This window comes from Cupressus sempervirens, chromosome 3 (genome assembly GCF_028749045.1).
Source record: "Cupressus sempervirens isolate cs-2001-9-10 chromosome 3, ASM2874904v1, whole genome shotgun sequence".
Taxonomy (NCBI): Eukaryota; Viridiplantae; Streptophyta; class Pinopsida; order Cupressales; family Cupressaceae; genus Cupressus; species Cupressus sempervirens.
The window spans coordinates 1,093,238,193-1,093,310,281 of record NC_143120.1 but is presented as its reverse complement, the minus strand read 5'-3'; the positions used below and the strand labels follow the sequence as shown (position 1 = coordinate 1,093,310,281).

The 72,089-nt window shown below is 34.6% G+C and overlaps 1 protein-coding gene across 4 annotated transcripts; it reads right to left on the bottom strand.

Annotated features, from left to right (window-relative positions):
* Nucleotides 1-44,460: 44,460 nt before the first annotated feature.
* LOC149570587 (uncharacterized) lies at nucleotides 44,461-47,295 on the bottom strand. 4 transcript variants are annotated; one of them, XM_089823169.1, is made up of 5 exons: nucleotides 46,905-47,295; nucleotides 46,400-46,727; nucleotides 45,597-46,309; nucleotides 45,377-45,520; nucleotides 44,461-45,287 (listed from the first exon to the last, which is right to left on the bottom strand). In XM_089823169.1, exons 3-5 carry the CDS (start codon nucleotides 46,274-46,276, stop codon nucleotides 44,846-44,848), a joined length of 1,266 nt encoding a protein of 421 aa, XP_089679295.1. In that variant the 5' UTR covers nucleotides 46,277-46,309; nucleotides 46,400-46,727; nucleotides 46,905-47,295; the 3' UTR covers nucleotides 44,461-44,845. The 4 variants fall into 4 exon arrangements, with proteins under 4 accessions (XP_089679295.1, XP_089679296.1, XP_089679298.1 ...); XM_089823170.1 differs by having other exon boundaries at nucleotides 46,391-46,727; nucleotides 46,905-47,147; XM_089823172.1 differs by having other exon boundaries at nucleotides 45,597-46,230; nucleotides 46,391-46,727; nucleotides 46,905-47,042.
* Nucleotides 47,296-72,089: the final 24,794 nt, after the last annotated feature.

The following is a 72,089-nucleotide window of genomic DNA, read 5'->3' as shown; positions in this document are numbered from 1 at the left end:
TCATCAAGTTCATCATCAAAAGTATCACTATCACTTTTTTCTTATTTTCCTTTTCCTTTCTTTCCAAGAATCAGTTGTGATTAAAAGAAGATTCAATAGTAGTAGGACTATAATTATCAAAATTAGACATCTCAAAATTAGTAAGCCTACCAATCACACCTTCTAGAGTTAGGTCATTACCTAGTGTACATCTCAGATCTTGTATTGCAGAAACCCTAATTGCATAAATAGGAAGTAGAGTTCTCAATACCTTGCTTATTATTGTTTAATCTTCAATGTTTCCATTTGATCCTCTAATAGTAGTGACAAACTCTTTGATTCTTATATAGCACTGAACTATGTTCTCACATTCTAACATTCTCATTTCATCAAACTTTCCTCTCAAACTTTCTGATTTGGCTCTCAATTTATTATCATCTCCTCCATATTGTAATACCCCAAAATTGGCTCATTTCCATGATACCAATTCTGGTCTATTTTGATCATTGCTAAAGTCCTATTTCATTAGACACATTCTTGATCTAACTCGCTACTTGACTACATCGTCAAATGCAGAAGACCCTAATCTACATTCATCACATTTCTTATCTAATTCCTATAGTACATACTCATATTAGTCGCATTAAACCTACTTGATTTAATTTTTAATTTAATTTAAAAGTATTTATACTTTATTAAATTAAATTATCTCCTAAGGCTAATGTACTATGGGATTAAATTTATTTAATTTAATAAATATGTCTATCTTGATTAATTAAATGTAAGTATTTAATTAAATGGGAAAGGTATTTCTAATTAATTAAAGAATATTATTTAATTAAATGGAAGGCTATTCTTTAATTAATTAAACAAAGTTATTTAATTAAATAGGAGTAATTCTTAATTAATTAAATATAGTTATTTAATTAAATAAGAAAGTGTCTCTAATTAATTAAATGAAATTATTTAATTAAATAGGAAATATATTTGTGAGAGCATATCTCATTTTATTAAATTAAATATCTCTCCAAAATCCTTCTTCAGTTCAAAAAGGGAAATTCCCAGTTCACTGTTGATCAAAAAGGAATTAAATCAGTTAACTCCTTATTCTACTCAAATTGAATTAGTTAACTACTTATTCTACTCAAATTAAATCAGTTAACTCCTTTAATTTGGGAATCTTCCTTTATGACTGAACTTCACCTTTAATCTTGACCGTTGATTGAAATCGATCTCAATTGTTGATGGATTCCAGGAAAGTCTATTTAAGAGACCCTCATCTCTTCATTTTGAGGGAGGTTGAATGAGAATTTGCATCGAATTGCTGTTGGATTGTGCATTTATTTGAGCTCCTTACTTTCATAAGATATTCATTTTCTAGCTTAATCTCATTTAGCATAATATGCATACATTTTAGCATAGCTTTCTTTTACATGTTTTTAGATTAAACGTGCATACTCCATTCTAGATTAATCTGCATTCTCATATAGATTAGTCACATTTTCTTTCAAATCCTTCGTTCATAGAGGGTCTGGTTGCTTAAACACCTCAAATCTGAGGATATCTAATAAGCAATTCTCTTTAGATAGAAGGCAACAACTCGTCTTGCCGACTGATTTTTGGATGAACAATCCAATGTTCATTCCGGGATGAATCCGTATACAATGACTGTATTGAAGTGTGTGTGTTAGCAGAGGCCGCATATTCGTGCATACATTTCTGGTGCCCACCATGGGGCTGAAAAATCAATTTTTTGGCCTTGTTCTTCTTATTTTGCATTTTTTAATTTTTTGTTTATATCTTGTTTTGCAAGTTTGAATTGTTACAGGTTGGGAGACACTTTGAGAAGACATCCAAAAATCATGAGCAAATGAGCATTTGAGAAACCTCTTCCTCTTCTCTATCTTAATCTTCTTCTTCTTCCTTCTCATGTTTTAAAATTTAAAAATAAAAAATTGATCAAAATTCTTTTTTAAATTATTTTTATGATTTTTCATAAAAATCATAAAAAGTAGACCAAATTGATGAATTTTGGTCTGAAATTTTTATTAAAGGTTCTAGACAATAGGTAAAAATCACATGCAAAATTTTAGATTTTTCTGATTAAAGCTTTATTTTATATATATTTTTAATTATTTTTTCATATGCGAATTATTTGAGCTAGTAACATAACATGTTTTGATCTAATTTTTTTTTTTTAGATTTGTGACAATGTCTAGAATGTACATTAAAAATTACAAGATTTTTGAATCAAAATTGGATTTTTAGTAACTCATTAATGGTTTTTTCATTGAAAAATTAATTTACATAGCAAATCATCGAATTAAAATCTAAATTTTTACTAAAAGTTTAGGATGATGTCCAAATATTGTAGTAAAAAATTAAGATTTTTCAAATTTAAAATATATTTTTATTAATTCTTTTGTGGTTTTTCATAAAAAAATTAATTTATTAGATAAATCTCAACATTTTGATCTAAAATTTTCATTGCCAATTTAGGACACTTTCTGTAGACTACAGTAAAAATTTCAGATTTTTTGGATCATAGTTCTATTTTTAATAATTTTTAATGTGTTTTCATAAAAAAAAAATTAACTCATGATGCAAATCTTAGATTTTTAATCAATAACTTTTATTGCAGGTTTTTTTTTTTGGAAAATAGAAAGGAAGAAAGAAAGGAAATCCAAATATGACAAAAGAAAGCAAAAAAAATAAAAAAATGCATCTCGCTTTTGCTAGCTTCAAAAATAGCACAAGAATTGTTAAAAATCAAGTAAAATCTACTGAGCGCGTTATGAGGATCACCAGTTAACCTTCCTCAGCTAATAACAATTTATTTGGATCTAAAACAAACACCTCCCATGTCAAGCTTGTGTGTGTTTCCTTCCATGTTTTCATTTTACAACACATGCATAATTTGATACTAGGGTGTGATCTCTGTTAGTATTCATTTAGCAGGCTTAGGTACTAGTGATAGATTTAGATAGCTATTTTGGGTTATTGGACTCGCTAAATCCGCTGGCCCCTCATTTCATCCTGTGGTTGCAAGATCAGCACCACGTTAAAGGGGAGGGATCTACAGGAAAGAAGCGTTAAATGCTTCACTAGGCAACCCTTTTGTGTTTTCTAGAACTCACTAGTTTCTCAGTTATGGACTCGTTTTGGCTTGTGTGAGGGGTTAAATGTTCCATATCTTTGGACTCACCTCGCATTAGTTAAAGCGTTAAGTGTACCACCTTGTGCTCTTTGATTACGTTTGGATAGATTTGCCTTCGAGAATTAACATCTGTACACACATAGTAATTAGGCCCCATGAACACTATTCGTGGATCTTGAGGGAGTGGGTTCCTAGTGAAACTCCTCTCTAAGATGGATTCCTTGTAGGTGGGGAGGATACTTTGAGCATCTCGTAGATAGATGAATCTTCAACTTGTTGATTGAGGCATCCTTTCTCTGGAGAGGTTGATAGATCACTGGGAGTTGATATCATAGATCTTTAAGAGATACTCTTAGTTTAGCGTGTAGGATTAATCTATTTACTTTGATTGGGCTAAAAGTGAAAATGTGTCAAGACCTTGAATCTGGAAGCTAAGTCCCCTTGTGGTACACTATTGTGAGTCGATCACCTTTAGAGAGGGTTAACCGTAGCAGACAATCCCTCTACAGGGAAAATTGCATTGACAGAACCTCGAGCGGTAATAGCCATTTTTGATGTGGTAGTGACAACCGCTATATAAATGTCCTTGTGGAAGAAATCTTCATGGGTGTGGTTCATTGTGGGTTGTTAGATCTCCCCAGCAGCTCTTGAAGATTAAGTTCTCAGACTGTGTTAAAACCTCGGTGCACTAGGATTGGAGGTCACCCTTGTGAGTCATAAAAGTTACAAAGTCAAAACATTACTAAAAACCTTAGAGAGGCCAACTTTTATTTTCTAGGGATGTATGCGTGATTGCAAAACTTTTCAAAAACATACACAATTAGCTCTCTTAGGAATCAACGCGTACTAAGTTACTTGATTGTTCATGCGCAAGGTTGTTTTTTCCCTTGCTCATTATTTTCAAACATGCTTGAAATCACCTACTTGCTATTCTATGTGCCTGTTTATCTGCCTGGTTACTGAAACGATCAAAATTTGTCATAATTAGTTGTTGTTGTAAAATTGGTTTGCCTTCTCATGTGAAATCATTTTGGTCTCGTGCAAAATCATTTGGTCCTCGTGCAAAATCATTTTGTTCTTGTGTGAAATTAAATTGCTGTTATGAGTCTTTGCGCGGCTCTGTGAGCTTTCTTGAAAGAAATTAAAAACTGTCAATGAACTTTGCACGAGCCGTAAAACTTCTTCGCGCGGCCTGTAAAACTTCTTCGTGCGGCCTGTAAAGGTTTTTTGCGCGAGACTTTGTGTCAGCATTTCCACTTTTGGTCTGATTTATCTATCTGCGATCTGTACGTTTCCCTTTTCTATGTTTGTTTGTCACTTTATGTCTACAAACATTCCTCAAACAGTGGCATCTTGCTTAGCTAATGACTTGTGATCCATACTTTAACTAGTCTTGTCTCTCAGTTATCTTGCTCTTGTCCTTTAGCGCTTGTTGTACTCTGTGTCATGATAGTCATAATCTTTGGCTATTCTAGCCTTCAAATCAGACTATTCGTACCTTAGTATACTGCACTCTTATCTTGCTTTACTGATACTACGTTCTAGTGTGGTCCTTGTCTAAGCTTTGTTTTTTGTCATTGTCTATGACTGTGGCAACTTGACTTATGTTCTAAAACTTGGCTGTCACTACTTGAAACATAGTACATCAAAATGGCTAACAACAAATGTGCTAAATCCAATATTCCTAGTGAGGAAGAAGAGCTACTTATTGCAAACTTAAAGCAACAAATCTAATCAATGAGCACTCAACTTCAAAGATTGAAGGAGGAAGATGAAACATCATTGAACAAATTCTCCTTGAGAGACAATTTTCCTTCCTCTTATGACAACCAAAAATCACATTCTTGTGATCTTGAATCCAAGACATCTGAGAACACATCACATACACCCAAGAAATCTAGGAATATCTTTGAAAACAAACCTTGGGAACCTAAACCAAAGTGTGATTTCACCCCTTTGGGAAGATCTTATGAATCAACTTTGGAAGAACTTCTTGAAGAAAAACTCATTACTTTACCTAAGCTCACTTTGGCGGGAGTTTCCTTTATGAGTAACTATTGTGTCTATCATAGACATAATTTACATAAAACTTCCCATTGTAAGGAGCTGAAAAACAAGATCCAATATCTCTTTGACAATGGTATAATTCAAAAATCTAAGCTCTCAACTACTAAAGATTCTACTCTCAAGAAGGATCAACCTCATGTCTAGTAACGGTTCAAACACAACTTCTACTTCCTCCAACATACACCTTCTAAATTGTCCAATCCTTCCAACACATATTCACCAAAAGAACTCACTACTCCCCTAGTTGACTATGTGTACCCTCAAGGACTACCTTTAAAGGAAACTCAAGCTAATCTTGACTTAGCTGCAAACCTCTCCTATACTACACAAAGCAAAGATCCAAAACCTCCATGTATTGCTCCTCCTATTATCCCCAATCCAACTATTCCTCCATTGTCCCTTCAAGAGCCTGTTATGGAAACTCTAGAAATATATTCGAATATAGATTCAGATACTCCCTCATCCTTGGATTTGGTTTCATGTCAAGAGGACCACTTAAATGATGAAGGAACAAGTGTTGATCAAGACCAAGATTCCTTCATCCCCTTTCAAGTCTTCCAAGATCTCGTGCCTCCATCTCAAGAGCCACATAGTCCTCCATCTCCCATGTCATGCACCTCTACTAAGCAAGATCATGATATTCCTTCCACCATCCTTAAGGAGATTACAAAAGACCAAGAGAAGGATACTTTTCCTATGTTACCCAAAATTCCTTTTGAATAGAAAAGTGTTCCCTCGCTCTCTTATTCTACCTCGCTACATTCACTTCCAAACTATGCTCAAGCTTTAAATACTCCTATCAAAGGTATTGCTCCTATAAAAATTACTCATAAATCTATTGATTACTTTGGTCATATTGCTTACTCTAAAGATGTTGATATCCATACTCATGGTTCATTCACATCTTCTAAATCTGTCCTTGGTCCCTACCCATCTAAGCTAAAACCTTCAAGTTTTCCATCCATATTGGGACCTTATGTTCCTCTATCTCCTATTGCCACTACTAGCTCATTACACATTCCTCCTACCTTACCCCAAGATCAAAAAATATACACATACTTGAATTTCACATCCACATTTCCATCTAAACCAGTCATATTGGCCTCATTCATCCATAAATCCCAAGTTCTTTGGAAGCAATTTGGATGATCAACTCAAACATAAGTGCATGAATCCACTATTCAAAGAAGGATGTCAAGAAGGAAAATATGCAAAAGAGACCGCAAAGGTCCACTATTCAAAGAGCTCAACCAAAGAAACTATGGGTTCTTAAATTTGTTATTGAAGAAATGTGTTCCAAAGCATCTAATGAAAAATCAAAAGCTATATGGATTCCCAAGTCTCTTTTGAAAGACTTGAATATTGAAAACAAATCAAAGTTGACATTCAAGCTTCCAAAGGCTTTCACTCCACCTTCTTCCCAACATCTTCCTAAAAAGGTTTCAAAGCCTTCTACTCCACCTTCCTCTAAAATTATTCCACCACCTCATACATCTAAACCTCATACTATTTCATCCATATTTCCTCCATTATTCCATCACCCTTCAACGTGTGTATCAATGTTGATCTTGCCCACTTTTTCTTCTCCCCTTGCACATCCCTTTCAATATCCTATCCACTCCACCTTCTGTCCTCCACCTTTTATCTTTCCATCCCATTTATCTTATCCATAGCCTAAACCTTGTCCTCCATATATCTTTTCTACTATCTCCCTATATTGCCTTATCAACATCTTTGAGTGTACCTTGCTATGGCCTTGGCTTATCATAACTTACATTATAGGAGTGCTATCTCACTTAAGAAAGGCTTGAACTCTTTCTAAAAACTCTAAAAATCCAAAAAAAAGAAAAAATGTGCCTTGGTGAAAACCTAGAAATAGGCACCTTGGTAGCAAAAGTAAAGAAAAATAAATCTGTCATATGGTGAAAACCAATTCTTGTGGCACCTTGGACAATTACCATGATGAAAACTTGGTAAACAAGCGTCATGTGTAATTCTTCTATCCATGACATCCTATCATGATCTTGCTTATCCTTTAGATATTCTCATTCCCAAAGTCCTCATCACTCATAACCTCTATAACAAACTTTTCTATCCTATTCAGTTAACCCTTTGGTCTTGATCAATGAAAGAAAGAAGAAAACTCAGTTCTTAGCAATCTCTTGACATGGTCATTTTCTTGGATTACTTATGTGACATATTTCATTACATCATGAGCTTATATCCTTTTCCCTAGCTTGGGTAATCTGGTGAAGGCTTTCCTTGAGGGTAACATTCACCACTTCATACTCCTTTCCTATCCATCTTTGCTTATCCACTCGCTTACTACTACATCTTGTCCTACACCTTGCTAAACATTGAAACAAAATCAAGGTGATCCTTCTTGAGAGCTAGTAATCTCTGAAAAAAATCTAAAAATTTGAAAAACTCTTGAAAAAAATTGTTACCCTCATGAAAACCTAGCAATAGGCACCTTCGTAACACCAAAAAAATCAAAAAAATAAAAAAAAGAGAAAAACAGAAAAAAAAAATTGAAAAACAAAAAAAAGTGGCATTGGTGAAAACCTAGAAATAGGCATCATGTTAGCAAAAAAAGAGAATCTTGCTGAGAAGGTGAAAACCTAGTAAACAGGCGCCTCTTGTTCCCAATGCCCCATCTTGCAACACATCTTTTGGCTCTCTATACAGTTGCTTTCCTGCTTTCTTGCTTTCTGCTCATGTATCCATGGATTGAGTCTTCTCACAACTTAGGGGCATTCCCCCTTAGTGTCACTCTTTTTGAGATTCTCCTCATAGAATCTCCTTCGTGACAGTCACCATTGGTCCTCACTGCGTCTGCCTACTATCACCAGTGTCACTCTCTTTTTGAAATTACCCTCATAGAATCTCCTTCGCGACAGTCACTAGTGGTCCTCACTATGTCTGCCTACTATCACCAGTGTCACTCTCTTTTTGAGATTCTCCCCATAGAATCTCCTTCACGAAAGTCACCAGTGGCCCTCATTGCGTCTACCTACTGTTGCTAGTGGGACTCTCTTTTCAAGATTCTCCTCATAGAATCTCCTTTGCGACAGTCACCAGTGGTCCTCACTGCGTCTGCCTACTATCGCCAGTGTCACTCTCTTTTCGAGATTCTCCTCATAGAATCTCCTTCGCGAGAATCACTAGTGGTCCTCATTGTGTCTACCTACTGTCGCAAGTGTCACTCTCTTTTCTAAGATTCTCCTCATAGAATCTCTTTCGCAACTATCACCAATTGTTTCACCTGTGTCTGCCTACCATTGCTCAGGTTATGTCTCTAGATTCCTTTATGGAAGATCTCTCTTGCGTCAGTCACCAGTCATCCTAGCTGTGTTTGCCTATTGTCGCTCAGTACTTCTGAGGTCCTTCATCGTGAAGATTCCTCTTTGACCTCAGTCACTAGTCGTTCTGACTGCGTCTGCCTACTATTGTCACCCTACTGAAGAGATTTCTTTCAAATATGTTCTGGACATTGACACTTGACATCAATCCCAAAAAATTGAACTCAAAAATACTATAATTGTTTGGATATGCTGAGCATTTTCTTTGTTTACTTTGTTTTTCTTTATCATATCTCCTCGAACAACTCGATGATGTCATTTTTGACTAGAGAAGTGATGACTGGGGGCATGATCTTTTCTTTGCTTTCTGTCTATGGTTTAGTTCCAACAAGTTGATACATTCCTATAAAAGGGGTGTCCACTATAAGAGCCTCCATCTCATATTGGATGGCTGTGTGTACCTCGACTCTATTTATATAGATACATCAATGACATTGGTTCTTCTCCTTGTTTGTTGGAGTGAACTCTTCATGCTATAGTACATACTGATACTCGTCCTATTAAGTGAACTTACGGGTCACTGCGAGTATATCTAGCACACTTCTATCTTAGGTTACAAATGCAAGGGTCATTGTGGACAGTATAAATACTAAGTACTTAGCATAAGATGGATCTCCCGTCTATTTGGTGTGTCTATTATGCAAGAAACATTCAGGTCATCCTAGTGTCTATGCTTTGATGCTTATGTTAACTTGCTACATTAAAACGGACAAATGTTCTGGTCATTCTAGCTTCTTGTGCCTTGAATGCTTACATTTAATCCCAAAAGACCAATAACGTATGTTATATTCATGTTTCCATGATTGCAATGTCAGTGAGAATTGTATAACATACGATCTTTATTTTATATCAGGTGATGATTAAATATTGAGGCTTGGTAACCAGACCTAGGGTTGCATTTAACATAGTCTTGCATTACATACTTCACTTGCATAAGCATGAGATTCAATTGCAAATCTACTTTCACCTTCTCTGATGAGGGATTGATGATCTCTTCAAAGTATCATGTTCTTTCACGAACTGCACAAATGATTGATTAATCACCCTCTTGGCTACTTTGGTTGCTCTGAACCCATTTTTCGAGATCGAATTCAAAATTTGACACACTTAAGTGGCTCAAAATGCATTTTAAAATTTTTTGTGCAATCCAAATCTTTCTAATACTTTGAAATTCTTGGAATCTTTTCAACTCAACCTTGGTCTTTTGGATCTCGAAATCACTTCGAATCAACCTCCAAATTTCTTTTGATCATTCTGATCTCTTCATATTTCTTCAGATCGTTCTGATCTCTTTATATTTCTTCTGATCATTCTAATCTCTTCTATATTCTACTAAACCTTGGATTTCTTTTGTATCTTTCATCACTCTCCTTATATCATACTTATGGTGTGTCATCTTTCAATTTTGCTCCCAAGGGGGCAGGATGATTACATCATTGAACTAAATTTCAACTCATTTTGAGTCTCATTGCTTGGGGCATCTGGTTCCCATTTTATGTCCTTCTCACTTGGGGCATCTCATTACTCAGGGCATTTTGTCCTCCTCTTTTTGGCATCCTTGTCATCTACTTCATCTTTTCATCATTTGATCACATCTCATAACATTTCTGATCTGAGTCTGATGGACAAGTATCGAGATAGTCTAAACCCCAACTCCTTAGGATCAAGCCTCATTATGGGGATGATTCTATGACTCATGATTGGACCTTGTTATCTTTTATTACTCTCAAGTATCTAGGTTTTCTATTTGGATCCTTGAAGGTTAAGCTCCGTTCTGAAGATAATCTTCTAAATACTTTCAATCTCAGGTATCTAGGTGTTCTATCTGGATCCTTGAAGATTATGCTCTGTTCTTGAGATAGTCTTCTAAATGCTATTACTCTTGGGTATCTAGGTGTTCTATCTAGATCCTTAAAGGTTAAACTTCATTCTAAAAAAACCTTTTAAATGCTTATCAATTTCAGGTATCTAAATGTTCTGTTTGGATCCTTAAAGATTACGCTCTATTTTGGAGATAGTCTTTTAAATGCTACCAATCTTAGGTATATAGGTGCTCTACTTGGATTCCTTGGGATTAAGCTCTGTTCTAGAGATAGTCCTTAAAAGCTTATCAATTGGTCTTCATATCATCAATTTCGGAACCAATCTCATTTCTTGATCCTCACATCATACTTTTTGATTTTCTTTGAATTGAACATGATGCTTGCACATTCATTCAAAAAGGGGCAAAATGTAATACCCCAAAATTGGCTCATTGCCATGATACCAATTCTGGTCTATTTTGATCATTGCTAAAGTCCTATTTCATTAGACACATTCTTGATCTAACTCGCTACTTGACTAAATCGTCAAATGCAGAAGACCCTAATCTACATTCATCACATTTCTTATTCAATTCCTATAGTACATACTCATATTAGTCGCATTAAACCTACTTGATTTAATTTTTAATCTTTATTAAATTAAATTATCTCCTAAGGCTAATGTACTATGGGATTAAATTTATTTAATTTAATAAATATGCCTATCTTGATTAATTAAATGTAATTATTTAATTAAATGGGAAAGGTATTTCTAATTAATTAAATAAAATTATTTAATTAAATGGAAGGCTATTCTTTAATTAATTAAACAAAGTTATTTAATTAAATAGGAGTAATTCCTAATTAATTAAATATAGTTATTTAATTAAATAAGAAAGTATCTCTAATTAATTAAATGAAATTATTTAATTAAATAGGAAATATATTTGTGAGAGCATATCTCATTTTATTAAATTAAATATCTCTCCAAAATCCTTCTTCAGTTCAAAAAGGGAAATTCCCAGTTCACTGTTGATCAAAAAGGAATTAAATCAGTTAACTCCTTATTCTACTCAAATTGAATCAGTTAACTGCTTATTCTACTCAAATTAAATCAGTTAACTCTTTTTTCTAATCAAATTAAATCAGTTAACTCCTTTAATTTGGGAATCTTCCTTTATGACTGAACTTCACCTTTAATCCTGACCGTTGATTGAAATCGATCTCAACCGTTGATGGATTCTAGGAAAGTCTATTTAAGAGACCCTCATCTCTTCATTTTGAGGGAGGTTGAATGAGAATTTGCATCGAATTGCTATTGGATTGTGCATTCATTTGAGCTCCTTACTTTCATAAGATATTCATTTTCTAGCTTAATCTCATTTAGCATAATATGCATACATTTTAGCATATCTTTCTTTTACATGTTTTTAGATTAAACGTGCATACTCCATTCTAGATTAATCTGCATTCTCATATAGATTAGTCGCATTTTCTTTCAAATCCTTCATTCGTAGAGGGTCTGGTTGCTTAAACACCTCAAATCTAAGGATATCTAACAAGCAATTCCCTTTAGATAGAAGGCAACAGGTTGTCTTGTTGGCTGATTTTCGGATGAACAATCCAATGTTAATTTCGGGATGAATCTGCATATAATGACTGTGTTGAAGTGTGTGTGTTAGCAGAGGCCATATATTCACGCATACACATATATGGTCTTTAGTTTATCCCATATTTCCTCTACATTCTTTCATTCTATTATTTGATTAAACTCAGCATACCTTAGGGTTAAAGAAATCTCATGATTGTGTTCTTTCTTTACTTTCAGTTGTTGAACAATCAGAGGGACTATTGTAATATTCACATATGCATTGTCTAGAAACTCCAATACATGATCACCAATATTAGCTATATGTAATCTTATCAACATTTTCCATGCAAGGAAGTTCTATTTTTTAAACTTTTGTACCTCCCTTTTGTACACCATGATCTTTAGCTTTGACTACCTTCAAAATTCTCTTTGTAAGCACCAATGCTCTAATACCAATTGTTAGAGTGTTTATAATAATTGAGAGGGGGATGAATCAGTTATCCAAGTTGAAGATGTACCAATTGAACAAAAAAATACTTAATCAACTTTAGATCTTATCATTCTATTAAATGACCTCTATTATAATTTTTTAGTAACATTAGCTAGCAGTTCATTGTCCTAAAATAATAGAGTTATAGAATATAAACATTAATTAGTATAATATCATAATAACACCCACACAAGTTTAACACTAGGATTTAACATGGAAATTCAATTTAGGAAAAACCACCAACAACATGTCATTGATTTTCACTCTTGTGAAGTGAGCTCTATTAGGAGCCAACCCTATTAAAGGTTACAAAACACACTGTTAAATGTGATCTTGTTAAAGGATTTAATCACCATATTAGGAGTGGCCTTGTTAGAGGACTTTAGAACATTCTATTAGAATGTCACCCTATTAAAGAATTTACATATGATTATTAGGTCATTATGGCTATTAGGTCAACCTTGATTAAAGTATTTCAAATGTTGTTCATAATGGTTAAAAAGTAATAGTAGGGTTTTGATTTTTTTAGTACAACTCACTTTGCATCTACAAATATCTTTTCAGCTCTCATAAACTAATTCATTATCTTGCCTCCATTTTCATCCATGTCTTTGATTCACTTGGAAACGCTTCAATAAATGGTTCCAACCTTCACACTCTGTAGAAAATCTCATACACACATCAAGTTCTCCTCAATACCTCCTTAAATAGGTAATTATGATCTTTTTTTGCTTAAACATCACCATAGATCTTAGAGTTTATGATTCGATTTGTCACATACAATAAATTTGATCATCATTTCATTTTTCCTCTTCTTCTCTAGAAACTTCTCTTGGAATCCAATCCTTAGGTTCTTTACCTAATCCTCTCTTGGCATTGAATGATCCAACTCATCGATCCTTATCTTCAACACACTTTCCATATCCCAAGTAATCAACTTAGTCCACTAGAAATTATGATTCCTCATAAACAATTATAAATTTGTTCCTCGACCAATACGAAGTTATGAAACTCATTCATCATTGGGTTACTCAATTGCTATTAAACTTATTTCTCAACACATACATTGTCACTAGGTCAATATTGATTCTCGGTCAACACAAATTTTTCTCGACTTGTTCTAGCACTTGATCGATACTAGCACCACTTGACACATACTTCAAATTTTTTAATCATCTACTATGTTACTCTATCAAGCCTATGCATTTGATCTAGCTTTGATCACATCTCCAAGACTTTATCATTACTATCTTCTCCACTTGTTGTTGATCTCAAATTGGTTTTGACTAATAAGTGTCTATACACTTAAGTCACTTACTTAGTTCATACTGAATAAGTAACATATGTCGAGCATAAAATATAAGATAGTGCATGTCAAGTATATTAGGATTAACCTTAGACAAAAATAATAGTTACATGCAAATATAACCAATATTAGAGAATAATAGATCACATGGAAGAGAACACAAGACACCAAGATTTAATGTGGTTCACCCAATCCCTAGGCTACACCCACCAACAACAAGTCCAATATTATTATTATCTTGTGATTACAATCGGTACTCCCTTATAGCTCAATACCATTGCAATAAGCTACAATATCACCATTACATTATGAAATCCCTAACCCTAAGTGTTGGTGTAAATATGTACTTTACTATTTACACTTACGTAAGTTTACTTGGGTTAATGCATTATTTAATTATTTTGCATTATTTTATTATTTTTTATTTGTGAGACACTTAGGAGTTTGCACACCATTTTGAGTTGTCATGTTGACAACACAAGAGTATGCAACTCTATTTAAGCACATGGTGTCTACAACACTGTTTTGCATGTCACACCCTTGTAGGCTTATCCTCTCATCACCGCATTTACTTCCATGCTTAATGGAGGATAACCCATATCTGGTGGACATGTGCTTGGTTGTATGACACATCATGGTGCTAACTTCTATGCATTCTAGAAGCTCTCCTGAGGCCTTTATATTTAGGCACTCCCAATGTACTATAATGAAGAACCAGTTATTGAATACATTGTTATTTTGATCATACTCTCTCTCTCTCTCTTTGGTCTACTGTGTGCTTGTGTTTGAGTTCTTAGTTCCTAGGTGAATTTTGCCCTTAGGAAAATTCTTACATGGTATCAGAGAAAATTGGAGATTTTCTCATCACAAGTCGTTCGAGACCTCTTGCTTGCTTCATCACCTCAGCCTGAATTCGAAGTACTATAGAATTTGGGAGTGTCTAGCATGAGATCTAACCTCACCATTGCGTCAGGAATGCTAAACCGGTGAAAATCGACTATAAGCATGCCTACCTTGGCTCAAAGTCAACTGTGAGGCAAAATTTTTTTGCAAATCGAAACTCGGAGGCCCCGATTTGCGGTATTGGTATGGTCATTTTTAGATCTGTTATTTAATTTTATTTCAGATCAGTCATTTATTTTCTTTGTATTTCCGTCATATGTTTTGTCAAATTTTTGAAAAAAAAAAAATTTAGCCCTTCGGGCACCTAGCAGAGAAATTTTTTTTAACAGACCCAGGCAGTGACACCCTGGATCTGTAATTTGGAATATATTCCATTACGATCATAGGGGATATTATATTATTTGAAGGCCGTACCACATAACTCGACAGCTCTCATCACAAATTTCCTCCAACAAACCCACAGAAGAGCAGATCGAATTTCAACAATGACCCTCGGTCGGCAGCTAAGGAATCCCGCAGCCACAAGTCAACCTGCTGCAAACCCTACTTTGGCCGCTTTGTTTAAAGTGTTGAGGGCTCTGCCTTTTATAGAGTGCAAAGCACTTTTCCACACTGAATGTGGGATTAATATCCCAATCCAGCATGTGCAGCGTTGGATTTTTAGGTCGTCACATCCACCGCTGCTCCCAATTTTTTGACTGTTTGCGAGTCATATTTGGTGTGAAGCATTTCTTAGAACTCTGTGACTCTGCGTTGAATTTTTGGCCTCAAAACCTCTTCTCTGCCTTGAAACTCCCCATAGTGGCTCACTGTCTATCTTTTTCAATGGGATTACAGATACCACCACTTGCGACAACACATGGATAGATAGCCACATCTCCTATTTGACATGCAAGCAAAGCATCCGGGACTGCCACGTGCCACGTGGAACCTAACATTACTTGCCTCATTAGCTACCAGCTAGACACAACACATCATCAATATGGATTTTCCACATGTCTCATCCTTACAGTACGAACATCTAGTCAGCTTCCACATCACCCCCAGGGCGTGAAAATTTTGCTCAACGCGATGTTAAATTTGATGACCATTTGACCATCAATCATAGGCAATTTATAACTGTGTTGACAGCCATTTGACCATCAAATTTAGACTCACATTTTCTCCTCCTGACCCCTCTCCAAATTGCTTTTCAGTTTGGCAGCCTGACTTTACGAGCTCGTATCTTGGACATTCGGACTCTGATTCAGGTGCAATTTTTTTTGAAATCAGGTAGAATTTCCTAAATATTTTAGTGGTAGTGTTTTTTTCTAGTTTTGGTGCATAAATTTTTCAAAAATTGCATTTTTTGGTGACTATACCTGCATAATCCTACATTTTGCAACTTCAGAAGCTCCGTATGGGCACATCTGGTCACTTTTTTAGGTTCCATTTTTTTGAAAGTGTGTATTTTTTCATCTACTTTCTAGATCTAAAGTCAGATTCTAGGGTTGTGTGGACCAATTTCTCACTTTTAGAATTAGGCCTTCTTTGGCATTCTAAAGCTTTGATTCTTTGCAAAATTGTTGTAAAACTAAGCTACAGTGCTTAAGTGACAGATTTCAGCCTTATAAGGCAGTTGTAAAAGAAAAATTAGAAAATCCACTTTGTTCATTTTGACAAGTGGCTCATTGTAAACACACTACTTATAAAGTGCCAACAACATCTCTTTTGGGGGGTCTTTTGATTGAGTGAAAAGGGGGGGTGTGTACAGTGTTTTTGTGTCTCTCTTTTGTGCTCTTTTCATTTTTTGCATCATGGGTTTTAAATGTCCTCCTCTAACTTCACGCAACTATTCTACATGGAAAGATATTGCATGGAGTAGATTAATGGAAAAAGGATATAGTCTTTATGTTGATGGTACAATTACCAAACCTACTGATGCTAAAGAACTCATTGATTGGACAAGACAAGATCGACAAGCTTTAAGTGTTATCAGGAGTTGTGTACGTGGGGATCTTCTCTTTCACATTAAAAATTGTTCAGAATCTAAGGAAGCTTGGGATAAACTTGAACAGTTGTATGGTAAAGTGGATGAAGAAAAGGGATTTCAGATTGAAGATGATCTCTTCTCTTGGATCCTAAGAATTATGACACAATTTAGGATTATGTCATCAAAGTCAATGAGTATAGGGCACTTCTAAAAGATTTTGAAAATCCCATTAAGGATGATATGTTGATTCATCACATCCTAAAGAAGCTACCTTTTGAGTACGCTAACTTTGTTTCGAGTTTTAATACTCATAGGTTAACCATGGGATCTGCTTACCAGAAGCCTTCCTTTGATGGATTTGTAGACATGTTGATTGTTGAACAATCTCACTTGGTGGATTTTGGACTTCTCAAGTCATCTAAGACCAAATCTTTGATGGCTAGTGATGATTCCAAATCAAGTCAAGGGGGAAAAAGCAACAACAACAACAAGCAGTGGAAGCAGAAAACACAATCTGAGACACAACATGACTCCTCTCAACAAGGGAGTTATTCTTCAAACAAGAAGGGAAGAAATGAAAAGAAGGACAAACTCTTTTGTGCATATTGCAAAAAGCCAAATCATGATGAGCATCATTGCAAGACAAAAAGAATCGATGAGTTAGAAAATCTACTCAAGAAGAACAAGATTCAAGTGCCAGGTACTTCCAAGGATTCAACTCCTACCTCTTTGAAAGGTAAAGGTCAAGCACTTATAGCAAACACAAATTCTTCTTCAAAATGGATACTTGACTCAGGTGCCTCTTACCACATGGGTTCTTCAAGGGAAGACTTTTCTTCATTGAAGCAGTCAAAGGTACCACACATCTTCATAAGAGATGATGCTAAAATGGAAGTTAAAGGGAAAGCACATGTTGAAATGGAAAATGGGGAATTCAAAGATGTTCTCTACATTCCAAATCTAAGCTCCAATCTCCTATTAGTTTACCAAATCACTCAGCTTGGAGATGGTCATAAGGTTGAGTTCCTTCCTGATTCAGTGATGGTGCGAAGTCTCAAAGATGATTCATTGGTAGCAGTTGGGAAAGTCAATGATGAAAAGAGGCTTTATTCCTTCTCCCACTTTGTTCCTAAGAGTCCTTCCCAAGCCTTGTTAAATCACTCTACTTCACAAAACAACTTATGGCATGAGCGATTTGGTCACCTTAACTTCCGATCTCTTCAGCAACTTTTCTCAAAACGCATGGTCAAAGGTCTACCTAATATCAGCTTTTCTAAGGGAGAGTGTTCATCTTGTTTAGTGGATATGAATCTCAAGGAGAAGTATGATAAAGGGAAGTCTTCTCAAGCTCTAGTTGTTCTTCAGTTAGTTCACATGGTATTAGCAGGTCCCTTTGTAGTGACTTCAGTCAGCCAAGGTTGCTACATACTCATATTTGTTGATGACTTTTCAAGATTCACTTGGGTCTTCTTCCTTCATCATAAGAATGAAGTGGTTCATAAGCTTCAAGACTTCAAGACTCATGTTGAACACAAGTCAAGGAAAGCCATCAAAGTACTAAGGGTGGACAATGAGAATAGATATGTAGACAAAAAACTTAAGAACTTTTGCAGAATTGAGGGTATTGATCTTTAGAACTCACCAGCATTCAATCTGCACAAGACAAATGTTGTAGCTATGAGGATTAGGACTCTCAAGACCATGGCAAGTTGCATGATAAAGGCCAAGTCTCTCAATCCTACACTTGAAGTTGAAGCCATTAGCAGTGCTACTCACATACTTAACAGATCTCCTCATCTAGCCTTAGATGGCAAGACTCCTTTTGAGGCATGGTGCAGCAAAAAACCGGTTGTGAGTCACCTTAGAGTCTTCGGTTGTCTAGCATGGGAAAACCTTTCTTCTAGGAGTTGCAAGGCATGGGCACCAAGACCTTGTACCTTTATCGGGTATGAAGACAATGTGAAGGCTTACAGACTTATGGATCCAAAGACTCATGAGATTTTTGTGGAGAAGGATGTTCACTTTGAGGAAAGTTCTCCCAACTTGTCCTCTACTCCTCTTCACACATCATACACAGTGGAAACTGATAGTGACACCAGTGATAGTGCTTCAATAGGTTCTGACATGTGGGGTTCTATTGACAATTGCAATGAGAGGTCACATCAGTCTAGTCCACATGCTTACATTGCCACAGTGAAAGGTCCATCACAGCATGGTACATCTCATCTTCCAGCTCCAGCTTCACTTGACTTGGGAGACAGACTTGAGGACTTACATCTTCTCATTGATGATGATTCTTCTACAGTTGTTGCAAGGGCTCACTTTGACCCTCATGTCCATTCTTTACATGATCAATCTACATAGGTTGACGTGATTGTGGATCCTTATGAACAGCAATTAGTGGAGGTCTCTTTGTCAGTTGAGGAGATAGATGGTTCAGTAGAACAGGTTCAACAGACATCCTTGTCAGATCTGCATTCATTATTTTTAGCACAGTTGGAAGGAGTGAACTTCAGCATTAGCATAGGGATACTTGAGCAGGTTTCAGGGCCACCATACATCTTTAGGTGTGTACCTTTGCCTTTGTTTCTTCCTAAGGGGAGGAACACTATTCTGCATTCTTGGACTAGCTTCTTCATCGAAGTAGCTTTCACTTGTTGGCATTCTTCTTTTGGGTGGGAAGCCTATTCTATCTCTCTTCCTTCTCTCATTCTCTTATGTATATACTGGATGTATGTTGTAATGGGGGGGTCTTGATTACTCCATCCATCAATGCATCCTTACTTATCTCTCTTTTTGGGGGAGGGTTTTTCCCATGAGGTTTTCCCTCTTTCCCCACTTTATGGGAGATTGCATCTTCATTATGTACTTGGGTACCTAACATGGCCTAGTAGCCAAGACCCATTATGCATCTTCATCCTAGTTCGTAAGCTTAAGGGCATTCCCCTAAGTTGCACTTAAGGGGGGGTGTTGGTCTAAATACATACTTTACTATTTACACTTAAGTTTACTTAGGTTAATGGATTATTTTATTATTATTTATTTGTGAGACACTTAGGAGTTTGCACACCCTTTTGAGTTGTCATGTTGACAACACAGGAGTAAACAACTCTATTTAAGCACATGGTGTCTACACACTATTTTGTGTGTCACACCCTTGTAGGCTTATCCTCTCATCATCGCACTTACTTCCGTGCTTAATGGAGGATAACCCATATCTAGTGGATATGTGCTTGGTTATATGACACATCATGGTGCTAACTTCTATGCATTCTAGAAGCTCTCCTGAGGCCTTTATATTTAGGCACTCCTAGTGTACTATAATGAAGAACCAATTATTGAATACATTGTTATTTTGATCATACTCTCTCTCTCTTTGGTCTACTGTGTGCTTGTGTTTGAGTTCTTAGTTCTTGGGTAAATTTTGCCCTTAGGAAAATTCTTACACTAAGCCTTTTTATACAAACTTTTTCCACTTACAAAATTAGGGCTAGAATAAATCATCCAATAGGAAAAATAGTAGTCAGTGCCTTTTACAATATAAGGACATTTTTGGCTCTAGGGGTGCTACCACCAAAAACCCTTGCAGAGGCATTGCCCCTCGACCCCACCCTATACTATGATAGGGAGCGCACCTAGGGAACTACCCTAGGACTCCGTAGGGGTGCTACCCTGAAACCCCCATAGAAATAATATGGGGATAAAACCACACTAAATAAACCTCTGAGTCTAATTAGGCTCCATATCACAATAATCTCCCACTTGGAGACTGATCAGGCTCCACAACAATCACCTCCCACTTGGAGACCGATCATAGTACTATTAAACCTATAGCTTCCACTAAAATTTCATACCACCCTGAACTCTATTGTTCTTTTATTCTATTTAGTCTAAAAGACCAATCAAAATTGAAGAGGAATTTAGCTTCTCCCTTGTTACTACCTTTGTAAACATATATGTTGGATTGTCATTTGCATGTATCTTGTCCAACTTTAACTATTCATCATCCATGACTGAATGAAATGGTATCACAATTATATGCGTTTTGTCTTTGAATGTAAAGTAGAAATATTTGCAAGATGAATGGCACTTTGGCTATCTGTAAACAAATAACTATCCCTTCGAGGGTGCCCCAATTATTTCAAGAAGAACTAAAGCCATATCATTGCCTTGGATACCTCTATAGCAGCAACATACTCTGCCTCTATAGTGGATAAAGCATGAACCTTCTACAACCTAGAAACCCATCTCACTGCTACCCCACCAATAGTATATACATAACCTATAGTACTTTGTCTTGTATCAATATCCCCTACCAAATTTGAGTCAACATGTCCCTGTAAATTAGTAGTAGAGCCCCCAAAGTGTAAACACTTACTAGATATACCTCTCAAATATCTAAGAATCATTTTACTACATTCTAATGCTCAATTCCTGGATGACTCATATACCTACTAATGACTCCCATTACATGTGCAATATCTAGCCTTGTACATACCATAGCATACATCAAGCTTCCTATAGCTAAAGCATAAGGTACCTTGGACATCTTATCATCCTCCTCTTTTGTCTTTGGACACATCTCCTTACTCAACTTCAAATGAACAAGTAAAGGTGTGCTGATAGCTTTAGCATTTTCCATAGACAAATGTTGCAACACCTTCACAATGTAACCAACATGAGATAATGTCAATTTCTTGTTCTTCCTATCTCTGTAAATCTCCATACCAAGAATTTGTTTTGCTGCCCCCAAATCCTTCATAGAAAATGCATGTGATAATTGGCATTTTAGCCCCTTAATGTGATCCATGCTAGACCTAACTACAAGCATATTATCAACATATTCACATAAAATAATGTAGTTGTCATCATCCAACCTCTTAAAGTAAACATAATGATAATCATCTTCTTTCTTCTAATATTGCTACAATAGATCTTTGTACAATACTTTCTCATTGAATATGACATCCCTACTCCTTACAATTTTACAATTTTCAAAATCCCAAAGCCTATAATCAAACTCATCAATGCCATATCCAAAAAATACACATTTCTTTGACTTATCTTTCAGCTTGGTTCTATTGTCAGAATCTATATGGGAAAATGCTTCACAACTTAAGGTTTTGAGAAAAGAATAACTCACCTTCTTACCAGTCCATACTTTCTGTGGAATACCATAGCACAAAGGAGTAAAGGGACCTCTATTAATCAAATATACAATAGTATTGAAAGCCTCCATACACATGTTTAAGGGCAACCCAACATGTAACCTCATGCTCCTTGCATGCTCCATTATAGTCTTGTTCGTATGTTTAGCCACTCCATTTTTCTGTAGAGTCTTTAGAATAGATTTCTATCTATGAATACCATTAGTGGAGCAATAATATTCAAATTTATGACTGCAATATTCACTACCATTATTAGATCTGAGACCTTTTAATTTCTTACCAGTCTCATTTTCAACCAAGCATTTCCATTTCTTAAAAGTTTGAAATACATCAGATTTTTGTCTAAGGAAATAAACCCATACTTTTCTAGTTGCATCATTAATAAATGTAACATAATAATAAGAGCCACCAAGGGAAGATAGCTGAGCTGGTCCCCATACATATGTATGCATAAGCTCTAATCTCTCACTTTTCTTTTCCTTCCCAATCTTCACAAAAATCACTCTCTTTTAGTTTCCATACACACAACTTTCACAAAAATCTATATTAACACATTTTAGACCTGGTAAAACTTTATTTGAATAAAGTACTTTCATACCTTTTCTCACTCATGTGCCCAAGTCTATGGTTTCATAGCGTTGTATCATAATCTATAGCAATTGTTTGTTCTCCCTGCTCAACTACAACAACTATTCCTAAACATTCATTTTTCTTTGAAAAGATAAAAGTAGAAGGAACAATATGACCTATACAAAGATATAAGGTGCCTACTTTCACACCTTTTGCTACTACAAGGGAACCTTTTGAAGCCATTCAATTTTTATCATTAAAAGTAACTACTCAACCTTCATTACCAAGTTGCCAAGCTAAAATTGAATTCCTACTCAGCCTTGGAACATATCTTATCTTATGTAGTAGCCAATGATTCCCATTCTGCAACTTAATCTTAACTTTTCCCTTTCCAAAAATCTGACAGGGTTCATTACTGAAAGAATTGATTAATATCAATTTTACACAACCCAAGAAGAACCTGTTAGCCAATAACCTGTCACAAGAGAAGAATAATGGAGACAAAAGAAAATTTGCTCTCAAATGTGAAAAATGCATAAGAGATAATGAAAAAAGTACAAGGCTCAACCTTATAAAGGTGAGATAGAAACCCTAAACTAAAAAACTAGGTTGCACATTATTAATTAAGAATTAATTAATAATGTACCTAAATGAATCTTAAGTAAATAGAGTAATAGAAACTTATATAATTAAATCAATATGATTTAATTAATAAGCATAAACGAAAAATACTCTAATACCCCCCCCTTAAGCTGAAAGCAGGGAGTAAGCTTACCTAGCAAAGCTATGAAAGAAAAAAACACAAATAGGTCCCAGCAACAAGCCCTGATTAGGTACCCAGTACAAAGAAATCTCTATAAACTTGAGTAAAGGAGAAAACACAGTGGGAAAACCCCTCTCCAAAAAGAGATGTAATGACTTCAAGAGACTCTCTCAAAGCCATAAGTACAAAGCGTGACTTCAAACCCCACCCCCATGAGAGAGGGTTGAGGCTCTAAAGCTTCCCCAGAATGAAAGAACCCCTGGATCAATGAACAAACCATTGTGACTCCAATGCAGAGGAGTGAAAGTCAATGGACACTTTAGAGGGAACCTCGAAAGTTGAGGAGTCACTGGAAGGCTAAGTTGATGCTCAAAGGAGTAGACATGAGGATCCTGAAAGGGAATCCCTAATGTAAGTGGTATGATAGGTGTGCTAACACTGTCATCAAAGAGGAGATGAATGTCCTCTGTAGAATCTTTAACAACTACACCTGGTGGCTCGATGAATGGAGCTGAAGGATCAAACAGTTTTGAAGAAGAACTCTGCTAAACAGAAAAGAACTCAAGAGGAGGTGGCAAGGCAGTCACAACAATAGTCTCAGGAACCACACAGAGGTTCAAAAAACCTAACTGTACCACATGATGCTTTCTCAAAGGAGGAGAGTCGTGCTCTGGCAAAGGTGGACCAAAGTGTGAAAAGTAGTAGAGATGGGTGGAAAGATCAACTATCCCTATAGCAATAATACCTCCTGTCATACTATCTTGGATGAAAACTAAATCTGGAGTGAACTCAACTATCTTCCCGGACCCACTGTGAGAAATTTGATAAACCAAGAGAAGGTTTGCAAACAGAGATGGAACATACAACACATCATTGAATGTGCCATCCTGAATGCATATAGTGCCCTTCTCACAGATTGTCATAACAATGTTATTCCCAATGATAATATGGGGAATAGGAGAAGCCTCAAAAGAAGAGAAGATCTCTCAAGAAGATGCCATATGATGAGAAGCACCTGAATCTAGTATCCAAGGGACCTATGAAGGGGATGTGAAAGAAGCTCGTAATGCATGACCCTTTCCAAGATCCTGCCTAGCTATAGGATTGATAAGTAGACCCCTGTGAGCCAGAAGGGGATGGAGAGGAAAGATTGCTCTTCTGAAGAAGAGCTTGCAAATCCGCTATTTGTTTCTCGTAACCATCAAACTTCTTCTGATAGTAAAGTGACTCATCATGTGTTCCCTTCTGACAATAGGAACATGTAGGTCTCTTAGTCTTCTGTTTCTCCTTCTTAGAAGAAGATGGTGGGCTAGTAGAGTGCTGAGAAGAGGAATTTGATATCTTCTTCAGCTTTTGTGTGCTTTGAGGTGGGTTGGCAATCAATGCTTGTGATTGTGAACCTATAAGAGAATCCATTTGAGTGAGCTTTGATTTCTCACGAGTCAATCGGTCACAAAAGGTCTCAAAAGAGGGCATAACATGTCGTGCACCTAGAGCATCCATAGTATCAGGTCCTCGAAGCTTGGATAGTATCAGGAAGATACACTCATTATCAGACTTTGTCTTTCTAGCAACCTGTAACATAGATCAAAGAGACTTGAATTTCATCAAGAAATCCTCAATGCTGGTGAATGATTTAGGAATCAAGGAGGTAAACTCTGCATCTATCTGCAGAATCCTAAATTGATTCATTGTGCCAAATAAGGTTGAAAACTTGTCCCACATAGCCCTGGGTGTATTCAAACCATCCAGGTGAAACAATAACCCATCTGAAATATTCATTGCAATGAGGCCCATTCCCTCATCCATTTTATTGCGCTGCATAAGAAGCTCATAAGGCCTCTATAGAACTTGCTAAGCTGCATCAAGACATGACCATAATCCCTTTTCCATAAGCAATCTGGTCATCTGTCCTTTCCATGTATGGTAGTTGTGTGGTGTAAGGTAGGCAACATAAGAGTTCGCCATTGAGAGAAGAAGACGGAAGAAGAAGGGTCTTATTCTGGATTAAAGTATAGAAAAGAAAATTCCCCCCACAAAAAATAATGATATCCCTCAAATACCAAAGAAAACAATTATAGAAAGCATAAAAACTGAGAAAGGAACCTGGATTTCGGATGCAAAGAATAGGGAAACAAAAGCCTCTATTTCAACACCAAAATTGGAAGCTCAAATGAACTTAAAATCAAATGAAACTAGGACCATTTTCTCTATCTCTAAACCAGCTTTTCGGCGCTTCTTTCGGATTGGAAAAGACCTTCGTATGCCCAAGTTATGGCCAAAAAACTAATTGTAGGTCCAAAAAAGGAGCTCTCTGGAAAATTATAGACTTGGGAAAAATTTGACGGTCGTATGGCCATCATATGAAATTTTGATGACATCATCACTGACAGTGCACTGATGTGGCAGTTGACTAGGCGCTGATGTCAATGGCTGACTGGTCGTTGATGTGGTGGTTGACTAGTTGCTGACATTACTAGATGAATGTTCACTGGTGTGGCACCTCAAAATGCGTGCCAAAAATTTTGTCAAATTTGGCGAATCTCCAAAAAACTCGCCAAAAATGGTGGATCTCACCAAAAAACTTGCCAAAAATGGCAGATTTCAAATACACTCGCTAAAAAATGGCAGAAGAAGGAAAACATATTTATTTTTTTTAAATTAAAAATGCCAAAATAAATGGCATGTGTACCACTGACACAGCGGTACCACACAGGTACTTCACTGGTGCATGCGCAGAGGTACTGCGCTGACACGTATTGCCTATGTAGGGGTACCCTCTGACGCAAGCGTACCAGCATCAATTTTTGTTTTGTTTTAAAAGTTAAAAAAAACTTTTTCAAATGCATAAACAACTTTTTAAATAAAAGTTGTAATAAAAATATGTTTTTCAACTTTTTTTTAAAAAAAATTGAAATTAATAATTTTTTTATGCAATTTTTTGAATGCACATTTTTCAAAAAGATTTACCTCGAAAAGTGTACCAATGGCTAAATTTTTTACAGATTGTTTCGGTAATCAAAATAGGTCGAATTTTATATCAAAATTCTCCAGATCGATCCTCTGAATCCATTGGTGAGGTCTATTTTGGCTCAAGAAGCCTCCAACAAAAGTGTATCCCCAGATCCAACCAAAAAAAAACTTCTAAAAGATCAAACCCTTGAAGCTCCAAAAAATTCTTCAAATCAAGAACAAGCAACCACATATCTGAGCTCTAATACCATGAAAGAATTGATTAATATCAATTCTACACAACCCAAGAAGAACCTGTTAGCCAATAACCTATCACAAGAGAAGAATAATGGAGACAGAAGAAAAGTTGCTCTCAAATGTGAAAAATGCATAAGAGATAATGAAAAAAGTACAAGGCTCAACCTTATAAAGGTGAGATAGAAACACTAAACTAAAAAACTAGGTTGCACATTATTAATTAAGAATTAATTAATAATTTACCTAAATGAAGCTTAAGTAACTAGAGTAATAGAAACTTATATAATTAAATCAATATGATTTAATTAATAAGCATAAACGAAAAATATTCTAATAATTACCCCCCAAATAAACAAGCCCAAAATCCCCTTGGACATAATCAATAAAATAACCTCTATGAGGTGTAGCATGAAATGAAGCACCAAAATCCAAAACCCATGAATCATTAATGATTTCTAAAGAAAGAAGAAAAGCATCATCTTCAGATTTGTTACTTACCACATTTTCCTCCTTGTTCCCTTCTGGCTTATCTCATTCATTGTTCTTTTGAATCTAGCAATCTTTCTTCTTATCCTCTAATTCACCATAGTACCAACAATCTCTTGGTCCTCTAGATTGAAACCTTGTCCCCTTTGACTTTCCTCTTGATTTCCCATGATTTCTAGAATTATTTCCTCTCTCAGTTGTTTTGTCTCTACTTTGTGCATTCAAAGTACTTCCTAATGTAGATCCACTTGAGGTTTTCCTACAAGTTTCCTGACTCAAAATAACATTGATCACATCATCATATTTTAGGGTATTAGATCCAAAAATAGAATTACTCATAGCCATTACCAAGCCATTCCAGCTTTCAGGTAAAGAATACAAAATCAAGAGAGCCCTGATTTCTTCATCAAAATTAATTCCCACAGAAGATAATTGACTAGTAACAATATTTAACTCATTTAAATGATCTACAACAGATCCACCTTCTATCATCTTCATATTAAATAAACACTTCATGAGAAATACCTTGTTTGAAGTGGAGGGCTTTTCATATAGTTTCGCTAGAGTTTCCATCAACTCTTTCACCGTCTTTCCTTTTGTAATGTTAAATGTCATAGATGGTGCTAAGCATAATCTAATGCTTCCAAGTGGCTTTCTATCTAAAATATCTTAGTCCTCATTTTTCATAGTTCCCTGATTCTTAATTTTTCCTTCCAATGGCTTCCATAAATCCTAGAACAAGAAGGTTCTAATAGAGATAGTCCTCCATTTGCATTTTTCATAGTATAAAGTTCTACCCATTAAACTTGTCAACCCTCAGCTTACCATTGCCTACCATCACTCCCACTCAACTGTGAGACTCTCACTCAACCATGAGACCTTCCTATAGAGGATCACTAAAAAAAATGACAATGGTCTAGCCAAAAAAAAAAAAATCAGACAAAAATAACAGTTATATGAAAATATAACCAATATCAAAGAATAATAGATCACACAGAAGAGAACACAAGATACCAATATTTACTGTGGTTCACCCAATCCCTAGGCTACATCCACCAATAGCAAGTCAAATATTATTATTATCCAGTAATTACAATCGACAATCCCTTATAGCTCAATACCGTTGCAAGAAGCCACAATATCACCATTACATTATGAAATCCCTAACTATAGGCCTTTTTATAAAAACTTTTGTCGCTTACAAAATTAGGGCTAGAATAAGTCATCCAATAGGAAAGACAGCTACCCCAGAACCCCGTAGGGGTGTTGCCCCCAAACCCCCATAGAAATAATATGGGGATAAAATCACGCTAAATAAACCTTCAAGTCTGATTAAGCTCCATATCACAATAGAGTAAATAGTGAGTTTCGAGCCACTCAAGTGTCAAGCATATAGCATCTATTGAGTGATTCAAGTACCAAGCAAGTAGTTCATTCTGATTCACTCAGATGTCGAATGATAGCATTGAAGTTATAGTTAGTGCCAAACACCAAGGACTTCAAATGTCAAGTGATACAGTTTTGACATAGTTTTTTATATTGGCACAAACTACTGTGTAAACTTCTAAGTCGACTTAATTATTATCTTATGCTTTTTGTTGATAAGAATGAATCTTAATTGTGAATTCCTATGCATGCCATGCATCCAATTAGAAAAAGGGAAAGTTTGAGTGGCAATATAGGTGAATCACTACTATTGATTCATACCTAACCCTAGATTATTAAGGTCTTCTTAAGGAAGATAAACCCTAAAATTTATAGAGATGAAAAGAGGAATGTTAAGGATAATTGAAGAGAGTTTGCATGTGCAAATAGAGCATTCATGGTGACTAAGGTGTTATGAATTGAGTTACAGTACATAATTAGTTAGAGGGAGAACAGAGGAAAGGAAACAAAGGACAACAAAGGTACATCTGATCAGAAAGTATCAAGTACACATCAGTTTATAGGTGATCTAACATCAAGCAATAGAGTGCTAACTGCAGGATCATTGCTAAGACATTTTAACAGGCGAATCGGTTAAATCTCTTAACAAAGTAGTCCTAATAGGCTCTTGTAAATCCTTTAACAGGGTGCTTACTTCATTTTCAGTTAAAGTCCTCTTACTAGGAACACTTTTAGCAGGGTGTTCTAAATTTTTTAATAGGGTAAGATCTAACAATCTTGTAAGCCTTTAATAGGGCAGACCTTTCACAAGGTAGATCATGTTGCATGGTCAAACATTGTAACCTTCATTGGATACACTTTATTACTGCAGTAGTGAAGATTTGTGGGTGTCATCCCCACCCTAGTTTTACCTTCTCCTTGGAGGGTTTCTAGGTAACCAAATATCTTGTGCCAGACATGTGTTGAATATTTACTTTCATGCTATGAGCGTTTATGCTTAATTTGGTATTTCAATTTACATGCATAGACTATGAGATGGAAGTGTGGTGAATAGTTTTAGAGGTTGAAAGTTTTTAATGTTGGTTCGCACCCCCCTCCTCTCAAAGTTTACTTTCCTATTGTATTCCAAAACTTCTAGCATGATTTGAATAATCAATTAACTTGTCAAAGTCCAACTAATTAAGTTTCTATTTGTATACTACTTTTCATAACTCAGCCTTTCCTCTAGATACTTGTTTTATGAACAACTTCTCAAATCCTCTTCATCAATCAAATAGGGATGACACTTAGATTAGATAAAAAAATGTCTCACCAATATATATGACATCAATGACAACATAAAAAATTGTTTTAATTGTAGTTTCCAACATTGGTTACCTCTGGGGTCATCTTTGTTGTATGTGTAGCACCACTTGAGATAGAGATATTTCAAGATTCCTTTCCTAGGATTTATGATGTTAATTTTATAGTTTAATATTTGAGTGTGACTTGATGTTATCTCCTCAACATGGTGGGAGTGGGCCATTTAGGTTCCACGTGGTCGATAGGTAGTGATTTTATTACCATTGAGATTCTAGAAGACTTGTACTGATGTTGAATGTTACTATAGAAATTGTACCTCCATGTTGAATCATCTTTCTTGGAGATTTTCTCTTACCTTTAGATGTTGTTCTTTGGATCATGTATCTTGTATCATTTTCATTCATAATGGGACATTGTATTAAATTTTTACTTTGTTTTTATTACATACCATGTAGATTTTGTAGCGGATTCTATTTCATTGAGTATACCTCATGGTATTAGTTGTATTTGTACTTTCATTTATGAGTTGATGTATATTTATGGTTGTTGAACATTGCACTAAAGATTAAATCTAAATTAATGATTCAACTTACATGTATGTTATTTAACATTATGGCACCCTTGTGAAATGTAATATTTTTTTATATTTTTTTATTTGTATTTGATGTGTATTTATTATATTGTTCTTTCATTTTATCATTGATGTTTTATAAACTACTAGGGGAAAAAAATCTATAAATTTAGTAAAATATTTAGTTTAATTTCTCTTGGGTTTCCTAGAGAAGCATTACATTATACATTATCCTAGGGTAAAAGCACAAACCTATATCACCTTTTATAAAGAAGTTCTTTAAAAAAAAAAATTGAAGTCCTTTTTTAACTTCGAAAAATATAAGTTGTAGTTCTCGTCAAACAAGTATATGCAAATCATCTTTTCTTGATCTATTTGAAAATATGTTATAGATGACATGTATTGCTAGGGCACAAAAAATCAATATTTTTTTTATGTATATTTTCTTTTCTATAAGTAATTGAGGTTGACCATATCACAAACAAATAGTTTTCCCTCTTGTCGAAACTTCCCTATCAAATCTACACCTTTTTGAAACAAAATTACATATTCAAGCATGTTCAGGATCATGGTAGGCCAAAAAGTGATGATGTGAAAAAAAAAAGTCTAAAAATGTCCAAAAGCACTTTAGAAATCACATTGACTTTTCCCCACTAATCCTAATACCAAAGCAGAGAATTCATTGCCTCAACAAATTAGCAACCCGATATATTGGGTACTTGATCATTTGTTGCTGAATAATAACATATGTCCTTAGGGAGGCTATAACCCCTAGGGACACATTGCATATGTTCAAATGGATTAAAAGGGGTCATAGGACCCCCTAGGGACATACCTCATATGTTTGAATGGGTCCAAATGAGACATAGGAAAACCTATGATGCCTTTCAACCCATTCAATGACAACCTATATCCCTAGGACCCCTAGGGAGATATCTTAAATGTTTGAATGGGTTGAGAGGGTCATAAAGAAACCTATGACCCCTTTCAATCCATCTGATGACAACATATGTCTCTAAGGGTCCTAGGACCCCTAGTGACATATCTCATATGTTCAATTGTGTCGAAAGGAGTCATAGAGAAACTTATGACCCCTTTCGACCCATTCAATGACACACATGTCCCTAAGGGTCTTAAGACCACTAGAGATATATCTCACATGCTAAAAAAGGTCAAAAGGGATCATAAGTTTCTCTATGACCCCATTCAACCCATTCAATGATAAGATATGTCCCTAGTGGTCCTAAGACCCCTAAGAATGTATCTCACATGCTAAAAAGGGTTTAAAGGGGTCATAGGGAAACCTATGACCCCTTTTAACACATTTGATAACAACATATATCCCTATGGGTCGTAAGACCTGTAGAGACATATCTCACATGTTCAAAAGGATCACAAAGGATCATAGGTAAATCTATGACCCCTTTCAATTCATTCAGTGACAACATATGTCTTGTGGGGCCCTAGGACTTATAGGAACATATTTCTTATGTTCAAAAGTTTTGAAAGGTGTCATAAGATAATCTATGACCACATTTGTCTCATTCGATGATAAGATATATCCCTAGGGAGTCTAGGACTCCTAGGGTCATATCTCATATGTTCAGATGGATCAAAAAGGGTCATAGGGTACCTTATGACCTCTTTTAACACATTTGATGATAACATATGTTCCTATGGATCCTAAGACCGCTAGGGACATATCCTATATGAAAGAATGGGTTGAAAGGGGTCATAGAGAAACCTATAACCCCTTTCAACCTATTGGATGACAACATATGTCCTTAAGGGTCCTAGTACCCCTAAGGACATTTTTTGTATGTTTGAAAGGGTCAAAGGGGGTCACAGGGAAACCTATGACCCTTTTCAACCCATTTTTTTGAAACCATATGTCACTATGGGTCCTAGGACCCCTAGGGACATATTTGATATGTTTGAATGGGTTAGAATATGTCAAAGGGTAATATATGACCACTTTTGACCAATTTGATCAAATTATCTATTTTTCTATGGGTCCTCAGTACCCTAGGGTATCCTATGACCCCTTTTGATCCATTCAATGATAACATATATCTCTAGAAGTCCTAGGACCCCTAGGGACATATCTCATATGTTCAACATGGGTGAAAGGGGTCATAGGGAAACCTATGACCCCTTTTGACCCATTCAATGTGAACATATGTCCCTAATGGTTCCAAGACCCCTAGGGACATATCTCACATATTCAAAAGGAAATAAGGGGTCATAGGGAAACCTATAACCCCTTTCAATCCATTCAATGAAAACATATGGGACCCATAGGTACATATCTAATATGTTCAAATGGGTCCAAAGAAATCCTAGGGAAACCTACGATCCCTTTCAACCTATTCAATGACAACATATGTCCCTAGGGGTCCTAGGATCCCTAAGGACATATCTCATATGTTTGAATGGGTTGAAAGGGGTCATAGAGAAACCTATGACCCCTTTTGACCTACACAATGAAAACATATGTCCCTAGGATTCCTAGAATGCCTACAAACATATCTCATATGTTTGAATGGGTTGAAATGGATCGTAGGGTAACCTATGACCCCTTTCAACCCATTCAATGGCAATGTATGTCCCTAGGGATCCTAGTACCCCTAGTGACATATGGCATATGTTTGAATGGGTTGAAAGGGGTTATAGGATAATCTATTACCCCTTTCAACTCATTTGATGATAATATATGTCCCTACGGGTCCTAGGACCCCGACAAAAATATCTTATATGTTCGAATCGGTCGAAAAGGTTCATGGGTACTCTATAAATCCTTTGGACCATTAAGTACATAGATATTATCTTCTAATGGGTAAATAGGGGTCATAGTGTACCAAATGACCCCTCTTGAGTCATTTGTGTATCACCTAGTTTAGTAGTGCAAATTGAAAAATAACTATTAAATTAAAGCTTTAACCATACTAAACATGGAAAACACTTATGATAGGACCAAAGGTTGACATAATTGAGGAAAGTAGACCAAGAATGGTAAACTCCTCAAATGCTTCTCATGATGACGAAGCTATGTTCTTGATGGGAGGGGATGTATGCTCACTTTGTGCTCAAGCTTCCAATGGATAGGGGTTTTTACCAAGTGTGTGCATGGGTGAGGGTTTCAAACAAGGGAGTCATGGAGGTATTTCAGCATTATAATGGTATTTTGGTAGTTTCTAAGCTCGCAAAATAGCATTATAACTTTGCATGAAAAGGTGGATTACCTTATGAAGGGAGGAGGTTCAATTTATAGGCCAAGGGTTGGAGAAATGGAGGGCCAAGATGTCAAGATGATGAGATGGTGAGGGAGGGTCAAGATGCACTCAAAAGGGAGCACATGGATCGTGCTTGTTTAGCACCAATGGGGAGGTGACGCTTGTTAGAGGATGATTGGATGAAGGGAAGGCAAGGTGGATGGTCAAAAAAGGAGGCTCAAGAGATAAGGGCTCCATAAATTCTTTGTAAGACTCATTAAGGGAGGTGTAAGAGATATTTTGAGGATGTGAGAGGTGTGGTTGAGTTTGTTGACTTTGGCTTGGGTTAGCAAGTCTTAACCCTTACTTAAGGTTGTCACATGTTTAGCAGGGGGATTAATAGTACCTTAGAAAGGGGGGTTAGGGGGTAAGTGATTTAGATTGGATGGGATGGGTTAGGTAGGGGGCTAAGTGAGTTTAGTATGTGTGAATTGGTTGGATTAGGGGTTACGATAGGGTTTAGGGAAGCTCTTAGGATTTTAGATATTTTATTCAATAAAATGGGAGTATGGAATTAAATTGAATAGATTAAATGACTTATTCAATTTAATAGAGGAATTGGGATTTAATTGATAAATTGATTTTGGGTGATCATTTGATTTTATCAATTGGACTATAGTTAATTAATTTAATTAATTAACTAGGGGATGAAAATAGATTAATTAAATATTAAATACTTAAGTAATGATGCCTTAGGAGATGACTAAATAGGATTACTTAAGTGATGTAATCAGATTTAGGTGTCTACAATTTGATCACATTATGTGTACTTAGGGGTTTTAGGACCCCTAACAACATAAATAATATGCTCAAATGGATCATAAAGGGGTTGCAAGGTACCCTATGATCTCTTCTGACCTATTCGATCATATTATGTGTTCTTTGGGGTCCTAGGACCTTTAACAATATAGATGAATGGGTCATAGGGTAACCTATGATCCTTTTTGACCCACTCAATCACATTATGTATGCTTAAGAATCCTAAGACCCTTAAGGACTTAGATAATGTGTTTGACTGGATCAAAAGAGGTCATAGGATACTCTATGACCCCTTTTGATCCATTCAATCCTAGGACCCCTACGGACATAGATAATGTGTTTGAATGGGTCAAAAGGGATCATAAGGCTATGACCCTTTTTGATATTTTTGAACCAATATATGTGTGGTTAAGGCTCTTAAGACCCTACATGAAATACAAATTAAGGGTCCTCAAAAGAGATCATATGTAAAAAAAAAATTAATAGATTTTTTATTTAAAATTAAAAATTTAATTTAAAAAAATTAATTGATTTTTTATGAGGAAAATTAGGTATTTAACATTTTGGTTATCCATATATCAAGTAGCCGATTTAGGCTTGGTAGTGCTTTGGATACCAAGCCTTCATGGTCAATGCCAAAAACGTCCCAAAAATGTATTTTTACCCTATTTTTGTGAGTTTCTAACTTCAAGCAAGTAGTTGACGACTTTTATTCACCCAAATTTGATGAAATGAAAAGGGTTTCTTAAGAATGTTCTATTCTTTCCATCGATATAGTGTCTATCAAATTAAGAGTTTAGTAAGTAATTTTTACTGATTTTCTAATGGAGTTAGCTATGAAGTGTGGATTGACATACTGATTGAAAAATAACTATAACTTTCAAACCATAAAACATTTTTAAAATCTGAAAGATGTGTCATATTCTATGCTTCATCTACTCTAGTAAATAAAAAAGGTTTAATTTTCTAATGTTTTGAACTAGTTAAGGTGGTTATACACGAGCCTTTTGTTTTTCTAAACATATTGTAGTAGAAAATTCAAAATTAATTATTTTCTTGGCATAAAAATACCAAAAAATATGCATCACATCCATGCATGAGTCTTATATCTAGAATAGTATAACAAAAAAATATTATTATTTGATTGTGATTAAGGTCATTAGACATACACCTACTTCTTATTTTTGTCCTAAAAAGTTTGTACTACTACATTAAAATATGAACTTTTAACCAAGTAGATTAAATTATTTTTAGACAAGACATATCAGTTGAGAAACTAGATTTAATTGTCTACATATTCTATTCTTATGACTTTTTAATATAAACTTCATAGCTAGCTCAAAATGACACATCAAGTTGACATAAACCTTATTTGCTGATTTTACACTGTCACTTAAGGGTATAGTTTCACACACCATGATCTCACACATACCCATTCTTGAAGAGGATTCTCTCCTCTAAGGATAATATTTTTAGTTTTATGATGCAATTTACTATATTTTTTTCCCTTTCTTGAGGGAGCATCTTCTTAAATGTTAACTACTTGTAATAATTAAAAATTGTAACATATTATAACAAATCAAAACACTATAAAAATTTACATAATGTTGATATTGACTCCAAGATCTATAAAAGGATTTTTTTTAAGTTTAATTTTGATAGAGCAATGAGATTTGACCAAACTAGGTTTAGAGGTCCTAAAAGCTGACACTAATATGTGTTTTTACCCCCTAAGTAAGCTTAAGTAAAGTTTAATTAGTGAATATTTAATTGTGTTGACAACCATGATCAAGTTCTTACATTAACAAGTGTGCATTTGTAAATTTACTACCATACTCTCACACGTCTCTTGATCATTCTAACCATATATTCTTTTTAGATTCAAACAACATTTAAGATATTAACCTTCAATTTCTATTAACAACATGTTGCAACAAATTTCAAAGACATGCATGTACATTTTTTATAGTTTTTACCAACTTTTTTGAATTTGAGATATGTTTTATATATTGTTTCCCTACTCTACATTCTTTAGAATTTCAAAAGACTATTCAAATTAATATTAGATTGGTGCAAGATATCTATGACACATAAAAAGTACCTAATTTTTCTAGGATGCATCCATGTTAAAAATTCATAAAAATATTACTTAACAAAAATACACAACTTATAATACTCACACTTCCCTATTTTTTACCAAAAGGGTTTTCCAAAATACTAAATGGAGCTATGTGTTTCTTGTGGCATATGTCAAAAAAAAAATTATATTTTGCTTTGAAGGAAAAATAACATATTTTAGTGAGTGAAGGATTCGACCCTTCAATCTTATCTATTTTTGAAACACTTAGTAAATTAGAAAATAAATTTAGAATACTACAATTCATGTTCTTTTAGTATCTTCAAATCTTGAGTGCACAAGTCTCGAATAGAAACTCTAAGTTTCGATGTAGTTGATTTGAAACAAAAAGTGGCCACTTCTACCCCATTTTTGTTCACCATCATGACATACATGCTCCTAATTTTCACTTAAGGAGATTTTTAGAGCATGCATATTTGCATCTCGTTGCATTATTTAATTGTTTGAATGCTTGCTCATGCATATTCTCACACATAATTGAGTGGGTGTTCATAAATGTATGCATATCTTAAGCTCATTTAGGGAAGCTTTAGTTGAGCTTGACTTAGCTTAATTGGGTCTTACTTTTCTTTATAGCCTTTTATTATAGAGCTGGTGCTTTCTATAAAAGCAATTTATATATGTATTGTAACTAATCAAATTGGAACCCATATCTTTTTATGCAATCAATACAAATTATCAGATTTTGTTGAATAAATTATTTTTCCATCAACATAGATTCATAACACTTCAAGAATAGATCGTGAAGTACAATTGCATCCTAAGATCTTGACTTGTCATATCTTGACTTGTCATATTATAGTCTTGTCATGTTTTTGATACTAGATCTAATTCTACATTTATTCTTTGTGATAGTATCATATCAATCATAAACACCATTTATCTACTTCCATTATACCTTAGAATGAATCTCATTTATCTTACATAATATTTATTTTCAATATGAAAAATATGAATCTCAAAATCAAATTATACCAATTCACTCCACATATAAAGTCATTACTTATTTTGAACAACTTGTATGTAACTATACACTAAATCACCAATCATGTGATAAAAAAACTCCCAAATTATTATTATTACTTTATTATATAGTAAACTAAATAATAATGATCTATATTAAAGATTGGAACTATGCAATCATCATCTCAAAATCCGGAGGAACATGAGCATGCAATATTATTATTAAGATGCTATTACCTCAACAAATTTGTATAAATAATAATAATAACAAAATTGAATTCCATTCTAACTCGACTAAAAAAACAATTGAGACATGTCTGTCGTGTGAACAGTTGACGAGGAAATGTGTCTAAATATATTATCTAGGCTAGTCCACATTTTAATGATGCGTGAGTGAGATTTCGTTTCACACTCCAAATCAATTGAAGTTGAATATGAGGATCAATCAGCTACCTACCACCTAAAGAAGGCTTTGAAGAGGAGGTAAGGTTGACCGACTCACATTATACTTGTACAAATTGTCACGTATCCGCACTACAAAACACACCATTAAATATTTAACAATTCTCTACACATTCCAAACAAGATTATATATAAAAGATTACAACACGACCCACTTGATGGATTTTAAGCGGCGGTTTAACGCAATTAAATATAGGATTCCATGTTTATATTTGAATAGATTATATGTTTTGTATTCGTAGAATTTAACTATATGAAAATAATGTTTCTACGATAGCTGTCAATACTCTCCTAAATAAATACTCAGTCGGACAAAGTTTTTTAATTTGCTCGTATGCTTGAAGAATATGGTGTCTAAAGCATTTGGTTTATGGTTTTTTTAACTCTACGTGTGAAAGTTTCGAAATACGCAAGAAATAATACCTATATAGTTTTGAATCTAGAATTCTTAAATAATTTAAGAGTTACTTAATATGTTACTTAATATTTATAAAATATGTATATTTTGGTTATTGTAAAATTGAAATTTAAAATTTAGTTATTGAAGTTTGCATAAATCGTTAAATGATAAATAATTGTAATATAAGTAATTTTCGTAAAATATTCTCACTAATTAATTATTTAAGATTATTATTTCAAAGTAATATATAATTGGTTAAGAAAATTCAATTGCATTGTTAATAATTGTTTAAAAAATTGTAGAAATTCATCAAATAAAATATTTATTTTTAATGTGGAATGTTCATATTTGCTTAATAAAAAATAAAAAAATTTAATTTGATTTAAATGTTTTATTATACATTCTTTTGATAGTTCTTAAAATTTGCTAACTTGCAAATTATGTAGTATTATGAATAGAGTCTATGAATAATAAGTTGTAAATCTATTCAACTATGTGATACATCTTGTCTGCGATGATTACTCATTACTAATCATTTCTAACGTGCATCTATTCTCACTCTTAAAAAGAACAACATTCATCAATAAATGCAAACATATAATTTTAAAATGTTATAAAAGTTCATATGTATTTAATTTCAATTTCAATAGTAAAGTTGGATGATTCTCAATGAACACTCAAGGAATGGGTATTGTTGAGTGCAAGGCATTGACATCAAAGGGGTCCATAAGGAATTAAATCTTGTTCAAACTAAGGCTTCAACGTCAAAAGGGATGGTATTGAAATCACCTACGCAAATTTGATAGATTGGATACCTCTTTATCTTGAAACCTTAGTTAAAGATGTTCAATGTTAAAGACTTATACTATAATATCACAAAAAAATATGATTTAAATTTTTAAATTGACTTTCTTATATCTCTTTATTATATATTTACATTTTGAAAAACTAAAAACTTGATAAGACATTTAAGAAAAAAACTCGTACTATAATGTTGATTTTTGAAAAAAAAATAGAAGCATCTAATTGTAGTCTTTTTATTAATAGAAATAAAACCTATTTTTAATTTTACAAAATATTGTTTATATTGTTAAAAATAGTGATAACATTTTTAAAATAAATTAATTTTATTATCTTATATTAATTTTATACTTAATTAATATTTTCTTCTTGAAGTACTTTTATTTCAAATCTATTTGAGTGAATGAGCTCTATCAAGATATATTAATTCATTTGAAACATTTTTCAATCCAAAATACTTACTAAAATGAGATTTATTATATCTTAAATTATCTTTTTTTAATTAGGAATGACATATGGTCTAAGTAATACTTAATCAAGAGAAAGAAAAGATAGAATTTTATAAATAAATATAAGTTAGTAAAAGTAAATTTTCAAGAGAATAATCAATAGATTTCATCACAAATAATTAACTATCCACTTATATGATATTATATAAAGAAGTAATTAACTATCCACTTATATGATATTATATAAAGAAGTATTTAGTTAGAAAACTAAATAATTGAAATTAAAAATATCATAAGATTATAGATCATGAAATGATCTTTTAATTTCAAAGATTAATTCATATTTAAATCTTTTAATTTAGTTAAGAAATGTAAAGGGTTCTTATTACACATTATCATAACTTCTTAATGTAAGATCTAACAATTATATATTTAGGTGTAGAAACAAGGAGAATATTATGGGCAATCTCAGGGTAATTGATCATATTTTTGAAGTATATAGAACATAAATTAATGATTTATAAGACTTTTCCTTGTCTTTAGGATATTGAATGGAGTAATATGATATCCATTGAATAATTTTTGGATTTGATTGTGTAAGAGTTTTAATCTTCAATATTTCAAATTGTGTTTATGATCCATCATTTAGATAAGATAGTTAAATAAAAGATAAATGCCAGAATATACTAATTCTAATAGATTTAAGAATCACAAATTTGGAGATCCTAATCTCAAAAGAAATTGTCTTCAAATTTTAATGAATTTATCACGATTTGAATAGATGGAACAATGAATTGCTCAATCTATTACACAGAGATTATTTCTACAATGTATTTAATAAGACTTTACAATACTTTTTAAGTATTGATTTCTTCTCTTCTTTCATAGAAAATGCATATAAAGAGATATTGCAATTTCAATCTATTAAATAATAGAATGGTAAATACACAAGTGCTTTAATAATTGGGGGGGGAGAGGGCAAGGGAGGGAGGGAGCTAGAGAGAGAGAGAGAGAGAGAGAGAGAGAGAGAGAGAGAGAGAGAGAGAGGGGGGGGGGGGGGGAGGGGGGGAGGGTGAGAGAGAGAGAGAGAGAGAGAGAGAGAGAGAGAGGGAGGGGGAGGGTGAGGGGAGAGAGAGAGAGAGAGAGAGAGAGAGAGAGAGAGAGAGAGAGAGAGAGAGGGGGAGGGTGAGAGAGAGAGAGAGAGAGAGAGAGAGAGAGAGAGAGAGAGAGAGAGAGAGAGAGAGAGGATATGTGTAATGCCAATTTCAAATAGACATGTTATGCCTTTAATTGGAAGATATGCTATTGAGTGAAGATGTGCCCCTAGTCATCTATAGGTAGAAAATGTATGCATAGGATTGCATGGCATGTTTGTGTTTGAATATGTCTTCTACACCACTAATTCTCACATTCCTTTATATCCTGTTTAGTTGTTGGAATATGATTTGAGGATTGGCATTCAAAATCCTAGATTTGGGATTTTGGAACTTGAAATCCAGACTATGGTTTTGGGAATTTAGTTTGGACCGTTTGGTTCAAACTCTGACATTTTGAATTTGGTATTCTGAACCTATTTGGTTCAAACTTAGATTTCAAAGAAAGAAAAATAGTCCAAGAATAGTTTTTATATCTCAGTCAATGACCACTACATCCAACCAAACTTCTAGTGGAATAAATTCAAAAAATACTATGAATTTGGATATAATAGCTACTGAGAACTAAACAATAATGTTTTGAATAGCACATAAATTTATTAGTTGCACATGAATACATAGACCCAAAGCTATTTATTGGTAGTAGATTGGAGTTGTTGAATCTATTAGTTGCCCTAAGGATCTCTTTGTACGAGATTTGTGAATACTTCACCTTTTGAAGCATTTTATAAACTATTTGATTGAACCCCTCCATATGTAAATTCCTTGTCCCTAGGAAACACAAATATACATAGCATGGTATAAAAACAACGTATTGTAGAATGATTTTCCCCCTTTAGAATGGTGTATGTCAATTTGTTATTTGATAGGTCTAAAGTCTTTATTTTTTCTTGAAAACTTTGGGACTTATCCTTTTTTTTTTTCTTCACAATTTTAATACTTCAAGCTACATCACATGTACTAGAGACTTTGGGATTTCCCGTGTTAATTCATTGTCTAAGAGATCTAATACCTCAAGATGCTTCATACTTGCTATAGATTCTAGAATTTCATCCAATGTGGCATCTCTTTGATGTGTTGTGGAGTATCTAGAAATGAAAGAAAATTTGGCAGTTGGGAATCTCATCTCTCGAACAGAAGAGTTTCTTAGCTACATTTTGATGGTCTCATGGCTCGACTCCATCACTCTCCTCAAGAGTTGCTAGCATTTTTCTCCCTAGGTCAAACATCTCCACATTGCCCAATGATGTGTGGGTATCATGTCAATGCATAGAGTTCTCATGAGACCATTTTCAAAATTTTCATGGACGGGTCAGTAAAAGTGTCAATTAGAAGCAACAAAAAATGGATTTAAAACCTAATTAAATTTCACTTTATTTGGAATCCTTTTGGAAAAAATGGGATTCCAAATAACAACTATTTTGAGGGAATTTGGAATACTTGTTTTGGGGGTCAAATGGGGGTACCAAATCCACATTCCTCCAAATCCCAATTGTGATTTTGTGCACCCAAACAATAGATTTGAAAACTTTAGGGATTCGGCATGTCAATTCTTGTCTAATTCCAGCAACCAAATGAGGCTTTAATGTAAATAGATTTTTATAATTCATGATCTTCTATCATTACTACTTCTAGATTTTATTGTGTATGATGGTTTGTATGAACATTTTGGAGATCACACTTCTAGATCCATAATCAAAATGAAAGAGAACTCATTAGGATAAAAGTGTGAATATAAAGAGAAAGATGATCACATCATGTGATCCAAAACATTATTACAAAAAAATAATATGCAATCAAATCTAAAAACAATAATAATTAGAATCTTCCATTTCTATCTTCACATGATGCAATTCTTCCAACATTCTTATCACTTTGAATGAATTCTTTTACTATTTTTTCCTACATTGATTTTTTAAATAATTGATTTAAAAAAATGTCACCTAAAAAGTTTTAAAAATCTATTATTTTTTCACAAATCATATTAAATAAAACCATGGAAAAATATGAAACATACAATTTTCACCTGTATTCAATTAAGCTTTCACTTATCATTATCTAAGACATAAAGGCTATCTCTAATAGATACTTATAAACTAAAAAATATTAATCACAAGCTTAACATTGATCAAATAATAAGCAAATAGAACACAATAACCAAAAGGATCAAACTGTGTGGATATAAAAATGGCAGCTATTTAACAAATTTCTGAGGCAAAAGAATATAGATAAACAGGTGCAGCTCGTCAACGTGCTCATTTCTTTTTCAATCAACTTTCAATCTGAATCGCTTGTTCTCATCAGTCTCTCATAGAAAGTATTTTTGATATGACATTACAGTGAAACTTTTGTTTGATAAATAAGCGCTATGGCATATTCATGAACATTCTCTTCACACTGTCATCCATGCTACTTCCATATCAGATCAGACTCTACAAGATATTACATCACTTGGAAGAAAGAAAAAGAGAGAAATACTGTATTGTTCAAAGGAAAGAAAAAGGAGATAAAACTATTGTATTGTATTACTCAGAGGAGGAAAGAGAAAAAAAAAATAGAACATTTTTATTGCAAGTTTTTTGATAGCTAGGTAGAACTGTTGTATTGCATTACAGAGGAAAGGAAAACATATATAAAACTATTGTAGTCATGAGAAATTAACATAATAACAGTTTGCAGGATAAAAAATCTAAGATTGTGAGACAGCAGAATGATTGCGAATTGCACTAATATGCAAGTGTGCATTGGCGGTGAGATTTTACGTGGGAATGTGAAAGGCACGTTGACGCTTCTAGATAAGATCTGGGACCAGATGTTGGACAGCGCTGTTTCTGATTTGTTCGCCATATTCACTTCATTTGTCTGGCCAGTTTTCCTGTGTGGCTGACGTTTCAAACGTTTCTCATGTTTTTTTCTATATATTCTCAGACGAGCGATTGAGAGTTGTAGCTTGTCATGACTTCACCACTACAAATTTTGTGCGCGAAACATGACAACCATGAGAAGAGTGAATCTCTATTCTCTAATATCTGGCCTATGGTGGTCATGCACTACAACCTCTTGGGAATGAATCCACGCCTTACATTCTCATGCCCTATTAAAATAGATTTTTTTTAAAAACTTCAACAGAAGCCTTGGAAACATCATTTCCATCACGCTCACATTTAAATCAAGTTGAGCTGTCACCTTTCCAATCTCTTTGTTTGGAAACAGTAGCGGCGAAAGAGACATTCTTTCTCATAAGACTTTAAAAGCTCAAAACTCTTCTGCGGCCAGGGAAATACTTATCACTTTGGCTTTCTGCATTTGGTTGGAAATGTTTTCATCGATGGCCTAATCAAGAGATCAGAAATTATCTACTGTGCTCAGACAATGGAAGCAGCAAGATACTGGTGAAAATTGTACAGAAAAAATATTCTACTTAAACTTGTAGACATAGTTTTGTGATGATCTATAATCTATTCTGCATTCTTATTCCAACAATGGATCATGGAGTATGATCCAAAACATTGACGATAAAAAATTTGCACACAACATCAGACCAGAAACACAACTGAACAATTCATAGATTATGGAAATCTTCTATCTTCAATGACAAACCAAATTCAATACTCAATGCTTTGAATAGAAAGAAAATACATATTGTTCTATGATCAATTAAAGTATTAAATTACTATAAAACTGCATAGATGTAGTAAATACATACAATATACACATCAATTGAAATAAATATACAAAGTTGCAGGCATTCAAGACAAGATAAATCACTACTTCAACTGTAACATTTTTTATGACAAGAATTCCTTTCGCCCGATCCCTGTGGCCAAATTGAGAGGTTAGGCATATAACGATGGATTGAAAAAGGAATTATGAAGAAAACGATTCAATTGCAATTTGCAAATCCAATTGGTATCAATTCAGTGCAGCAGATATCAATATAACTTGTGGTGCAGTGCAAAATGAGAGACAAAGGCAGCATTGAACATAAAGCTGTATTTCCATTATAGTGTACTCATGCTTTGAGGGCGTTTGAATGATTTATCAGGATTATTGAATGTAACCTTTTTTTTTATAGAAAAAATGGGCAATGACCAGAGACATACAAGGCTTAGCCAGAGAGATACATGATCAGAGTACTCGTTCTATACATGCACTAATCTCAACGCTTAATAAAACTTCTCATGGCATACAATGCACTGAAGCCTCATGTAATCCATCCATCCATCCAACCTTTGATTTGATCACTCCGAGTCCACCCAAGTGGGTCTTGTCGCCATATATCTACAATAAAAAGGAGCAAGATGAGCGCAGAAAAGAAGATTAGTGCAGGCACAGGCATGAATGAATATTGAATGAAGGAGTCTCAGTTTTTGCGCATTCCAGGAGGTGCAAGGATGTCCTCTAGCAAACCATGGTCTATTTGGGAAGGGTAGTGAGGACGTGGAGGTGGGTTGATTGAAAAATGGTGAGGATGTGGGGAGATGAAGTTAGTGGGGGGAGCAGCTGGGACCTGTTGTTGAGGGGTCATGATTGGGGTTGGGAATATGAATGGCGTTTGGGGGAAGGGACAGCTCAATCTCTGCTCATCTAATAAAAATTGCGATTGTGAATGAGAATGGGGATGCAAATGTGAATGTGAATGTGGGTGGTGGGATTCTACACTGGATGATGCCCCACGCAACATGGCAGGGCTATGATGAGAATGCTGTCCTTCATAGGTGGTGATGACGATGCTCGGGTCTTCTGAAGAGCGTTCCACTCTCTTCTTCACCGAGCACTTGTTGTTTGTGCACCGGTAGTAACTCCTGCACATGTTCCATCAATCAACGACCTTCTAGTGCCCCCAAAACTCATAGTTTTAATGGCGAAGACAGATTCAGAGAGAGTTTTTTACCTTGGATGGGGGCTGTTCTTGACGGCTTTCTGGCCATACTTGCGCCATCTGTACCCGTCCTCCAGATTATCAACATCGCTCTTCGTCATGAACGCGAATCTGGGCTCGCGGCTTCGCTTCTGCCCCTTCTTCCTCGGCCTGTTTCTGCATTGCCCATCTTCAATCAGCACAGGTTTCTCAGAAAAGAAAGGGCTGCAATGTAGAGACTGTATATACTTACTGTTGTTTCTTAGACGAGTCGATCTGCTTGTCGGCCGGAGTAGAGTCGGCGTTGTGGGATTCGACAGGCGTGGTTGCTGCTTTTGTGGGTTGCTGTTGCTGCTGCTGCTGCTGCTCGTCGTGTCCCTCGCTGGAGGAAGTGGAGATGGAAGAATTGGGCGTGCTGGGAACCGTGGAAGTCTCTCCGGATCGCCCCCCCGCCTGGGCCTCGCGAGTGAAATCGGTGGACGTCGTTGAGCTCTGCAGGCAGGACACCGAATTGGAGTCGTTGTTATTGAGATTATGATGATCAGGTTGCATGAGATCGTGATTCGGGTATGGATTGAGCACGGATCTGGATAGAGCGGCGGAGTAGTCTGCGTCGCCCATGTGCATTCCGGCTTGGAGCCAGTGCGTGAAGCTCATCATGTAAGGAGATTCGAGCCCCGCCTGAAGATCCTCCACGTCCAGCATCACTTTGCTCATGTAATCCCCGTCCATGTTGTTCCACCCCCCCAATTGGGGCGTGTATGGCTCGAAAACGGCATGAGTACTGCCCGGATTGGAGGAAGAAGCAGCCGAGGCGCCAGCGGTTTGATCAGTAATTGTGCTGCTCTCCTGCTTCGGCATCACCATGGGACCTGACGAGAACTCTCCTGCGTATTTCCACATACTGCTTCCTTCAGGTGTGTTGTCATTCATCGGACCACTAGTGCTCTATATACTTACTCCTCTCTGCAGAAGCTATAGCAATATGAACACAAGGGAGGAAAGAAATACGAGGTCTTTCTAGAAAAAAAAGGTGAGAACACGTACAGTACTGACCCAAACTCGATGAGAGATGGACTAGGGGCCACTTGCTTTCCACACTTTATTGTAGAGATTACTGATTCTGTGTGTACCCACAATTTATTTGCCCTCCACCCATGGATGAATCGGGCCGTCTGCAACTGTCCGTTGTGGGGTGCCCATGAAAGCTCGTGTCTAGGGTTTTGAGAGAAATGAATCAGATCGAAGCAATTCGCACAGCAATCAGTGAGAGTTGGAAGCAGATTATGCGCAGAATTTCAGGCCGCCACTCTTGTCGGCTAGTAGATGTATATGCTTTACGTGCTACACACGGCACCGGGTTGTCTCTTCTGTTTTGCACTCCCTGCTCCATCCATGGCAGAAAAACCACAACCCCAATTTCACCCCCACACGAATCAAAATCAAAGTTCAGACAAATAAGAGCAATCCAAATGCACAAGAATCAGAAGAAGAGGAAGAGGAAGAGGAACAATCCATTCATTCGTTGAAGTGAAAGGAAAATCTGAATCTGAAATCTTACCGCGGTGGCTGCTGTGGAGGAGGGAGACGCCAGAACGGAGAAGTTGAGAATCCCAATCTGAATCCAGCGCTAATTGATTCTAGAATGAAGGGAGGCTGTCTGGTCCTCGGGAAGAGTCGACCTCGGGATGTATCGAACATTCACACACAGACACACAATCCCAACAGCAGAGGGAGGGAAGGAAGGAAGGAAGGAAGGGGGAAGCGATGGAAATGGGAAAAGAAAAAGAAGAAGAAATAGTACGTGTGTGAAAGGGCGAAAAGCAGATAAAAACTGGGTCAATGGCGGGGGGAGTCAAACCACGCGGACAATTTGAATCATGTCCACAAAACCTTCCCTGCTTAGCAACACGAATATGCTCACAAATTGCGGCACCGTCAGCTCCAAGATTATCTTTCTGCTTTTTAAGCCCATTGAGATGAAAAACGGCTCGAAACAGAAGAGAGAGGCGAAAAGAAGAGAATAGCGCGTGGCAGTGCAATTTGCCGCGTTCCTGCACAGGCAAGGTTGACCTCTCCACTCTCCTCGGTCTGCGTGTCATGTCATGTGATATTATTGGGATTATTCGCTTTTAAGGTGTAATCATGTCGCTGAATCGCATAGGGTAGAGTTGGGCATAATAAAATATTTATTTTCAAGCTTGGGCACGGGAACAGCACTCCAAGGGGATGTTGTGCTGTTGCTCTTCCCCGCCTCACATGCATACCTACACTATTCTCGTTTCTCATGCCATCACCAATGTCTGCAATTTGACGGTCGTTTGGTTTCTCTTTTTGAGTCGTATATGACAAGTTTAAAATTGATGAGCTATGATAATTATTTCTAAGAACTTTGTGTAAAGTTTTTTAGCATCGATTTTTCGATCAATCTATAATAATTATATGTAGGAACTTTGTGTAAAGTTTTTTAACATCGACATTTCGATCACACTCTCTGGGACCATCATCATGATGAAACCAAGCATAAGATAGCTTGAGTTTTCCTTACGGTCTCTTATGCTTGGTTTTATCCTGATATGGACCATAGAGTGTGACTCAAAATTGAAAATATGGATTAAAGGTTAAAAAATTATAAACTTTAGAATCACATTCTAGTGATAGATCATGGAGCGTAATTCGAAACGTTGATGCAAAAATCTATAGACAATCAAATTTTATAAATTGTTATTATTTATGAATTGTGAAAATCTACGAAATTTTTTTCTACCAATTCACAGTATTAATATGCAATATATAAATTTAGAAACTTTTTAAATTTGATATAATTACTCATTTATATTATTTTACATGATATATGAATTTTCAAAATTGTAAATAAATTTGAGGCAAATATTATCAATTCATATATTTTTTAATAGGCAGTGGGCCGAAGCCTAGATTATTTATCATTATTCTTTGTTGAAATTAATTATTATTATATGTTAAGCTTCACTAAACAGAACCCAAGACCTCCCCATTGAGAGAGACACAATTTACCGTAGTGTTATAGGCTATTGACTTAATATTGTCAATTTATACGTACATTCTATTGTGTTTTGGTTTTATAGAATTCGATTGTGTAAGAGTTTTTAACATCAACTTTTCAGATTATTTATGGGCAGATCTATCATCACGATGGAGAGTGAAACGAATAAAGAAAAAAGATGAATCATTGTTTATGATCAGAAATATTAATATTAAAAACTCTACCACAATCCAATCTATTTGAATTCTAACAAATTGCGAATTTTTGACTAATTAAATATTTACATTTAAAAGAATTACTAAATATTTATACAACAAAATACTAACAATCTATATTTATCTTCAAATCTGAAATAAAAGATATTGAAATGACCAAGCACTTACAAAAATGAATCATGTGACAGATGGAGGTGACCGTCAAATTCTAATCCCTCCATCTGGGTTCCTTTTTATATTAACATTATCTTGATCGACCATTTTACCTACTAAATTTGTATTCTTTTATGGAATGATGTGCCAACCAATACTCGCACCGCAAGTTACGGCGTGGAGAAAGAGAGTTAAATATTCCGCCATCCCTCTGAAACCTGTGGAATGAGAGATAAAAATGTTCACTAAAATTGAGTAAACACTGAAAGCAACCCCTAAATAATATACCCATATTTTTATGCGTTTTGAAAGTAGGCGTCACCTAAGAACCCAACGTGGAAGCATTTAGACAAGAAAAACTATTTAAATAAACGAAATAAGATCTTACGGTCAAATTAGACCATGTCAACTTTTTTAAAAATATATATATTTCTATCCCTCTGGAAGAAGACCATCATCATCATTATCATTATCATGACCATCATCATCATGATGGTGGTAGTATTCCATGGATGACATACGAAACTATATTTTCCGTCGGCGGTTACCAGATTAGTCCGTTCCCGTTCACGGGTGCGCTGTTTCACACAAATACGACGGTAATTATTCCTTTTTATTTATTTATATATCTCCGTCAAATACGTTGCAGCCACAAGTTTGTACGCTATGCACATTAAAAGTCCGTCGATTGATTAGAGAGATTCCCGTCTTTTATATACTTCCAACCATGTACACTTCACTAACAAATCTCTTAACTAAAATGATAGATACTCATTTAGTGCCGTGATCTCCTACCTCTTCACTAAAATCATTTTCAAATGCTACTTCAAAGGTGCAATATAGTTATACATATTCTAATTCATTAATTACTATTAAGTAAATTGTATCTCTTTACTAAAATCATTTTCAAATACTAGTCCAAAGGAACAATATACCTATGAATATTCTACTTAATTTAATAATAATAATAATAATCAAATATATATATGGTATGGAGTTGGGAGCCACATAATTAATACATATATGATTGTATATTCAATATTGACTATTTACTTTTAGAAGATATCTATTTATTGTATGTTGAGAGATATGTTGTCCATGTATTTATTTCAAATTAATTTGTCGTATATAAAGCTAAATGAATATTATAATGTTATAGGGTAGATATCCTATAGTTTACATAGGAATATTTTATACATATTTACTTCATTGACTAATAACCAAATATATATGATATGGAGTTGGGAGCCACATAATTAGTATAGATTTGATTGTATATCAAATATTGATTATTTGCTTTTAGAATATATCTATATATTGTACGTGGAGAGATCATCTAAATTGATTTGTCAAAGTTGAATAATTATGATAATTTGTGGGTAGATATACTAAAGTTTACACAAGAGTGTAAAAAGTATTTTACTATATTTATTTAGTAGTTTTTGAATTTGTGCTAGTTCTATTTTGTTATGACCAATAATATTATTAGGAAACATAAATCCAATGTATATTAAGATATTTTGTTCGAATTTTATTTCAAATTAATTTGTTGTATATGAAGTTGACAAAGTGTAAATGTTTTTTTAAGATAGATACACTAGGTTACATAAGAGTTGTTTTACTTTACTTCAGAATATAGAAAGTTAATATTTATTAAATAATTTTATTCAATAATTTAATTTTAAATAATGCCAGCTATATTTTGCTATTATTTTCATAGTACAATTATTCCCCAAATGTCATTATACAACACTATACATAACACATAATTATTTAGATATTTGTGAATGATTCCAGTTGTAAAGGCAAAATTGTCAAATGAATTGATTTTCCAGTGTATCAAAGTGTTAGAACTTCAATAATAAACATCTCAAAACACACAAAGTTATTTCTCTCTATTGTGGTTGAAGATTGTATTTATTGAGATCATCCTCATTCTAACAAAAATGATTTGATCAATAAAACTAAGCATATGCTCTTTAAAGAGAATGACGAGCAATGGATGACTATAGTAAATTGGCCCAACTACTTAAGCATGCATCAGATTAAGGTGGCTTCCTAAGAACCCCAATGGATTATATACATACATTTTCAGCAGACTTGCAATTTAAGTGAATTTTTTTAAAATATTGTTTTTTTTTACCATTTTTTACATTAAAAGTAAAAACCCATCTTTACAAAAGAAGCTAATAGATGAAAGGATAAACCTCAAAACCTTTTCTTATTTTCAATTAAATACGAATATATCAAAATATGCCGCAACAATAGAGTGAATATATTAGACAAAAAGCCTTACAAAGAGCTACATAATTCTTAAATTTATACCAACTCGAACTTGTAATTGATGAAATACATTCACAAACTTAGGATGTAATTATCACACAAAACCAAATTAGTTTCATTCTCCAATCCTAGAAAAATGTTTTTCAATCTCTATCTTTTATGAATCCAAGGAGTTTCATCCTTGGATCTAGTTCTTTAAATATAAGGCTAGAAATGATATAACAAGGGTTTAATGATTGCAAAATAAATGGTTTTCGTTAATGCACAAACATTTAATCATTAAATAGATAACTAGACCTATTGTTGGTCCCAATAAGTACGTGAAATGTGTGGATGTGGGCATTAATACTCGTTTTCACGTTTTCCACTTAAATTTTGAATTTGTAATTTCCTACTTAAAATAAATTTGACTAAATATTTTGTGTTAGAAGGTAAACTTTTTGTCCCTTTTCTTTATGATGTCTCACTTTTTGCAAACTCATGAACCTCAACGCACTTTTGGACTATTTGTAAGCTAGTGGTTTTCTTGAAAATCTTAACTTATCACACTTTCAAAGATCTTGTAAGCTTCCAAACTTCGCAAGATTTAGAGCTTCTACATCTTTTTCCAATTGTTTTCAATATTTTCTTCCCCCCTCTCATATTCTTTCTAGCTTCTTATTTTTTAGTCTTTTTTTAAAAATATACAAGTTCCTTGTGAAAGTCTTGATAGATCTTGTTAGGAGTCAATGAAATCTAATTAGTATATAGAGTCCCTGTTAGGAGACTTTAAATCCATGTTAAAAGATTCTAGCTCTATTAGGAGTTGTGCTAACCCTATTAGGAGTTGAAAGGAGCACAGCGAAACTCACTATCCAAATAGCCTCAAAATAGTCTTCACTAGACAATATTTTAGATAAGCATATCCAAGATCTAAACCGAGTAAACAAAAACTCCTTTGCCAATCTATCTCATTCATAATAAGCTGCCATCTAAGTACTCCACATTTATTTCTTCTTATAACACTTCAAAGACTACATTAGGGTCTACCTATTAGAAAGTGTCTTTTGATCACTATGCTATATAGTTGGATGAAGAAGAAAAGATGTTGAAATCAATGGGGATTCTCAAGTCATCCAAGTCAAAAGCATTGGTGGCCAATAATGAGGGTTCTCAAAATTCAGCTGGTCTATCTTCAAATAAAGGAAAGGGCAAGAAGAAGAAGTGGAAAAATAACACACAAGAGGATGCAAAAAAGACAACACCATAATCAAATCAACAAGGCAAGTCTTCCTTGAATTCAAACAAGAAGGGGGACAATAATAAGGAGAAGAAAAAGTGTGCCTACTGCAAGAAATTGGGTCATGAAGAACATGAGTGTTATCATAAAAAGATTGATGAGTTGACGAACATCATGAAGAAACATAATTTTCCACTACCTAATGTTTATAAGGAGAAAGGATCCTCTTCTTAGATTCAAAGGGCAAAGGGAAAACACTCATGGAAAATTCAAGTTCTTCAGTGGAATGGATTCTTGACTCAGGTGCCTCATATCATATGGGTTCTTCAAAAGGAGATTTTTCTTCATTAAAGCAGTCCAAGGTACTGCACATCTTTGTACGAGATAATACAAAAATGGAAGTTGAAGGGAAAGGACAAGTGGAGATAGAAAATGGGGAATTCAAAGATGTTCTCTATGTTCCTAACCTAAGTTCTAATCTCCTCTCAATTTACCAAATCACTCACCTTGGAGATGGAAATAAAGTTGAGTTCCTTCTAGATTTAGTAATGGTGCACACTCTCAAAGATGATTCATTGGTTGTACTGGGAAAGTTAATCATGACACAAGGTTGTATTCTTTCTCCCACTTTGTGCCTAAGTCTCCTTCACATGCTTTGTTGACTCAATATCATCCACAAATCAAATTATGGCATGAGTGGTATGGACATCTTGCCTTCCGCTATCTTCAACAACTTTTCTCAAACAATATGGTCAAAGGTCTACCTTCAATCAAATTTTCTCAAGGTGAATGTTCAACATGTTTAGTGAATATCCATCTAGAGGAAAAGTTTACTAAAGGGAAGTCTTCAAGAGCACCAGTTGTTCTTCAGTTGGTTCACATGGTACTAGTAGGTCCTTTTGCAGTGACATCAATTAGCCAGGGTCACTTCATACTCACTTTCATTGATGACTTTTCATGCTACACTTGGGTCTACTTTCTTCATCACAAGAATGAAGTGTTGGACAAGTTTCTAGCCTTCAAGACTCATGTTGAACAGAAATAAAGGAAAGCCATCAAAGTTCTGAGGATTGACAATGAAGGTAGATATGTGAACAAAAGACTTAAAGACTTTTGCAAACTCGAGGGTATTGATCTTCAGAATCCACCAGCATTCAATCTGCAAAAGATAGATATTGCAGCGCTGAGGTTACAAACTCTTAAGTCCATGGCAAGTTGCATGATACAAACCAAGTCTCTAGATCCTACACTTGAAGTCGAAGCAATCAACAATGCCAATCACATACTTAACAGGTCTCCTCATAATGCCTTCGATGGAAAGACACCTTTTGAGGCATGGTGTGGCATAAAACTAGTTGTGAGTCACTTCAAAGTCTTTAGTTGTCTAGCATGGGAAAACATATCTTCTATGGGATGCAAGGCACCACCACCTAGGCCTTGTACTTTCATCATATATGAAGATGGTGTTAAGGCATACAGACTTATGGATCTTAAGACTCATGATATTTTCATAGAGAGGAATGTTCACTTTGAGGAAAGTTCACCTAGCTTATCATCTAATCCTCTCCACACTTCATACATTGTGGAAACTGATAGTGACACCAACAATAGTGGTTCAACAAATTTATATATGTGGGATCCTATTGACAGATGTAGAGAGAGGTCATGACATCAGCACATTTCACATGCATATATTGCTATAGTGATAGGTCCAACATAGTAGGGTACACCTCATCTTTTAGCTCCAACATCAATGGATGACTTCTTGATAGATATTTTAGGTTTGTTTGTGGAGTTATACATAGTAGATTTGGGAGACATGATTGATAATATACATCTCTTTTTTGATGAAGAAGATCCTTCTTTAGTTTTTGCAAGGGCTCAATCTAACCCTCTTGTCCATTCTCTACATCATTGATCTTCACAAGTTGATGTGATTGTGGATACTTATGTACAAAAATTGTAGGAGGTTCTATATCAGTTTAGGAGACAATAGATTCTTTGGGATAGGCTCTACGTACATCCTTGCTAGATCTAACATTGTTCTTTTCAGTAGCATTGGAAGGGGCGATAGTCAGTATTGACATAGGGATAGTTGAGCAGGTTTGAGAGGCGTCATTGATCATCGAGATTCTTTCTACACACAAGGGAAGCATCTCTTATGTACCTCGGATATTGTTTCTTCCAAAGCGGAAGAACATTATTCAATAGTCCTAAATCAACTTCTACATCAGAGTAGCTATCACTGATTGGCACTCTACATTTGGCGAGGGGGAGGGGAGACTACCTTGTCTCTCTTCTTCTTCTCTTGTGTGGGGAACCTTTTCCTCTTTTGGGATTGTGTTCTTCTCGTATTTCTCTATCATATATACTTGATGTATGTCATAATGGGGGGGTCTTAATTACTCCATCCATCCATGCATCTTGTTTTTTCATCTCTCTTTTTGGGGGAGGGTTTTTCCCATGAGGTTTTCCCTCTTTCTCTAATTTATGAGAGATTGCATTTCATTATATACATGGGTGCCTAACATGGCCTAGTAGCTGAGACCCATCATGCATTTCATCCTAGCTTTCGTAAGCTTAAGTGCATTCCTCTAAGTTGCACTTAAGGGAGGGTGTTGGTGTAAATAAGTATTTACTTATTACACTTTACTTAATTTTACTTAGGTTAATGCATTATTTTATTATTATGCATTATTATATTATCTCTTAGTTGAGACACTTTGGAGTTTGCGTACTCTTATGAGTTGTCATGTAGATGCACTCCTAATTTAGCACATGGTGTCTACAACATTATGTTGTGTGCTACACCTTTGTAGGCTTATCCTCTCATCATCGCACTTACTCCTATGCTTAATGGAGGATAACCCATATCTGGTGGACATGTGCCTGGTTGTATGACTTATCATGTTGATAATTCCTATGCATTCTAGAAGCATTCTAGAGGCCTTTATATACAGGCACTCCTGGTGTACTTACATCCATATTGAATGAATATCATACCGTCATTCTAATCATACTCTTTTGGTCTACTATTGTGCTTTTGCTCGAGTTCCTTGGCCTTGTAATTGATGAAATACATTCACAAACTTAGGATGTAATTATCACACAAAACCAAATTAGTTTCATTCTCCAATCCTAGAAAAATGTTTTTCAATCTCTATCTTTTATGAATCCAAGGGGTTTCATCCTTGGATCTAGTTCTTTAAATATAAGGCTAGAAATGATATAACAAGGGTTTAATGATTGCAAAATAAATGGTTTTCTTTAATGCACAAAAATTTAATCATTAAATAGATAACTAGACCTATGGTTGGTCCCAATAAGTACGTGACATGTGTAGATGTGGGCATTGGTACTCATTTCCACCTTTTCCACTTAAATTTTGAATTTGTCTTTTCCTACTTAAAATAAATTTGACTAAATATTTTGTGTTAGAAGGTAAACTTTTTGTCCCTTTTCTTTATGATGTCTCACTTTTTGCAAACTCGTGAACCTCAATGCACTTTTGGACTATTTGTAAGCTAGTGATTTTCTTGAAAATATTAACTTATCACACTTTCAAAGATCTTGTAAGCTTCCAAACTTTGCAAGATTTAAAGCTTCTACATCTTTTTCCAAAAATTTTCAATCTTTTCTTCCCCCCTCTCATATTCGTTCTAGCTTCTTATTTTTAATCTTTTATATATATAAGTTCCTTGCGAAAGGATAGATCTTGTTAAGAGTCAATGAAATATAATCAATATATAGAGTCCCTATTAGGAGACTTTAAATCCACGTTGAAAGATTCCAACTCTATTAGGAGTTGTGCTAACCCTATTAGGAGTTGAAAGGATGGCAACAAAACTGACTATCCAAATAGCCTCAAAATAGTCTTCATTGGACAATATTTTGGATAAGTATATCCAAGATCTAAATCGAGTAAACAAAAAATCCTTTGCCAAAGTTACTTTGAAGCTCACAATAAATCCTCAACATTGATCTCTGCTCTGCTCAGAGCCAGATTCGCATTCAAGTTCACATTAATAAACATCCACATTGGATCTTAGTGATCTACAAGTTTGCATAACAAAATGATCTCACTGATGAGTACAACTATGGAAATAATCTTTCCTTTATACCAAGTCCTAATAAAAATTATTGAGTTGGTCTTAAGGATAATCTAATTTACATTAAGATGTTACAATACATGTTACATTACAATTAAAGTCTTCCTTTAAAGACATTTTCTCTAGTTAGCTCACAGGAAACATCTTTTGAATAGTCTTGTCAAACCTCACAGAATGGACATCTATTTTTGCCATCTAGAACATAGAATCCTAAACATTTCTTTGACCATCTTCTAAGACTGCTTAACCAAATTCTATCTTTGTTGTAAGATATAATCAATTTACCAATACCCACTTTCTAGAAACTCTCTTTGAAAGATGCCTCTAGAAAACATCACATAACTCTGACATTTCTTCAAAAAAAATTCAGCACTCATAACTATAACATCTCTATATATCACTAAATATACTACTGACTATGCATAATCCAACTCATTGACGGTTGACTACACAAATTAAATATTCATGTATAACTTTAATAATCTTCATAGAATTAAATCTATGTTGACATCAATGAAAAACATGTTAGCATGAATCCTAATGGTACTACCTTGGGGGAGTATCCTAAGCATTGTAGATCATATGGTAGTACTGACATGTTGCATTCATGATTGTGTTTTTCATTGATGTCAACATAGTAGTAATTCTATCAACACTGGCAGAATAGCAAACATAGATCATACTTGTACGCATAGGGTTTTGATTGTCTAGTGATGTGCAGTTGAGGATATGTTCTACACTATGTCCTAATGTCAAGTTTTAATGTGCATAAAGTAAGTTGAAGACATACGAAAGATATGCCTAATTTATAGAGCAGTGCATAGACAAAATTGTTGGAAATACAATAGGGAAAGTAAACTCTGAGAGGGAGAGGGGGGGTGAATTACTCCTTCAAAACTTTAACCATACATTCATTCACCACACATCCATCTCATAATTGTGCATGTAAACTGCAATAGTTAGTTAAACATACTCATCCATAGTATGAAAGAAAATAACATTCAACACATGTATGACACAAGATATTTGGTTACCCAAAAACCCTCTAATGAGAAGGTAAATTTGGGGTGGGGATGATACCCACAAATCCCCACTATTATAGTAATAAAGTGTATCCAATGAAGGTTACAATGTTTGATCATGAAACATGATCTACCCTGTGAAAGGTCTACCCTATCAAATGCTTACAAGATTGTTAGATCTTACCCTGTTAAAGGATTTCAACACTATGTTAGAAGTGTGCCTGGTAAAAGGACTTTAACTTACAATGAAGTAAGCACCCTATTAAAGGATTTACAACAACTTGTTAAGACTACTATGTTAAGAGATTTAACGGATTCACCTGTTAGAATGTCTCAGCAATGATCCTATCATTAGCACTCTAATGCTAGATAACATATCACCTCTTTCCTGATGTGTACTTGATCCTCACTAATTAGATGTATCTCTTATGTTGTTTAATTCCTTTCCTCTTTTTCTCCTCTAACTGATTCTTAAATGTATCTCAGTTCACAATTCCTTAGTCACCATGAATGCCCTATTTGCACATGCAAACTTCTCTCTTTTTTCCTTTTCACACTCATAAAAGGTTTAGGGTTTATCCTCCTTAAGATGACCTAGGTGACTTAGGGTTAGGTATGAATCAATACTTGTGATTCACCCATAGTTTCGCTTAATCCCTCCCTTTTTATGATTGGTTACATGTACTATATAGGGATCCTCAATAAAGATTCGACCTTATCATCTAGGATCACAAAAAAATCCTCAAGTTGGCTCCAAAATGGTTTACATAGTAGTTTGTGCCATTATAAACAACTATGTCAAAATTGCACTATTATCTCTTCAATGTTGTAACTTCAACTTTGAATGACTCAACATCTGAATGACTTTGCACTTACTATCTGTTGGACACTTACTAGTTACTCAACATATACTATATATCTCTTGCTCGACATATACTATCTAACAACTTATGCTCAACATACATTACTTGTTCAGCATGAACTAAGTAAATGACTTAAGTATATTGTCGCTCATATGTCAAAACCAATTTGAGATTAACAATCTCCCCTTTGACATGAGTGACAAAATACTTGGTCATACATGAATAACCTTAGCCTTTCAAGAATAACTTAGATAATATCCATTTAGTATTTGTATTACATATAGAATTTCAAAAGTTCAAAATTTTGCAAAACTTATGACTTATTTGTCATACCTCAAAATTTAATAACTCCCCCTGAGTTGATTATTCTATTTCAATCTAAAATTGAATACTCTTGCTGAGTAGATCTTCCACACTGACTCTATCTCTATTTGGTCTCCCCCAAAACTTATCTCTCCTTTCATGCATTCTCCCCCTTTCTTCATTCTCTCCCTTCATTTGTTCTCCCTTTTGACACTTATGTCATGGGTTGTACACGAATTGTGTGTTTATCTAAGAAATTTTTATGGACCTTAATTATTATCTTCAGAGTTGCATCCCTATTATCACATACTACTTCCAATGATTTAATTTGGGTAGATAACTCAGCAATGAGGTGAACTAAGCCTTCATGTGTAGAAATATGAGGATCTTTCTTCATCATTATTTCTACAAAGACTAGTTCCTGGTATAGTATCTCCATATGTGGGGTCAACATATACTGAATACTAATTAATGTAGTCCAAATGTTTGCATCTTCAATATGTAGGGCTGCCAACTGACCTTGGGAGTTCATCATAGTCTTGAAGTTCTTTTGGCTCTTTGTTAGAGAATTGGGTAGAGTAGTACATGTTAGCTTCATATCTCCTTGTAGAGTGTCAATATGTTATTGTACTTCTTGTGTGAATAGAGTTGTATCACACAATTTGGTGTAAAGAGAGAAAATATTCTCTAATACTTTCTTCACACCCTCAATCTTGGTTGCTAACTCAACTTGGTGTAGTGCAATGACACTAGATATCTGTTCATCCACCTTGACTTGAGATTTCTTCTTACACCATTCCAATAATTTGACATTGGTATCTAGGTCTTCATCATTGATTTTCTCTACAATATTTTCCAACTGCTCAATGATGGGCTTGGCTTCATCAAGTGCAAGGAGGCTGAATGCATCAAGAAATATGTCATTGATGTCACGGAGTGTTTTTTTCTACTTGTGCTCCCTTCTAAGAAGTTCTTGGTGTTTCTTCTTTGCTAGAGCATCTTGTAATATGCTCATTTTCTCTATTGTGATTGTAGTAAGATCATACTTTGGTAACTCAATCACCTCATCTAAGTTGATGACACCATAGGATGTAACCTCATCAACCTTAGATGTGCTAGGACTTGGCCTTGAGGCTTGCAAAGGTGTAGCTTCAGTACTCGGCCTGTGAAGTGCTTGACTAAGAGTAGGAGTAGTAGTGTTTGGTAAGGTAACTAGTGTATGTATTGCTATTACTTCCTTTAGATTCATAGTAAAGACTAAATCTTAAGTCCTATTCTTCTCCTTCTCTTTGATCTCTTCTCCACCTTGTGCTTGTGGTGTAGGTGTAGGACTAGCTTCCTAACTTGTTTGAACTGGTCTCCTTTCTTTTTCAATTATTGCAGTTGTAGGTACCTTGATGTTGATATGTGAAGGCTTGATTTCTTTCTTGTGGTATACTACCATGTGTATGGTAGGTTGCATCTTTGTAGATTGAGAGGGGGCACTTGATAATGCTTGATTTTTCTCCCCTGTAGATGCCAACTATTCCTTCTCAATCTCATCCACATTCACTGATACAGGATGACTACATAATTTTGCATTGGTGGTGGAATTAGTTAATATCTTCTGCATATCCTCCTATGTTAGGGGATTGATGTTCTGAATGGTGGTGTCAGACACATCTTTAACCTTTACTATATCTTCTTGAGGACTCACACTCGACATTTGTTCTACTAGTACATTCTAGTCTAGTTGTTGCTCTTCTTCAACTATTGCCTTTGTAGTTCCTTCCATGTGTACTTCCATCATAGATTCATCATTTGTTTCTTCAACTACCTCTTCCTTTATTTTGTCTTCACCTACTTCTTGAGGTTCTTTCTCAATAGCCTTTTGTGTTGTTATCCCATAAGTTACCTTGCATATTTATGTGCTTTTCTAGACAACAGCTTCAATCTTGTTCTATAAAATGTTAAAAGCTTGACACTTTGGAGCAAATCTTCCCTTGTAATTATCAATAACTTTTTTCATCTCAAATTTGTCCAAATCTAGCATCACTCTTGCAAGTGTGGTCTCTCTAATATTTATCTTTGTCCTGAGACTATATTTCCACCTTTTCTCAACTCTATCATATAGGCTCTTTGGTAAAGATTTGGCAATCTCAATTGGATTCATCTTAAAATTTGTCATCATGGCATATATAGGCTCTTCTAATTTATCCATATCTAACTTCCCAAGTTTATCAAACTTAACATGTGTAAATCCACTTAAATCAACATTTTTCTTAATATTTTCACACAAGTTGTCCAAATCAGAAGAGGGAATATGACTTACCACTTTGAATTGGCTATTATCATTTGAATCTATCCTCTCCTCATCTAATTCAGCAGGGGTAATATACTTCCTTCTTTTCTTCTGCTCAGGTTCATCTCCTTTTGTAGCTATACTAGTTCTCTTGCCTTTGGGCTTCTGAACCTCCTGAGTCTTCTTGGCAGTAGCTCTAGTGTTAGCCTTGGTAATAGGAACTATAGGATTTTGTTGTGAAGATTTGAGAACCTTTTTAGGTTTTCTTGGTTCTAGCTTCTTTTCTTTCATCTTCTTTTCTTTTGTGGCAATAGGTACTTCATTGGCTTCTTCTCCCTCGACACCTTCATCAACTTGTGCTTCTTCTTCTCCTTGGTCCTCACCTTGACCCTATGTGATAGCAAGTTGTGCTTGGATAGGTGTATCGTCATCATCTTCATTATCTTCTTCTTCAAATTCATCTACTTCTACCCCTTCACTAAATTGTTCTTTGAGTTTCTTCACAAGCTTATTCTTTTTCCTCATCATAGGAGTTGTCTTTAAATCCATTGTGATCTTTGAATTTGTTACATCATAGTTTCCAAAAGCAGTAGCATCCTTATCTACTTCTTTTTCCAGTGAAGAAGTGATGGTAGCAGATGCCTCATCAACATTAATCTCATAAGGCAATGGTATGAGCCATCTCACCCTTGGAACAACAAATTGAACATATGTGAAATCAACATCAACTAGAAAACAAACATCATTGAAATAATTCTCTACTATTGATACTAGAATCCTCTATCTTTGTTTCATTGACTTCTTAAAGTCTTCAAAAATAGCTAGTCATCACACTCTCAAAATTATCTCCAAGTTGCTCTATAAATTTACCAATCTGCACTGCAACCAATCTATTAGTCTTCCAAGATACTTTCCCAAATGTGGGAAAAGTGTTCTAGAAATAGAAAAATATACAAACAAGTATTGAACCAAATTTGCATTGTGCACTTTTTATTTTCCTTATGGCTCCCAAGTTCTCAGATAACTATTGGAGTTGTAACTCAACAAGGTCATAAGAGTGGTCTCTCTTCACTATCTTGTAACCCAAATCCACAACCATACATGATATACTATTTAACCTACTAGATTGAAAGAACTTATGTGCAATAATTCTTATTGCAAAAGAAACTAGGGGATCATAAATTGTGTCTATGGTCATTCCACTCTTGTTCCATAGTGCCCCTACATTCTTGTCAATTGCCTCGTTTGCATCATTGCTCATTCTCTTATGTCTATCTAGGGTTGGATACCTTGTCACTCTATGAATGATCCTCTTTGTGATTTTTATAGGGCCATCCTCCAACCATATAGAATTATCATGAATTCTACTAAGAAAAATCTTAATCCATTATGTTTTGAACAGGTTTGGAAAATCTAGGGCATGGGTTAACTCTTTTTTCCCTACAGCCTTGAATTCTTCTTTTAATATTCCATTCTCACACAATTTTCCATATAAATACCTTATCTCCATGTCTCTAATGCTTCCAACCTTGCAAGTGTAGCAACACCTTACATCTTGTATCATCAAAACTTGTGGTGGTATCATCAATAATGCACCAAATGAGACTCCTTTATATGCAATGTTAGGAATTGCTAAAAAATGTAGTTGTTTGATCTCATTACTTATCAATTGAACATTCAAAACTTCCTTTCCTTCCTTAACTGCAGCAACAAAAGAACTAGATGCCATATCAACAAACTAGGGTTTACAAAAATTTAAACAATGTAGCTCGACACACAATAAATACTTTAAAATTTTGATGACTGGTGTCGAGTAGGAATTGAATTCACTTTACAAATGCTTGAATCCTTCTATCCAATTCACCTTTAGCTCTTCATGCTCTCTCCAAATTTGAATGATTGCAAATGAGTCTAAAATTGACCATATAGCCCTTAAAAATTCACAATAAATTCTCAGTGCTTACATAGTTGTAAGCTCGGCTCCAATAGAAATTCTATCTCACTCAACTTCCATGTAATTTCCTTCACTCTCAACAACCACTACAAGCTCGGCCAACACTATTGCCTTTGATAGCTCGACATCAACTAACTTTCACTCAGAAACCATAGTAAAAAATTTCATGCTCAACAACAACATGAAAACTTATAGATTTCTTCTAAGTTCTAAACAATACTTTGCATCTTACTTGATGCATATATGATCTTTTTAGAACTTAATCCTTGGAACTGATGTAAAATTGAACTTTGAAATATCAATCCCATACATACCTCTTAATTTCCTAGTTAGGGATGGTGTGATCACCTGATCCATTGGATGATGTGTTCCCATCTAAACTTGATGTGCTACACTCTTACTTCTTCTTCCATGTCTTGTTCATTTGCACTTTGACTTCTTCAAAATCAACCTTTCCTTTTCCTTTATTGAACTCACTACTAGGTTCTTTTGACCTTGTTGGATAATTTCTACTGATGTGACCAATCTTCAAATAGCTAAATCATGTAGTTTGACTCAACCATCTTTTGTAGTTTCTTTTGAAATGTGTTCTAATGCAATTGTTAGCAACATATCCATATTCTTGATAATAGTGACATCTATACCTTGTATTATAATCCCAATTGTAAGAGTTGCCACTGTGCTTTACCTTTGTTTGCTTGTTTGATGACCACTTGGGCTTAGATCTGCACTCATATGTTCTATGCCCATACTTCTGACAGTTAAAGTAGTATCCTTAAAATCTTTGTGTGCTTATGGTCTTGGTTCTGCATTCATGTGCCTGATGTCCTTTCTTGTTGCACTTGTGGCATGACCCACAAACTTCTACTTAGGATTTTGATTTGCAGTCTTGCTTCTATAAACATTAGCAATATGTCCTAATTTTCCACAATTATGGCAATTACATTTGGAGTTCTCACCATCGACATTCCTTTGTTCACTACTTTTAGATGATTCTCCTTCTTCAGTATTAGTGTAACCCAATCCAACAGTATCACTGTGTGATCTAGGAGATCTCACCAATTGCTCAAAATACTTGATGGCTTTACTAGGTCTATTGAAACTTTCAAAAAATTCTTTTTCTCTTTTGAGAACATTTCTTAGTTGTTCATTCTGCAATTTTAGTGTTGTGATCTCAATAACTTTTCCATTCAATTCATGATTTACAATCATCATTTGATTCAATGTTTCCAGTTGCATGTGAGCAATCCTATTCACCTATAATGTCTTCTCTTCTAGTCTACTGGTCATTATCCTTTTGTTATCTTCAATCATGACTTTGTCTTCTTCAACTTTCTTTTTGTGTTCAGTCACCTCACATAGCAATACTAATTGGACTTCTTGTTCTATTTTGAGATTTCTAACTTCTTTAGTTAGGGCTCCATTATTTTCCATTAGATCTGCAACTACTACATCAAATTCACTTGTGTTTCCATCTACAAATAATCAAATAATGTCTATCTCTTGATAATGTGTGTCATTCTCTTCAATAGCTATCTCTTTCCTTTTTTTCAATTATCATTGTAACTCATCTCTTACTTCATTCAATTGATGTAGGGAAAGCTATATTTCAATCTTCTGGTTATCAATAATCTTTCCCAACTTGTAGAATTCCATCTTCATGATCTTTCCTCAAAGTTGCAAAGCTTTCCTTTCTAGAGAACCTTTGCTTTGATACCAATTGTTGGAAATACAATAGGGAAGTAAACTCTGAGAGGTGTGGGGAGGTGAATTAATCCTTCAGAACTTTAACCATAAATTCATTCACCACACATCCATCTAATAATTGTGCATGTAAACTAAAATAGCTAGTTAAGCATATTCATCCATAGTATGAAAGAAAATAACATTCAACACATGTATGACACAAGATATTTGGTTACCCAGAAAGCCTCCAATGAGAAGGTAAAACTGGGGTGGGGATGGAACCCACAAATCTCCACTACTACAGTAATAAAGTATATCCAATGAAGGTTACAATATTTGATCATGAAACATGATCTACCCTATGAAAGGTCTACCATGTTAAAGGTTTACAAGATTGTTAGATCTTACCCCATTAAAGGATTTCAACACCTTATTAGAAGTGTGCCTTAAAAAAGGACTTTAACTTACAATGGAGTAAGAACCATGTTAAAGGATTTACAACAACCTGTTAGGACTACTTTGTTAAGAGATTTAACTCATTCACCTATTAAAATGTCTTAGCAATGATCCTACAGTTAGCATTCTACTTCTAAATGTCTTAGCAATGATCCTACAGTTAGCATTCTGCTTCTAGATAATAGATCACCTCTTTCCCAATGTGTACTTCATCCTCACTAGTCAGATGTATCTCTTCTTTCCTCTAATTCCTTTCCTCTTGTTCTCCTCTAACTGATTCTGCATTGTATCTTAGTTCACAATACCTTAGTCACCATGAATGCTCTGTTTGCGCATGAAAACTTGTCTCTTTTTTCCTTTTCACACTCATAAAAATTTAGGGTTTTTCCTCCTTAAGAAGACCTAGGTGACTTAGCGTTAGTTATGAATCAATGATTGTGATTCACCCATATTACCGCTTAATCCTTCCCTTTTTCTAGTTGGTTGCATGTACTACATAGGGATCCTCAATAAAGATTCATCCTTATCATCTAGGATCACAAAAAAAAATTCAAGTCAGCTCCAAAACTGTTTACATAGTAGTTTGTGCCATTATAAAAAACTATGTTAAAACTATATTACTTGGCACTTGAAGTGTCTAATGCTCAGCATCCACTATCTCTTCAATGTTGTAACTAGACCTCTGAATGACTTAGCATCCACTAATCACTTGACATCTGAATGACTTGACACTTACTATATGCTCGACACTTGAGTGACTCAGCACTTACTAGTTTCTCGACATATACTATCTGATGACTTATGCTCGGCATTCATTACTTGTTTGGCATGAACTAAGTAAATGACTTAAGTATATTGCCACTCATATGTCAAAACCAATCTGAGATTAACAAGAATACCTAAGAAGCAATTTCTGGTGATTGCATTATATCTTCTTGCAGAGATATAATCAGGTAATGTGTAGTCAATCAATGATCGATGACAGTCTAATGGTAATGTCAATGAATGCACAAGTCTCAAATTCATATGTGTGAAGTTTTTTAAAGACTATATGTTGGTAATATGGCTAGTTAGATGTCTAAAGTATTGTAATTTATGGAAACAATGTATTTGGTATTTCGTTCATGCAATCATAGTGATTAAATTGTCTAAGTGTTAGAAATATTACTATAGTATAGAGATAGATACAACATGTATGAATGACTGAGTTCAAGTTAGGACATGCATAGTTAAGGATTGATAGATGACAATGTAATGATGATGTATATCAGTGCACAGACCTATATAGATAGTACAACACAAGTTACAATTAAATTACCAATTTAGGTAATCATCAAAGAAGAAAAAAGCATGATAGTATATTGAATATAGGGATTAAAGAATTATTTTGGTAACAAAATACTTAATAATGTTGAGCTAACATTTTAGATGTTAAACCCTAAGTGGTTTTACATTGAGTCAAGCGTGTGAATGCATCAAGGCCGACTAAGTAGAGATTTACCAATTTGTGAGATATAAGTAATGATCATATCTTGCACAGATAGTGGGAAGTATTTATGTGATGTGAACTATTGTGAAGAAATCTTATTTGATGTGTGAGACTTATGTGATGTAAAATCTAATGTATAATTAGAGAAAGTGTGATTTACAATAGTGAGACAATATTTTATAAATTGTATAAATTGCATGTTAGGGTAGTGGGCTCTTCTTACATACATTGTATTCAATATACCAACTCCTAACAGGGTTGAAGAAACTCCTAACAAGGTTGAGTCTTTTAACAGGGCCTAGCTCTCTAACAAGGACTCGAGACACTATATGTATTTCTTAGAGTGCTAATAGGGTCAATATCCTTAACATGATTCTTTTTTCTAGTGGATCATCTTGTGGGTATCATCCCCACCAGAGGTTTTCCCTTGGCCAAGGTTTTCCTAGTTAACAAATAATGGTATTATGAGTTCTCATTGTGCAGGGTTATATTTAATGTTCATCATTATTGGTTTACTTTCATATACAAGTTGTAAAGTAATTAACAATATCCATTTGTGGGAAAAAGTTTTTAGAATATTGATTCACCAACCCACCCCCTCCTCAGTGTTATCTATTTCTAACAATTGGTATCAAAGAACAGTTACTCAAAAGAGGCTTGACAGCTTGAGTAAGATCCCTATGGATATGGAATAGTTGAAGAGAAATATTGAAGAAGCTCTTGAACAAATTGATCTTCTTACAGAAGAAAGAGACAATCTAAAAGATAGGTATGAGGATACAAAAGTCTACATTGGTAAACTAAAAGATAAGATAGATGATTTGAAATGTAAGAAGAACCAAGTGAGCTAATTAGTAGTAATGATGAAATATAAATTCTAAAGAAAGAAAATGAGATCTTGAAGCCTTGAGTTGAAAATTGTTGAACTTAAGTTGAGTCTTAGGAAAAATGACAGTAAGAATGAACTTGATCTAAAATATGAGAATAAAAACCTCATACTGTAGTTGAGTCAAGCAACATCTAAATTAGATTCTATCAAGATTGAGCATGCATAATTAGAAAAATATAATATCATTATGAAAGGAGAATTGACACAAGCTAAGCAACAGTTAGAGAAACATTATTCCATTAGTGATAAAATTGATGAACAAACATTTCACCAAAGACCCTCATATGACAAGACAAGTCTTGGATACCTTATTGGATAAAAGTCAGCCAAGAAAGTTTAAATTAGGAAAGAACCATATCTAGTTGTTGAAACCCCTAAAGAAAGTGATCAAAGTAAGATTGACTCATAATTACCTAAGGAAGTTCTCCATTTATCTATAAAACATCCTAAACCAAAGGAAATAGAGCAAGTTGATAAACCTAAGAAAGATGAACCATCCAAGGAAGTTAGACATGAATTCAGAGGCAGATGTTTCATATGCAATGAAGTTGGTTATATGAAAAGAGATTGCACAAGTAAGTCATTTAAACCTATTACTAATTTCTATTTTTGTAATTGTCATGGTTATGGACATAAAGCAATAGATTGTAAGAAACCTAAGTTTGATAGTAATAATGCAAACAAGATAAAGTCTGGGAATACTAACCTTGTAGGTAATGCAAGAGGAAGATCACAAAGAAGATCCAATGATGAAGAAAAACCAAATGATGAAAGGAACATGTTGTATGTTACAAATGCAACAATCTTGGATACATTGCAAGGAATTGCAGAGCACCAGAAGTCGGAATGGAATCAATTAGAGAAGGAATGCACCTATATGTTATTTATGTAATAAATTTGAATGAAAAATAAGATTTTATAGAATGGATAGAAGGAACTTCAATAGAAATTCCAATTATAGAAGGAGCAATAACATAAATGATATTAGCAATGATAGTGGTAAAAAAGAAGTAGTTAAAGAGCATGTTGATGAATTTGAAGAAGTATTTGTGAAAGATAAGGATCCAGAAAGTTCTTACATAGTTTTGGAAGAACAATATTTTGATGCACCTAGTGGAAGATTGAAGTCAACAGTTATGTATGAGTCATCCTATTTGAATTAAGCATTTCCAATAGAGGTAGATCATCAGTTGATCAGAACTGATGTTGGAAAGGGCATTAGAAGTTCTGTAGTTAATAGAAGGAAGAAGACATAGAGAGGAAGCTATGGTCAAGTGCACCAGTGTTAATATGATCACATGAAGTCATATGGTAGAAAAAAAGTTTACAATTAATATGTGATAACTTTTTGAAGTTTTAGTAGATGTGTATTTAATGTGTAGAAAGATTTAAAGTGATTTAAGGATTGCAAGCATGATTGTGAGTACCATTTGTTCGTGTAAAGATTTTGGAGAAATTTATGAACAATTTGACAACAAATTCAAGTGCAAAGTTAAGAGTTTGTATTGCAAATTATATAAGCCCTAAAATGTGACATTAAATGTATTTTATGAAGGTTGAATTAAATTATTAGTGTATGTAGTTAAGCATTATGGTAATCCAAATAGTATGTGATGTAAGTGAGAGACCGAAGTATAAATTCAAGAAATACCCATTTGTTTCTCTCATGGATGATCTGCTAGGAGTGTTTTCCCAAATCTTGTCAAATATACTTCATGTTGAAGATGTTAGAAGCTACATTCACTATAAATTTGAGAGCATTGGAGATGAGGAAATCCATAAGAATTTAGGAGTTATGTGTAATAGTGACCTAACCCTAAAAGATGTGTACACACACCTAAGTGAGCTTAATTTGATTAAGTATATGTTATACACAGAATTTGATAATCATGAATGGACCAGGATTATTCTGAGTAGAGTTCATGAAGAGGTGTTCTGGGTAGAAGATGTACTAGTCACAATTGAAAATGACCTAATTCATAAGGTCACAGGTCTAAGCAATGAAGGATGAAATCTAGCAAATGGAATGAATGTGAGAAAGGTTGTTGAAGCAAACCTTAAGACCAAATTTGATGGAAGGAATAAGAGAGTTGATCTGATTCGGGATATTGGAATTAGAATACTGAGCAAGATTGTAGGTCATAAGTTAAACCCCAGTTCTAGAGTTAACTCAGTGCTAATAGGATTTATGCATGCAACATATGTTATGGAAGTTGAGAAAAGGAAGGTAAACATGTGGAAGATAGTTAGAACACAACTGTTGGACAACATTACATAATTGAAAAAGACCAAGAATGTAGTCTTTAGATTTGAATCTTTGGGTGAATGCACAAAGTTGGGTCGCAATTCTATGGAAGTAAAATCTACAAAATGAGACCTCTTAGAAACGGGTACCCAATTTTAAAAAATGGGCACCTATTTTCAGCTCAAGTACCCGACCCTAAATTTAAAAAATGGGCACCCATTTTTACAAAATTAGGCACCCATTTTTTTAAAGTAAAAAATGAGTACCCGTTTCTAAAAAAATCAATTTTTTAGTTTTGGGGAGATTTCACATGCCACTTTTAGTTTTTCAAAATGGTACCCATTTTTTGAATTTCAAATAATGGGTGCCCATTTCTTACAACATGAGGTCGGATTTTTTTTCCTACCTCAAATTTTGGTTTGGGACGGGCTTGGTGAGACCAAGCCTATGCCTTGGCCTCTCAAGATATGGCTAAGGCATTGAACTGACAAATTCATGCCTTGCCATAATTTTTAGAGGGTCTTCCTAATTAGTTTTTTTACGAAACAAAAACCCATTAGAGCTCTCATTGTCCTAATTTCAAAAATATAAATTTTATAGTGTTATGATTTTATTTACTATTTTTGTATTTTTTTAATCAAGGGTGGTACCTAAATGTAAAATAATGATGTTCACTAAAACTTTAATAACTTTTTTATTTTATGATTTTTCTTAAATTAATTTATATGTCATCAATCTAAATTCAATTCTTTTGAAGTTAACTTTTTTTTGAAAAAGTTGAAATTTTGATCAATTTATGGTGTTCATACATGAGAGCTTTTAAAATTTACCTTTATAGCCAATTAAAAATTAATTAAAAAAAAATTCATTAAAAAATTCAAGAAAAATATTCTCATCAATATTTGGTGTGTCAAGTAACTCCATTTAAAAGGATTTGCAAAAATTCATTTAGTTGTGTCAAATTATGGTGTCTGTACATGAGCATGGTATGGTCCTGAAACAGGCATTTTGAAAAAGTGGTTTTTAAAGATCCATACCAAAAAAAAATCTATCGTATGGGTATACAAATAAATTACATATTCAAAAAGAAGATCCCAAGCACTACAATTTTTATTTCTAAAGTTTTTTAATATTTAATCTCTAAATGGCTCAAATTTTGACATCAATTGACAAAATATTTCAAAAACAGGAAAAATACTTTCACTTTTTGGCCAAAAGTGAGATACAAATTCTTGCATTGACCCCTTTGTTAACACAATTATTCTTCTATACAACCAAGCAGTTCCTTGGTATGATGAACTAGAAGAGTGATGAATGTTTGATGAATATGGTTACATAGTGTTACAGGGCCATATTAGAAAGTCAGAGATAGTTACATTGATAGAATGATGAAGACATTTTAATATGAGATGAAACTGAGATACAAAATCCCCCTCTCTATGGTGGAGAAGTATAAAGATGAGATATGTTTCATGGTAGAAACTAATACCACATGTATGGAAGTAGTAGAACCTATGCTAAAATTCATTGAACCTATGAGATATGAAATGAGTGAAGAAGTCTTTGAAAGTTATGCGCATATCATATTGTAGTTCGAGAAGGACACTGAATGTCCTAAATGGGTTACATATGAGGAAAAGGTAAGGGACGTTCATTATGAACTTCATAGCAAGGAGATCAAGAAGAATGTGGAGAAGAAAATAGAATCCATTCTTAAGGAATCTGGTATGTCAAGAGAAGAATTTAATGAAATTAAAGGGATAGCAATGGAGATGAAAGCCAATGGGAAGTCTGAGGTTTTAGAAACCACACCTATTACCATTGCAACACCATCTGAAGGTGTAATCATTGCAGGACCTATTGTGCAGACACCTACTACACCTTATGCAACAGTTGGATAGGTGCAACCAGTTAGAGCACAACATGATCAACAAAAGAAGCAATTAGAGGATGATACACCTATTGCACAAATAAATTCAAAGAGATTGGTAAAGGGAAAACAAGAACCAATACCATCCTCTAAGAAAAGGGTCAAGCAAACCACAAGTGGACCCAAGAAAAGAAGAAAGACACTACAAATCAATGATTTTGAGGAATCTGATGATGAAACTAAAGACAAGCCAAGTGAGCAAGTAGCTAAAGAAGAAAGGACACCAAACAACAAAAAAGCTTAGAAACCAAAGGTAGAAAATCTAAAAATGCAGATTATAAATGATGACAATTTTGTACAATTGAATAAGTATTATAGTTTGTATAGCAATATGGATAGAAGATAGCTATAGAATGTTATTGTAAGGAATATGATTTTTAGAAATAAGAGATTTAATAGTATACAATGTAAGATTCTAGGAGAATTAATTGTGTGAAGTAAACACAAAGGGAGACTTGGTAAGAATTTTGAAAGGCATTGAACCTCTAATAAGGAATAAAAGAAGATCTACTCTTCTTATGGGAGGAAAATAAAAAGAAGTTAGGAAAGAAAAAAAGGAAGCCATGGTGAAATACATGACTTCTATGCCCCGTATCATAAATGAGAGTGTGCAACCATAATCAA

Bases quoted from the DNA above. Each gene is read 5' to 3' on its own strand.
- LOC149570587 (XM_089823169.1), bottom strand. From the start codon at position 46,276: ATGAATGACAACACACCTGAAGGAAGCAGTATGTGGAAATACGCAGGA. The intron at 45,521-45,596 runs GTAAGTATATAC...TGGGCAATGCAG, and splicing joins GACTCGTCTAAGAAACAACA to AAACAGGCCGAGGAAGAAGG. The intron at 45,288-45,376 runs GTAAAAAACTCT...GAACATGTGCAG, and splicing joins AAGAACAGCCCCCATCCAAG to GAGTTACTACCGGTGCACAA.